The 72,089-nt window shown below is 34.2% G+C and overlaps 1 long non-coding RNA gene and 1 pseudogene across 1 annotated transcript; both read right to left on the reverse strand.

The window, feature by feature from the left end:
• Nucleotides 1-30,754: 30,754 nt before the first annotated feature.
• On the reverse strand, nucleotides 30,755-31,267 carry LOC139885325 (pathogenesis-related protein PR-1-like; annotated as a pseudogene).
• Nucleotides 31,268-39,061: 7,794 nt separating this feature from the next.
• LOC139885333 (uncharacterized) lies at nucleotides 39,062-41,984 on the reverse strand. The gene is made up of 3 exons (XR_011771967.1): nucleotides 41,731-41,984; nucleotides 40,079-41,502; nucleotides 39,062-39,467 (listed from the first exon to the last, which is right to left on the reverse strand). It is a non-coding gene; the product is annotated as an uncharacterized lncRNA (long non-coding RNA).
• Nucleotides 41,985-72,089: the final 30,105 nt, after the last annotated feature.

The raw sequence follows: 72,089 nt of genomic DNA on the forward strand, positions 1-72,089 counted from the left end.
AGTTGTATATGGATCCATAGGGCTTGACATCCCCGTCTGTTCCAGGTATAGAAAGAAACTCTAGCCTGAACTATAAAACAGACGTATGCTATTTGAAGTTAGTACACGTTGGATTGCGTGTATTGTACATGTTGGTTGCATGTTAAACGAGGGGTACTTATTATAAACGTTAAAGTTTAGTTATCAGGGTGCTCAACTTTGTAGAACCGATTGATAAACGTTTCGAATGAAACAACTGAAATCTTGTGGTCCACCTTTTATTTAAAACATAATGATAAACATTTTGAATGAAACAACTGCACTTTTGTAATCCACATTGATATACGGATTATGTGTAATATTAAAACTATGAACTCACCAACCTTTGTGTTGACACTTGAAGCATGTTTATTCTCAGGTTTCTAGAAGTCTTCCGCTATTTGCTCATACGTGATACAAGTTATGTGCTTGGAGTCATACATGCTATATACAAGAAACTTGCATTCACCAAACCATTACCATGTATCTTATTTTGACTGTATTGTCAACAGATGTATTATTGTAAACCATTTAAATGGTGATTGTCTATACGTAGGAATCATCAGATGTTAAAAACCTGGAATTTATATATTCATTTATGAAATACCTTTTCAAACGAATGCAATGTTACAAAACGTATCACATAGAGGTCAAATACCTCGCAATGAAATCAATGAATGACGTGTTCGTCCATATGGATTTGGAGCGATCGTCACAAACTGGATGTTCAACAACAATCCCTGTAGACATATAATAATCATTAAATGCTTGAGATGTTAACTCACCAGCATTACCAAGTCTCATCCTTTTAATGGTGTAATCAGAATAATGTGTTCTTAATTTAATAATTTGTGCAAGAAACTTTGCAAATGCCATATTATGGCTTGATAACACACAAACATGAGACCATCCGCTAGATGCGTCTATTAGAACCACGAAATATCAAAATGGTCCACATGATGGATGAATTGGTCCATATATATAACCTTGAATTCTTTCAAGAAACATTGGTGATTCTTTCTCAATATTCTTTTCATTAATCACCATATGCGCTTTTCATCATATATCGTTTTCACCATATGCGCTTTTAATCATATGCGTTGTGCTTTTCATCATTTGCACTTTTCATCATATGCGCTTTTAATTATATGCGCTGCGCTTTTCATCATATGCGCTTTTTATCATATGCACTTTTTGTCATATGCGCTTTTAATCATATATCCTTTTCACCATATACGCTTATAATCATATGCGCTGTGCTTTTCATCATATGCATTTTTCAACATATGCGCTTTTAATCATACGCGCTGCGCTTTTCATCATATGTCCTTTTCACCATATGTGCTTTTAATCATATACGCTGTGCTTTTTATCATATGCACTTTTCATCATATGCGCTTTTAATCATATGCGCTGCGCTTTTCATCATATGCGCTTTTTATCATATGCACTTTTTATCATATGCGCTTTTAATCATATATCCTTTTCACCATATATGCTTTTAATCATATGCGTTGTGCTTTTCATCATTTGCACTTTTCATCATATGCGCTTTTAATCATATGCGCTGCGCTTTTCATTATATGTACTTTTTATCATATGCGCTTTTAATCATATGCGCTGCACTTTTCATCATATGCGCTTTTTGGTGCTACATAGATATTTCTCATTTCCTGTTATCATTGACTGATAATCATATCCATTATGATATATATCAGAGAAACTTAACAAATTTCTCTTTGATTTAGGAGAAAACTGAAATGTCCCGTTCTTATTGATTAAAAACATTCCATATTAATTGATTTCGTTGCGAGGTTTTGACCTCTATATGAGACGTTTTTCAAAGACTGCATTCATTTTAAAACAAACCATAACCTTTATTTCATCAATAAAGGTTTAAAAAGCTTTACGTAGATTATCAAATAATGATAATCTAAAATATCATGTTTACACACGACCATTACATAATGGTTTACAATACAAATATGTTACAACAAAATAAGTTTCTTGAATGCAGTTTTTACACAATATCATACAAGCATGGACTCCAAATCTCGTCCTTATTTAAGTATGCGACAGCGAAAGCTCTTAATAATCACCTGAGAATAAACATGTTTAAAACGTCAACAAAAATGTAGGTGGGTTATAGGTTTAACCTATATATATCAAATCATAATAATAGACCACAAAATTTCATATTTCAATACACATCCCATACATAGAGATAAAAATCATTCATATGGTGAACACCTGGTAACCGACATTAACAAGATGCATATATAAGAATATCCCCATCATTCCGGGACACCCTTCGGATATGATATAAATTTCGAAGTACTAAAGCATCTGGTACTTTGGATGGGGTTTGTTAGGCCCAATAGATCTATCTTTAGGATTCGCGTCAATTAGGGTGTCTATTCCCTAATTCTTAGATTACCAGACTTAATAAAAAGGGGCATACTCGATTTCGATAATTCAACCATAGAATGTAGTTTCACGTACTTGTGTCTATTTTGTAAATTATTTATAAAACCTGCATGTATTCTCATCCCAAAAATATTAAATTTTAAAAGTGGGACTATAACTCACTTTCACAGATTTTTACTTCGTCGGAAAGTAAGACTTGGCCACTGGTTGATTCACGAACCTATAACAATATATACATATATATCAAAGTATGTTCAAAATATACTTACAACACTTTTAATATATTTTGATGTTTTAAGTTTATTAAGTCAGCTGTCCTCGTTAATAACCTACAACTAGTTGTCCACAGTTAGATGTACAGAAATAAATCGATAAATATTATCTTGAATCAATCCACGACCCAGTGTATACGTATCTCAGTATTGATCACAACTCAAACTATATATATTTTGGAATCAACCTCAACCCTGTATAGCTAACTCCAACATTCACATATAGAGTGTCTATGGTTGTTCCGAAATATATATAGATGTGTCGACATGATAGGTCGAAACATTGTATACGTGTCTATGGTATCTCAAGATTACATAATATACAATACAAGTTGATTAAGTTATGGTTGGAATAGATTTGTTACCAATTTTTACGTAGCTAAAATGAGAAAAATTATTCAATCTTGTTTTACCCATAACTTCTTCATTTTAAATCCGTTTTGAGTGAATCAAATTGCTATGGTTTCATATTGAACTATATTTTATGAATCTAAACAGAAAAAGTATAGGTTTATAGTCGGAAAAATAAGTTACAAGTCGTTTTTGTAAAGGTAGTCATTTCAGTCGAAAGAACGACGTCTAGATGACCATTTTAGAAAACATACTTCCACTTTGAGTTTAACCATAATTTTTGGATATAGTTTCATGTTCATAATAAAAATCATTTTCTCAGAATAACAACTTTTAAATCAAAGTTTATCATAGTTTTTAATTAACTAACCCAAAACAGTCCGCGGTGTTACTACGACGGCGTAAATCCGGTTTTACGGTGTTTTTCGTGTTTCCAGGTTTTAAATCATTAAGTTAGCATATCATATAGATATAAAACATGTGTTTAGTTGATTTTAAAAGTCAAGTTAGAAGGATTAACTTTTGTTTGCGAACAATTTTAGAATTAACTAAACTATGTTCTAGTGATTACAAGTTTAAACCTTCGAATAAGATAGCTTTATATGTATGAATCGAATGATGTTATGAACATCATTAATACCTTAAGTTCCTTGGATAAACCTACTGGAAAAGAGAAAAATGGATCTAGCTTCAACGGATCCTTGGATGGCTCGAAGTTCTTGAAGCAGAATCATGACACGAAAACAAGTTCAAGTAAGATCATCACTTGAAATAAGATTGTTATAGTTATAGAAATTGAACCAAAGTTTGAATATGATTATTACCTTGTATTAGAATGATAACCTACTGTAAGAAATAAAGATTTCTTGAGGTTGGATGATCACCTTACAAGATTGGAAGTGAGCTAGCAAACTTGAAAGTATTCTTGATTTTATGTAACTAGAACTTGTAGAATTTATGAAGAACACTTAGAACTTGAAGATAGAACTTGAGAGAGATCAATTAGATGAAGAAAATTGCAGAATGAAAGTGTTTGTAGGTGTTTTTGGTCGTTGGTGTATGGATTAGATATAAAGGATATGTAATTTTGTTTTCATGTAAATAAGTCATGAATGATTACTCATATTTTTGTAATTTTATGAGATATTTCATGCTAGTTGCCAAATGATGGTTCCCACATGTGTTAGGTGACTCACATGGGCTGCTAAGAGCTGATCATTGGAGTGTATATACCAATAGTACATACATCTAAAAGCTGTGTATTGTACGAGTACGAATACGGGTGCATACGTGTAGAATTGTTGATGAAACTGAACGAGGATGTAATTGTAAGCATTTTTGTTAAGTAGAAGTATTTTGATAAGTGTATTGAAGTCTTTCAAAAGTGTATAAATACATATTAAAACACTACATGTATATACATTTTAACTGAGTTGTTAAGTCATCGTTAGTCGTTAAATGTAAGTGTTGTTTTGAAACCTTTAGGTTAACGATCTTGTTAAATGTTGTTAACCCAATGTTTATAATATCAAATGAGATTTTAAATTATTATATTATCATGATATTATCATGTATGAATATCTCTTAATATGATATATATACATTAAATGTCTTTACAACGATAATCGTTACATATATGTCTCGTTTAAAAATCATTAAGTTAGTAGTCTTGTTTTTACATATGTAGTTCATTGTTAATATACTTAATGATAAGTTTACTTATCATATTATCATGTTAACTATATATATATATCCATATATATGTTATCATATAGTTTTTACAAGTTTTAACGTTCGTGAATCACCGGTCAACTTGGGTGGTCAATTGTCTATATGAAACATATTTCAATTAATCAAGTCTTAACAAGTTTGATTGCTTAACATGTTGGAAACATTTAATCATGTAAATATCAATCTCAATTAATATATATAAACAAGAAAAAGTTCGGGTCACTACAGTACCTACCCGTTAAATAAATTTCGTCCCGAAATTTTAAGCTGTTGAAGGTGTTGACGAATCTTCTGGAAATAGATGCGGGTATTTCTTCTTCATCTGATCTTCACGCTCTCAGGTGAACTCAGGCCCTCTACGAGCATTCCATCGAACCTTAACAATTGGTATCTTGTTTTGCTTAAGTCTTTTAATCTCACGATCCATTATTTCGACGGGTTCTTCGATGAATTGGAGTTTTTCGTTGATTTGGATTTCATCTAACGGAATAGTGAGATCTTCTTTAGAAAAACATTTCTTCAAATTCGAGACGTGGAAAGTGTTATGTACAGCCGCGAGTTATTGAGGTAGCTCCAGTTGGTAAGCTACTGGTCCGACACGATCTATAATCTTGAATGGTCCAATGTACCTTGGATTTAGTTTCCCCCGTTTACCAAATCGAACAACGCCTTTCCAAGGTGAAACCTTAAGCATGACCATTTCTCCAATTTCAAACTCTATATCTTTTCTTTTACTGTCCGCGTAGCTCTTTTGTCGACTATGGGTGGTTTTCAATCTTTGTTGAATTTGGATGATTTTCTCGGTAGTTTCTTGTATTATCTCCGGACCCGTAATCTGTCTATCCCCTACTTCACTCCAACAAATCGGAGACCTGCACTTTCTACTATAAAGTGCTTCAAACGGCGCCATCTCAATGCTTGAATGGTAGTTGTTGTTGTAGGAAAATTCTGCTAACGGTAGATGTCGATCCCAACTGTTTCCGAAATCAATAACACAAGCTCGTAGCATGTATTCAAGCGTTTGTATCGTCCTTTCGCTCTGCCCATCAGTTTGTGAATGATAGGCAGTACTCATGTCTAGACTAGTTCCCAATGCTTGCTGTAATGTCTGCCATAATCTTGAAATAAATCTGCCATCCCTATCAGAGATAATAGAGATTGGTATTCCATGTCTGGAGACGACTTCCTTCAAATACAGTCGTGCTAACTTCTCCATCTTGTCATCTTCTCTTATTGGCAGGAAGTGTGCTGACTTGGTGAGACGATCAACTATTACCCAAATAGTATCATAATCACTTGCAGTCCTTGGAAATTTAGTAATGAAATCCATGGTAATGTTTTCCCATTTCCATTCCGGGATTTCAGGTTGTTGTAGTAGACCTGATGGTTTCTGATGTTTAGCTTTGACCTTAGAACACGTCAAACATTCTCCTACATATTTAGCAATATCGGCTTTCATACCTGGCCACCAAAAATGTTTCTTAAGATCCTTGTACATCTTCCCCGTTCCAGGATGTATTGAGTATCTGGTTTTATGAGCTTCTCTAAGTACCATTTCTCTCATATCTCCAAATTTTGGTACCCAAATTCTTTCAGCCCTATACCGGGTTCCTTCTTCCCGAATATTAAGATGCTTCTCCGATCCTTTGGGTATTTCATCCTTTAAATTTCCCTCTTTTAAAACTCCTTGTTGCGCCTCCTTTATTTGAGTAGTAAGGTTAGTGTGAATCATTATATTCATAGATTTTACTCGAATGGGTTCTCTGTCCTTTCTGCTCAAGGCGTCGGCTACCACATTTGCCTTCCCCGGGTGGTAACGAATCTCAAAGTCGTAATCATTCAACAATTCAATCCACCTACGCTGCCTCATATTCAGTTGTTTCTGATTAAATATGTGTTGAAGACTTTTGTGGTCGGTATATATAATACTTTTGACCCCATATAAGTAGTGCCTCCACGTCTTTAATGCAAAAACAACCGCGCCTAATTCCAAATCATGCGTCGTATAATTTTGCTCGTAAATCTTCAATTGTCTAGACGCATAAGTAATCACCTTCGTCCGTTGCATTAATACACAACCGAGACCTTGCTTTGATGCGTCACAATAAATCACAAAATCATCATTCCCTTCAGGCAATGACAATATAGGTGTCGTAGTTAGCTTTTTCTTCAATAATTGAAACGCCTTCTCTTGTTCATCCTTCCATTCAAATTTCTTCCCTTTATGCGTTAATGCAGTCAAGGGTTTTGCTATTTTAGAGAAATCTTGGATGAATCTTCTGTAGTAACCAGCCAATCCTAAAAATTGACGTATATGCTTCGGAGTTTTTGGGGTTTCCCACTTTTCAACGGTTTCGATCTTTGCCGGGTCCACCTGGATACCTTCCTTGTTCACTATGTGACCGAGGAATTGAACTTCTTCCAACCAAAATGCACACTTTGAAAACTTAGCGTACAGTTTTTCTTTCCTCAATACTTCTAGCACTTTTCTCAAATGTTCTTCGTGCTCCTGATCATTCTTTGAGTAAATAAGTATGTCATCGATGAAAACAATGACAAACTTGTCAAGATATGGCCCACACACTCAGTTCATAAGGTCCATGAACACAGCTGGTGCGTTAGTCAATCCAAACGGCATAACCATAAACTCGTAATGACCATAACGCGTCCTAAAAGCGGTTTTTATAATATCATCCTACTTTACTCGCATTTGATGATATCCAGAACGTAAATCGATCTTCGAATAAATCGACGAGCCTTGTAGTTGATCAAATAAGTCGTCAATTCTCGGCAGTGGATAATGGTTTTTGATGGTAAGTTTGTTCAACTCTCTGTAGTCAATACACAACCTAAATGTACCATCCTTCTTCTTGACAAACAAAACAGGAGCTCCCCATGGTGATGTGCTTGGTCGAATGAAACCACGTTATAATAGTTCTTGCAGTTGGCTTTGCGGTTCTTTCATCTCGCTGGGTGCGAGTCTATAAGGTGCACGAGCTATTGGTGCAGCTCCTGGTACAAGATCTATTTGAAATTCAACAGATCGATGTGGAGGTAGTCCCGGTAATTCTTTTGGAAATACATCGGGAAATTCTTTTGCAACGGGAACATCATTGATGCTCTTTTCTTCAGTTTGTACTTTCTCGACGTGTGCTAGAACAGCATAGCAACCTTTTCTTATTAGTTTTTGTGCCTTCAAATTACTAATAAGATGTAGCTTCATGTTGCCCTTTTCTCCGTACACCATTAAGGGTTCTCCTTCTTCTCGTACAATGCGAATTGCATTTTTATAACATACGATCTCTGCTTTCACCTTCTTCAGCCAGTCTATGCCAACTATTACATCAAAACTCCCTAACTCTACTGGTATCAAATCAATCTTAAATATTTCGCTACCCAGTTTAATTTCTCGATTCCGGCATATATTATCTGCTGAAATTAATTTACCGTTTGCTAATTCGAGTAAAAATTTACTATCCAACGGCATCAATAGACAACTTAATTTAGCACAAAAATCTCTACTCATATAGCTTTTATCCGCACCCGAATCAAATAAAACGTTAGCAGATTTATTGTCAATAAGAAACGTACCAGTAACAAGCTCCGGGTCTTCCTGTGCCTCTGCCGCATTAATATTGAAAACTCTTCCGCGGCCTTGTCCATTCGTGTTCTCCTGGTTCGGGCAATTTCTAATAATGTGGCCCGGTTTTCCACATTTATAACAAACTACATTGGCATAACTTGCTCCGACACTACTTGCTCCGCCATTACTCGTTCCGACACCATTCGTTCCTTTCGTTCTGTTAACCCCTGGTCCGTAGACCTCACACTTCGCCACGCTATGACCATTTCTTTTACACTTGTTGCAAAATTTGGTGCAGAACCCCGAGTGATACTTTTCACACCTTTGGCATAGCTGCTTCTGATTGTTGTTGTTGTTGCGGTTGTTATTGTTGTTGGGATGATTGTTGTAGTTGTTGTTGTTGTTGTTGTTGTTGTTGTTGTTGTTGGGCCGTTTGTTGTAGTTGCGATTGATGTTGCGATTGTTGGGATAATTGTTGCGATTATTATTGTAATTGCTGTTGTTGTTGTATTGGTGATTCTTATCACCGTTTTCCTCCCACTTTCTTTTGACTTGCTTCACATTGGTCTCTTCAGCCGTTTGTTCTTTAATTCTTTCCTCAATCTGGTTCACTAGTTTGTGAGCCATTCTACATGCCTGTTGTATGGAGGCGGGCTCGTGTGAACTTATATCTTCTTGGATTCTTTCTGGTAATCCTTTCACAAACGCATCGATCTTCTCTTCCTCATCTTCGAACGCTCCCGGACACAATAGGCACAATTCTGTGAATCGTCTTTCGTACGTTATAATATCAAATCTTTGGGTTCGTAACCCTCTAAGTTCTGTCTTGAGCTTATTGACCTCGGTTCTGGGACGGTACTTCTCGTTCATCAAGTGCTTGAATGCTGACCACGGTAGTGCGTACGCATCATCTTGTCCCACTTGCTCTAGATAGGTATTCCACCATGTTAACGCAGAACCTGTGAAGGTATGCGTAGCGTACTTCACTTTGTCCTCTTCAGTACACTTACTTATGGCAAACACCGAATCGACCTTCTCGGTCCACCGTTTCAATCCGATCGGTCCTTCAGTTCCATCAAATTCCAAAGATTTGCAGGCAGTGAATTCTTTGTAGGTGCATCCTACACGATTTCCTGTACTGCTAGATCCAAGGTTATTGTTGGTATGTAGCGCAGCCTGTACTGCGGCTATGTTTGAAGCTAGAAAAGTACGGAATTCCTCTTCATTCATATTCACGGTGTGTCGAGTAGTCGGTGCCATTTCCTTCAAAATAGTCAAATGGAACAAGTTAATCATACAGAATATTAAGAGTAGTTAATAGTATTTCGTAGCATAATATGAACTCATTTATAAAAGCTTTTTCTTCATATTAGCGTTTTATAAGTTTAAATTCGGGTAGTACCTACCCGTTAAGTTCATACTTAGTAGCTAATATACAATTCAACTACTACAATTCTATATGAAAAACTGATTATAATAATATTTCGCGTTCAAACTTTTACACAATATTTTACAAACTTACAATACCGCTTATTTTACATATAGCATGAAATATAGCACACAATAAATTTGATACAAGATGCTTGTGAAGATAATTCTAGCTAGTACACAAGTAGTTCAGCAAAGGCAATAAAGACACGTAATTCATACGTCCAGAAACAAGTCATGCACTCTGGTTTTACTAGGATTACTTCCCATCCTTGGTCTTGTGGAACATAACCGTTATGGCCGTTGATAAGACAGCGTGTTGTAACGTCATCAAAGGGACGAGGGTTACGTAATGTCCAACAGTCCCGTAACAATCTAAAAACCTCATTTCTTACCCCAATTACCGACTCCGTTTCTTGTGTGAACGTTTTGTTTAATAGTTGTAGCCCGATGTTCTTGTTCTCACTTTGGTGAGAAGCGAAAATTACTAATCCGTAAGCATAACATGCTTCTTTATGTTGCATATTAGCCGCTTTTTCTAAATCACGAAGTCCAATATTCGGATATATTGAGTCAAAATAATTTCTTAACCCATTGCGTAAAATAACATTTGGGTTCCCCGCAATATATGCGTCAAAGTAAACACATCGTAACTTATGGATTTCCCAATGTGATATCCCCCATCTTTCGAACAAAAGCCTTTTATAAATCAAGGCATTCTTGGAGCGTTCTTCGAATGTCTTACAAACTGATCTCGCCTTAAATAGTTGTGCCGAAGAATTCTGACCGACTCTAAACAAGATTTCATCAATCATGTCTCCGGGTAGGTGTAGTGACCCGAAATTTTCCATGTTTATATATATTAATTGAGATTGATATTTACATGATTAAATGTTTCCAACATGTTAAGCAATCAAACTTGTTAAGACTTGATTAATTGAAATATGTTTCATATAGACAATTGACCACCCAAGTTGACCGGTGATTCACGAACGTTAAAACTTGTAAAAACTATATGATGACATATATATGGATATATATATAGTTAACATGATACTATGATAAGTAAACATATCATTAAGTATATTAACAATGAACTACATATGTAAAAACAAGACTACTAACTTAATGATTTTTAAACGAGACATATATGTAACGATTATCGTTGTAAAGACATTTAATGTATATATATCATATTAAGAGATATTCATACATGATAATATCATGATAATATAATAATTTAAAATCTCATTTGATATTATAAACATTGGGTTAACAACATTTAACAAGATCGTTAACCTAAAAGTTTCAAAACAACACTTACATGTAACGACTAACGATGACTTAACGACTCAGTTAAAATGTATATACATGAAGTGTTTTAATATGTATTTATACACTTTTGAAAGACTTCAATACACTTATCAAAATACTTCTACTTAACAAAAATGCTTACAATTACATCCTCGTTCAGTTTCATCAACAATTCTACTCGTATGCACCCGTATTCGTACTCGTACAATACACAGCTTTTAGATGTATGTACTATTGGTATATACACTCCAATGATCAGCTCTTAGCAGCCCATTTGAGTCACCTAACACATGTGGGAACCATCATTTGGCAACTAGCATGAAATATCTCATAAAATTACAAAAATATGAGTAATCATTCATGACTTATTTACATGAAAACAAAATAACATATCCTTTATATCTAATCCATACACCAACGACCAAAAACACCTACAAACACTTTCATTCTTCAATTTTCTTCATCTAATTGATCTCTCTCAAGTTCTATCTTCAAGTTCTAAGTGTTCTTCATAAATTCCAAAAGTTCTAGTTTCATAAAATCAAGAATACTTTCAAGTTTGCTAGCTCACTTCCAATCTTGTAAGGTGATCATCCAACCTCAAGAAATCTTTGTTTCTTACAGTAGGTTATCATTCTAATACAAGGTAATAATCATATTCAAACTTTGGTTCAATTTCTATAACTATAACAATCTTATTTTAAGTGATGATCTTACTTGAACTTGTTTTCGTGTCATGATTCTGCTTCAAGAACTTCGAGCCATCCAAGGATCCATTGAAGCTAGATCCATTTTTCTCTTTTCCAGTAGGTTTATCCAAGAAACTTAAGGTATTAATGATGTTCATAACATCATTCGATTCATACATATAAAGCTATCTTATTCGAAGGTTTAAACTTGTAATCACTAGAACATAGTTTAGTTAATTCTAAACTTGTTCGCAGACAAAAGTTAATCCTTCTAACTTGATTTTTAAAATAAACTAAACACATGTTCTATATCTATATGATATGCTAACTTAATGATTTAAAACCTGGAAACACGAAAAACACCGTAAAACCGGATTTACGCCGTCGTAGTAACACCGCGGGCTGTTTTGGGTTAGTTAATTAAAAACTATGATAAACTTTGATTTAAAAGTTGTTATTCTGAGAAAATGATTTTTATTATGAACATGAAACTATATCCAAAAATTATGGTTAAACTCAAAGTGGAAGTATGTTTTCTAAAATGGTCATCTAGACGTCGTTCTTTCGACTGAAATGACTACCTTTACAAAAACGACTTGTAACTTATTTTTCTGACTATAAACCTATACTTTTTCTGTTTAGATTCATAAAATATAGTTCAATATGAAACCATAGCAATTTGATTCACTCAAAACGGATTTAAAATGAAGAAGTTATGGGTAAAACAAGATTGGATAATTTTTCTCATTTTAGCTACGTGAAAATTGGTAAAAAATATATTCCAACCATAACTTAATCAACTTGTATTGTATATTATGTAATCTTGAGATACCATAGACACGTATACAATGTTTCGACCTATCATGTCGACACATCTATATATATTTCGGAACAACCATAGACACTCTATATGTGAATGTTGGAGTTAGCTATACAGGGTTGAGGTTGATTCCAAAATATGTATAGTTTGAGTTGTGATCAATACTGAGATACGTATACACTGGGTCGTGGATTGATTCAAGATAATATTTATCGATTTATTTCTGTATATCTAACTGTGGACAACTAGTTATAGGTTACTAACGAGGACAGCTGACTTAATAAACTTAAAACATCAAAATATATTAAAAGTGTTGTAAATATATTTTGAACATACTTTGATATATATGTATATATTGTTATAGGTTCGTGAATCAACCAGTGGCCAAGTCTTACTTCCCGACGAAGTAAAAATCTGTGAAAGTGAGTTATAGTCCCACTTTTAAAATCTAATATTTTTGGGATGAGAATACATGCAGGTTTTATAAATGATTTACAAAATAGACACAAGTACGTGAAACTACATTCTATGGTTGAATTATCAAAATCGAATATGCCCCTTTTTATTAAGTCTGGTAATCTAAGAATTAGGGAACAGACACCCTAATTGACGCGAATCCTAAAGATAGATCTATTGGGCCTAACAAACCCCATCCAAAGTACCGGATGCTTTAGTACTTCGAAATTTATATCATATCCGAAGGGTGTCCCGGAATGATGGGGATATTTTTATATATATGCATCTTGTTAATGTCGGTTACCAGGTGTTCACCATATGAATGATTTTTATCTCTATGTATGGGATGTGTATTGAAATATGAAATCTTGTGGTCTATTGTTACGATTTGATATATATAGGTTAAACCTATAACTCACCAACATTTTTGTTGACGTTTTAAGCATGTTTATTCTCAGGTGATTATTAAGAGCTTCCGCTGTCGCATACTTAAATAAGGACAAGATTTGGAGTCCATGCTTGTATGATATTGTGTAAAAACTGCATTCAAGAAACTTATTTTGTTGTAACATATTTGTATTGTAAACCATTATGTAATGGTCGTGTGTAAACAGGATATTTTAGATTATCATTATTTGATAATCTACATAAAGCTTTTTAAACCTTTATTGATGAAATAAAGGTTATGGTTTGTTTAAAAATGAATGCAGTCTTTGAAAAACGTCTCATATAGAGGTCAAAACCTCGCAACGAAATCAATTAATATGGAACGTTTTTAATCAATAAGAACGGGACATTTCAATTGGTATCCGAGCGTTGGTCTTAGAGAACCAGAATTTTGCATTAGTGTGTCTTATCGAGTTTGTTAGGATGCATTAGTGAGTCTGGACTTCGACCGTGTTTACTTGAAAAATGATTGCTTAACAAATTTTGTTGGAAACTATATATTTTTAACATGTGAATATTATGTGATATATTAATCTCTTAACGCGTTTGATATTATGTGATAGATGTCTACCTCTAGAACAAGTCCCATTGACTCACCTAATAATAATGAAGAGTCAAATGTAAATTGGAATGATTCGTGGACTGATTCACAAGTTCCCGAAGAGGAACCGGAAGAAGAGTCGGAACCGGAAGAAGAATCGGAACCGGAAGAAGAATCGGAACCGGATGAAGAATCGGAACCGGATGAAGAAATAGAACCGGTGGGGGAAATAATAAAACGGTTAAGTAAAAGAAAATCCTCAACCAACCGACCAAGGTTAATTATGGTTAATGGTGTTTCCGCCAAGGAAGCAAAATATTGGGAGGATTACCAATTCTCCGATGAATCGGATTCCGACGAGAATTCCGATGATGTTATAGAAATTACCCCAACTGAATTTAAAAAGGCAAAAGAAAATAATAAGGGAAAGGACATAAAAATAGAGAAATCTAATTCCAACCCCGATGAACTTTATATGTATCGTCAACCCCCGAAGTCCTTAAGTTGTAACAATGACCCGGGAACCTCTAAACCACCAGGTTTTTCTAAACCAATGTGGATAACGACGGCTCGTATTAGGGGAAAATCATATATCCCTAGAAACTTGGCAAAACGAACCAAAACCGAAGAAGAAGAAACAAGCGAGTCGGAATAAGATAGTTGTATTCATGTGGTGTAATATATGTAATATAGTGTGCTTATGCTTTATGATATATGTAAAAATTGCTTGTATTAATAAGTATTTTTTTTTATGAATCTAACTCTTGTCTATTTTACAGTATAAAAACACAAAATGGATAGACAACCCAATATTTTAAGAGACCTACCCGGAGACATGATTGATGAAATCTTGTCTAGAGTCGGTCAGAATTCCTCGGCACAACTATTTAAGGCGAGATCAGTTTGTAAGACATTCAAAGAACGTTCCAAGAATGTCTTGGTTTATAAGAGACTTTCGTTTGAAAGATGGGGGATATCACATTGGGAAACCCATAAGTTACGATGTGTTTACTTTGATGCATATATTGCGGGGAACTCAAATGCTATTTTACGCAACGGGTTAAGAAATTATTTTGACTCAATGTATCCGAATATAGGACTTCATGATTTAGAAAAAGCGGCTAACATGCAACATAAAGAAGCATGCTATGCTTATGGGTTAGTAATGTTTGCTTCTCACCAAAGTGAGAAAAAGAACATCGGGCTACAGCTATTAAACAAAACGTTCCCACAAGTGACGGAGTCGGTAATTGGGGTAAGAAATGAGGTTTTTAGATTGTTACGGGACTGTTGGACATTACGTAACCCTCGTCCCTTTGACGATGTTACAACACGCTGTCTTATCAACGGCCATAAAGGTTATGTTGCACAAGACCAAGGATGGGAAGTAGTCCTAGTAAAACCAGAATGCATGACTTGTTTCTGGACGTATGAATTACGTGTCTTTATTGCCTTTGCTGAACGACTTGTGTACTAGCTAGAATTATCTTCACAACTATCTTGTATCAAAGTTATTGTGTGCTATATTTCATGCTTTATGTAAAATAAGCGGTATTGTAAGTTTGTAAAATATTGTATAAAAGTTTGAACGCGAAATATTATTATAATCAGTTTTTCATATAGAATTGTAGTAGTTGAATTGTATATTAGCTACTAAGTATGAACTTAACGGGTAGGTACTACCCGAATTTAAACTTATAAAACGCTAATATGAAGAAAAAGCTTTTATAAATGAGTTCATATTATGCTACGAAATACTATTAACTACTCTTAATATTCTGTATGATTAACTTGTTCCATTTGACTATTTTGAAGGAAATGGCACCGACTACTCGACACACAGTGAATATGAATGAAGAGGAATTCCGTACTTTTCTAGCTTCAAACATAGCCGCAGTACAGGCTGCGCTACATACCAACAATAACCTTGGATCTAGCAGTACAGGAAATCGTGTAGGATGCACCTACAAAGAATTCACTGCCTGCAAACCTTTGGAATTTGATGGAACCGAAGGACCGATCGGATTGAAACGGTGGACCGAGAAGGTCGAATCGGTGTTTGCCATAAGTAAGTGTACTGAAGAGGACAAAGTGAAGTACGCTACGCATACCTTCACAGGTTCTGCGTTAACATGGTGGAATACCTATCTAGAGCAAGTGGGACAAGACGATGCGTACGCACTACCGTGGTCAGCATTCAAGCACTTGATGAACGAGAAGTACCGTCCCAGAACCGAGGTCAATAAGCTCAAGACAGAACTAAGAGGGTTACGAACCCAAGGATTTGATATTACCACGTATGAAAGACGATTCACAGAATTGTGCCTATTGTGTCCGGGAGCATTCGAAGATGAGGAAGAGAAGATCGACGCGTTTGTGAAAGGATTACCGGAAAGAATCCAAGAAGATATAAGTTCACACGAGCCCGCCTCCATACAACAGGCATGTAGAATGGCTCACAAACTAGTGAACCAGATTGAAGAAAGAATTAAAGAACAGACTGCTGAAGAGGCCAATGTGAAGCAAGTCAAAAGAAAGTGGGAGGAAAATGGTGATAAGAATCACCAATACAACAACAACAGCAATCGCAACAATTATCCCAACAATCGCAACATCAATCGCAACTACAACAAACGGCCCAACAACAACAACAACAACAGCAACTACAACAATCATCCCAACAACAATAATAACCGCAACAACAACAACAATCAGAAGCCGCTATGCCAAAGGTGTGAAAAGTATCACTCGGGGTTCTGCACCAAATTTTGCAACAAGTGTAAAAGAAATGGTCATAGCGCGGCGAAGTGTGAGGTCTACGGACCAGGGGTTAATAGAACGAAAGGAACAAATGGTGTCGGAACGAGTAATGGCGGAGCAAGTAGTGTCGGAGCAAGCTATGCCAATGTAGTTTGTTATAAATGTGGAAAACCGGGCCACATTATTAGAAATTGCCCGAACCAGGAGAACACGAGTGGACAAGGCCGCGGAAGAGTTTTCAATATTAATGCGGCAGAGGCACAGGAAGACCCGGAGCTTGTTACGGGTACGTTTCTTATTGACAATAAATCTGCTTACGTTTTATTTGATTCGGGTGCGGATAGAAGCTATATGAGTAGAGATTTTTGTGCTAAATTAAGTTGCCCATTGACGCCTTTGGATAGTAAATTTTTACTCGAATTAGCAAATGGTAAATTAATTTCAGCAGATAATATATGTCGGAATCGAGAAATTAAACTGGTTAGCGAAACATTTAAGATTGATTTAATACCAGTAGAGTTAGGGAGTTTTGATGTGATAATCGGTATGGACTGGTTGAAAGAAGTGAAAGCAGAGATCGTTTGTTACAAAAATGCAATTCGCATTATACGAGAAAAAGGAAAACCCTTAATGGTGTACGGAGAAAAGGGCAACACGAAGCTACATCTTATTAGTAATTTGAAGGCACAAAAACTAATAAGAAAAGGTTGCTATGCTGTTCTAGCACACGTCGAGAAAGTACAAACTGAAGAAAAGAGCATCAATGATGTTCCCATTGCAAAAGAATTTCCCGATGTATTTCCGAAAGAATTACCGGGATTACCCCCACATCGATCCGTTGAATTTCAAATAGATCTTGTACCAGGAGCTGCACCAATAGCTCGTGCTCCTTACAGACTCGCACCCAGCGAGATGAAAGAACTGCAAAGCCAATTACAAGAACTTTTAGAGCGTGGTTTCATTCGACCAAGCACATCATCGTGGGGAGCTCCTGTTTTGTTTGTCAAGAAGAAAGATGGTACATTCAGGTTGTGTATCGACTACCGAGAGTTGAACAAACTTACCATCAAGAACCGCTACCCACTACCGAGAATCGACGACTTATTTGATCAACTACAAGGCTCGTCTGTTTATTCAAAGATTGACTTACGTTCCGGGTATCATCAAATGCGGGTGAAAGAAGATGATATTCCAAAGACTGCTTTCAGAACACGTTATGGTCATTACGAGTTTATGGTCATGCCGTTTGGTTTAACTAATGCACCAGCTGTGTTCATGGACCTTATGAACCGAGTGTGTGGACCATACCTTGACAAGTTTGTCATTGTTTTCATTGATGACATACTTATTTACTCAAAGAATGACCAAGAACACGGTGAACATTTGAGAAAGGTGTTAGAAGTATTGAGAAAGGAAGAATTGTACGCTAAGTTTTCAAAGTGTGCATTTTGGTTGGAAGAAGTTCAATTCTTCGGTCACATAGTGAACAAAGAAGGTATTAAGGTGGATCCGGCAAAGATAGAAACTGTTGAAAAGTGGGAAACCCCGAAAACTCCGAAACACATACGCCAGTTTTTAGGACTAGCTGGTTACTACAGAAGGTTCATCCAAGACTTTTCCAGAATAGCAAAACCCTTGACTGCATTAACGCATAAAGGGAAGAAATTTGAATGGAATGATGAACAAGAGAAAGCGTTTCAGTTATTGAAGAAAAAGCTAACTACGGCACCTATATTGTCATTGCCTGAAGGGAATGATGATTTTGTGATTTATTGTGATGCATCAAAGCAAGGTCTCGGTTGTGTATTAATGCAACGAACGAAGGTGATTGCTTATGCGTCTAGACAATTGAAGATTCACGAACAAAATTATACGACGCATGATTTGGAATTAGGCGCGGTTGTTTTTGCATTAAAGACTTGGAGGCACTACTTATATGGGGTCAAAAGTATTATATATACCGACCACAAAAGTCTTCAACACATATTTAATCAGAAACAACTGAATATGAGGCAGCGTAGGTGGATTGAATTATTGAATGATTACGACTTTGAGATTCGTTACCACCCGGGGAAGGCAAATGTGGTAGCCGATGCCTTGAGCAGGAAGGACAGAGAACCCATTCGAGTAAAATCTATGAATATAATGATTCATAATAACCTTACTACTCAAATAAAGGAGGCGCAACAAGGAGTTTTAAAAGAGGGAAATTTAAAGGATGAAATACCCAAAGGATCGGAAAAGCATCTTAATATTCGGGAAGACGGAACCCGGTATAGGGCTGAAAGGATTTGGGTACCAAAATTTGGAGATATGAGAGAAATGGTACTTAGAGAAGCTCATAAAACCAGATACTCAATACATCCTGGAACGGGGAAGATGTACAAGGATCTCAAGAAACATTTTTGGTGGCCGGGTATGAAAGCCGATGTTGCTAAATACGTAGGAGAATGTTTGACGTGTTCTAAGGTCAAAGCTGAGCATCAGAAACCATCAGGTCTACTTCAACAACCCGAAATCCCGGAATGGAAATGGGAAAACATTACCATGGATTTCATCACTAAATTGCCAAGGACTGCAAGTGGTTTTGATACTATTTGGGTAATAGTTGATCGTCTCACCAAATCCGCACACTTCCTACCAATAAGAGAAGATGACAAGATGGAGAAGTTAGCACGACTGTATTTGAAGGAAGTCATCTCCAGACATGGAATACCAATCTCTATTATCTCTGATAGGGATGGCAGATTTATTTCAAGATTCTGGCAGACATTACAGCAAGCATTAGGAACTCGTCTAGACATGAGTACTGCCTATCATCCACAAACTGATGGGCAGAGCGCAAGGACGATACAAACGCTTGAAGACATGCTACGAGCATGTGTTATTGATTTCGGAAACAGTTGGGATCGACATCTACCGTTAGCAGAATTTTCCTACAACAACAGCTACCATTCAAGCATTGAGATGGCGTCGTTTGAAGCACTTTATGGTAGAAAGTGCAGGTCTCCGATTTGTTGGAGTGAGGTGGGGGATAGACAGATTACGGGTCCGGAGATTATACAAGAAACTACCGAGAAGATCATCCAAATTCAACAACGGTTGAAAACTGCCCAAAGTCGACAAAAGAGCTACGCTGACATTAAAAGAAAAGATATAGAATTTGAAATTGGAGAGATGGTCATGCTTAAAGTTGCACCTTGGAAAGGCGTTGTTCGATTTTGTAAACGAGGGAAATTAAATCCAAGGTATATTGGACCATTCAAGATTATTGATCGTGTCGGACCAGTAGCTTACCGACTTGAGTTACCTCAACAACTCGCGACTGTACATAACACTTTCCACGTCTCGAATTTGAAGAAATGTTTTGCTAAAGAAGATCTCACTATTCCGTTAGATGAAATCCAAATCAACGAAAAACTTCAATTCATCGAAGAACCCGTCGAAATAATGGATCGTGAGGTTAAAAGACTTAAGCAAAACAAGATACCAATTGTTAAGGTTCGATGGAATGCTCATAGAGGACCCGAGTTCACCTGGGAGCGTGAAGATCAGATGAAGAAGAAATACCCGCATCTATTTCCAGAAGATTCATCAACACCTTCAACAGCTTAAAATTTCGGGACGAAATTTATTTAACGGGTAGGTACTGTAGTGACCCGAACTTTTCCATGTTTATATATATTAATTGAGATTGATATTTACATGATTAAATGTTTCCAACATGTTAAGCAATCAAACTTGTTAAGACTTGATTAATTGAAATATGTTTCATATAGACAATTGACCACCCAAGTTGACCGGTGATTCACGAACGTTAAAACTTGTAAAAACTATATGATGACATATATATGGATATATATATATAGTTAACATGATACTATGATAAGTAAACATATCATTAAGTATATTAACAATGAACTACATATGTAAAAACAAGACTACTAACTTAATGATTTTTAAACGAGACATATATGTAACGATTATCGTTGTAAAGACATTTAATGTATATATATCATATTAAGAGATATTCATACATGATAATATCATGATAATATAATAATTTAAAATCTCATTTGATATTATAAACATTGGGTTAACAACATTTAACAAGATCGTTAACCTAAAAGTTTCAAAACAACACTTACATGTAACGACTAACGATGACTTAACGACTCAGTTAAAATGTATATACATGAAGTGTTTTAATATGTATTTATACACTTTTGAAAGACTTCAATACACTTATCAAAATACTTCTACTTAACAAAAATGCTTACAATTACATCCTCGTTCAGTTTCATCAACAATTCTACTCGTATGCACCCGTATTCGTACTCGTACAATACACAGCTTTTAGATGTATGTACTATTGGTATATACACTCCAATGATCAGCTCTTAGCAGCCCATGTGAGTCACCTAACACATGTGGGAACCATCATTTGGCAACTAGCATGAAATATCTCATAAAATTACAAAAATATGAGTAATCATTCATGACTTATTTACATGAAAACAAAATAACATATCCTTTATATCTAATCCATACACCAACGACCAAAAACACCTACAAACACTTTCATTCTTCAATTTTTTTCATCTAATTGATCTCTCTCAAGTTCTATCTTCAAGTTCTAAGTGTTCTTCATAAATTCCAAAAGTTCTAGTTTCATAAAATCAAGAATACTTTCAAGTTTGCTAGCTCACTTCCAATCTTGTAAGGTGATCATCCAACCTCAAGAAATCTTTGTTTCTTATAGTAGGTTATCATTCTAATACAAGGTAATAATCATATTCAAACTTTGGTTCAATTTCTATAACTATAACAATCTTATTTTAAGTGATGATCTTACTTGAACTTGTTTTCGTGTCATGATTCTGCTTCAAGAACTTCGAGCCATCCAAGGATCCATTGAAGCTAGATCCATTTTTCTCTTTTCCAGTAGGTTTATCCAAGAAACTTAAGGTAGTAATGATGTTCATAACATCATTCGATTCATACATATAAAGCTATCTTATTCGAAGGTTTAAACTTGTAATCACTAGAACATAGTTTAGTTAATTCTAAACTTGTTCGCAGACAAAAGTTAATCCTTCTAACTTGACTTTTAAAATAAACTAAACACATGTTCTATATCTATATGATATGCTAACTTAATGATTTAAAACCTGGAAACACGAAAAACACCGTAAAACCGGATTTACGCCGTCGTAGTAACACCACGGGCTGTTTTGGGTTAGTTAATTAAAAACTATGATAAACTTTGATTTAAAAGTTGTTATTCTGAGAAAATGATTTTTATTATGAACATGAAACTATATCCAAAAATTATGGTTAAACTCAAAGTGGAAGTATGTTTTCTAAAATGGTCATCTAGACGTCGTTCTTTCGACTGAAATGACTACCTTTACAAAAATGACTTGTAACTTATTTTTCCGACTATAAACCTATACTTTTTCTGTTTAGATTCATAAAATAGAGTTCAATATGAAACCATAGCAATTTGATTCACTCAAAACGGATTTAAAATGAAGAAGTTATGGGTAAAACAAGATTGGATAATTTTTCTCATTTTAGCTACGTAAAAATTGGTAACAAATATATTCCAACCATAACTTAATCAACTTGTATTGTATATTATGTAATCTTGAGATACCATAGACACGTATACAATGTTTCGACCTATCATGTCGACACATCTATATATATTTCGGAACAACCATAGACACTCTATATGTGAATGTTGGAGTTAGCTATACAGGGTTGAGGTTGATTCCAAAATATGTATAGTTTGAGTTGTGATCAATACTGAGATATGTATACACTGGGTCGTGGATTGATTCAAGATAATATTTATCGATTTATTTCTGTATATCTAACTGTGGACAACTAGTTATAGGTTACTAACGAGGACAACTGACTTAATAAACTTAAAACATCAAAATATATTAAAAGTGTTGTAAATATATTTTGAACATACTTTGATATATATGTATATATTGTTATAGGTTCGTGAATCAACTAGTGGCCAAGTCTTACTTCCCGACGAAGTAAAAATCTGTGAAAGTGAGTTATAGTCCCACTTTTAAAATCTAATATTTTTGGGATGAGAATACATGCAGGTTTTATAAATGATTTACAAAATAGACACAAGTACGTGAAACTACATTCTATGGTTGAATTATCAAAATCGAATATGCCCCTTTTTATTAAGTCTGGTAATCTAAGAATTAGGGAACAGACACCCTAATTGACGCGAATCCTAAAGATAGATCTATTGGGCCTAACAAACCCCATCCAAAGTACCGGATGCTTTAGTACTTCGAAATTTATATCATATCCGAAGGGTGTCCCGGAATGATGGGGATATTTTTATATATATGCATCTTGTTAATGTCGGTTACCAGGTGTTCACCATATGAATGATTTTTATCTCTATGTATGGGATGTGTATTGAAATATGAAATCTTGTGGTCTATTGTTACGATTTGATATATATAGGTTAAACCTATAACTCACCAACATTTTTGTTGACGTTTTAAGCATGTTTATTCTCAGGTGATTATTAAGAGCTTCCGCTATCGCATACTTAAATAAGGACAAGATTTGGAGTCCATGCTTGTATGATATTGTGTAAAAACTGCATTCAAGAAACTTATTTTGTTGTAACATATTTGTATTGTAAACCATTATGTAATGGTCGTGTGTAAACAGGATATTTTAGATTATCATTATTTGATAATCTACGTAAAGCTTTTTAAACCTTTATTGATGAAATAAAGGTTATGGTTTGTTTAAAAATGAATGCAGTCTTTGAAAAACGTCTCATATAGAGGTCAAAACCTCGCAACGAAATCAATTAATATGGAACGTTTTTAATCAATAAGAACGGGACATTTCAGTAGGTCTCTTAAAATATTGGATTGTCTATCCATTTTGTGTTTTTATACTGTAAAATAGACAAGAGTTAGATTCATAAAAAAAAATACTTATTAATACAAGCAATTTTTACATATATCATAAAGCATAAGCATACTATATTACATATATTACACCACACGAATACAACTATCTTATTCCGACTCGCTTGTTTCTTCTTCTTCAGTTTTGGTTCGTTTTGCCAAGTTTCTAGGGATATATGATGTTCCCCTAATACGAGCCGTCGTTTTCCACATTGGTTTAGAAAAACCTGGTGGTTTAGAGGATCCCGGGTCATTGTTACAACTTAAGGACTTCGGGGGTTGACGATACATATAAAGTTCATCGGGGTTGGAATTAGATTTCTCTATTTTTATGCCATTTCCCTTATTATTTTCTTTTGCCTTTTTAAATTCAGTTGGGGTAATTTCTATAACATCATCGGAATTTTCGTCGGAATCCGATTCATCGGAGAATTGGTAATCCTCCCAATATTTTGCTTCCTTGGCGGAAACACCATTGACCATAATTAACCTTGGTCGGTTGGTTGAGGATTTTATTTTACTTAACCATTTTATTATTTCCCCCACCGGTTCCGATTCTTCATCCGGTTCCGATTCTTCTTCCGGTTCCGATTCTTCTTCCGGTTCCGACTCTTCTTCCGGTTCCTCTTCGGGAACTTGTGAATCAGTCCACGAATCATTCCAATTTACATTTGACTCTTCATTATTATTAGGTGAGTCAATGGGACTTGTTCTAGAGGTAGACATCTATCACATAATATCAAACGCGTTAAGAGATTAATATATCACATAATATTCACATGTTAAAAATATATAGTTTCCAACAAAATTTGTTAAGCAATCATTTTTCAAGTAAACACGGTCGAAGTCCAGACTCACTAATGCATCCTAACAAACTCGATAAGACACACTAATGCAAAATTCTGGTTCTCTAAGACCAACGCTCGGATACCAACTGAAATGTCCCGTTCTTATTGATTAAAAACGTTCCATATTAATTGATTTCGTTGCGAGGTTTTGACCTCTATATGAGACGTTTTTCAAAGACTGCATTCATTTTAAAACAAACCATAACCTTTATTTCATCAATAAAGGTTTAAAAAGCTTTACGTAGATTATCAAATAATGATAATCTAAAATATCCTGTTTACACACGACCATTACATAATGGTTTACAATACAAATATGTTACAACAAAATAAGTTTCTTGAATGCAGTTTTTACACAATATCATACAAGCATGGACTCCAAATCTCGTCCTTATTTAAGTATGTGACAGCGGAAGCTCTTAATAATTACCTGAGAATAAACATGCTTAAAACATCAACAAAAATGTTGGTGGGTTATAGGTTTAACCTATATATATCAAATCATAATAATAGACCACAAGATTTCATATTTCAATACACATCCCATACATAGAGATAAAAATCATTCATATGGTGAACACCTGGTAACCGACATTAACAAGATGCATATATAAGAATATCCCCATCATTCCGGGACACCCTTCGGATATGATATAAATTTCGAAGTACTAAAGCATCTGGTACTTTGGATGGGGTTTGTTAGGCCCAATAGATCTATCTTTAGGATTCGCGTCAATTAGGGTGTCTGTTCCCTAATTCTTAGATTACCAGACTTAATAAAAAGGGGCATATTCGATTTTGATAATTCAACCATAGAATGTAGTTTCACGTACTTGTGTCTATTTTGTAAATTATTTATAAAACCTGCATGTATTCTCATCCCAAAAATATTAGATTTTAAAAGTGGGACTATAACTCACTTTCACAGATTTTTACTTCGTCGGGAAGTAAGACTTGGCCACTGGTTGATTCACGAACCTATAACAATATATACATATATATCAAAGTATGTTCAAAATATATTTACAACACTTTTAATATATTTTGATGTTTTAAGTTTATTAAGTCAGCTGTCCTCGTTAGTAACCTACAACTAGTTGTCCACAGTTAGATGTACAGAAATAAATCGATAAATATTATCTTGAATCAATCCACGACCCAGTGTATACGTATCTCAGTATTGATCACAACTCAAACTATATATATTTTGGAATCAACCTCAACCCTGTATAGTTAACTCCAACATTCACATATAGAGTGTCTATGGTTGTTCCGAAATATATATAGATGTGTCGACATAATAGGTCGAAACATTGTATACGTGTCTATGGTATCTCAAGATTACATAATATACAATACAAGTTGATTAAGTTATGGTTGGAATAGATTTGTTACCAAATTTCACCTAGCTAAAATGAGAAAAATTATCCAATCTTGTTTTACCCATAACTTCTTCATTTTAAATCCGTTTTGAGTGAATCAAATTGCTATGGTTTCATATTGAAATCTATTTTATGAATCTAAACAGAAAAAGTATAGGTTTATAGTCGGAAAAATAAGTTACAAGTCTTTTTTGTAAAGGTAGTCATTTCAGTCGAAAGAACGACGTCTAGATGACCATTTTAGAAAACATACTTCCACTTTGAGTTTAACCATAATTTTTGGATATAGTTTCATGTTCATAATAAAAATCATTTTCTCAGAATAACAACTTTTAAATCAAAGTTTATCATAGTTTTTAATTAACTAACCCAAAACAGTCCGCGGTGTTACTACGACGGCGTAAATCCGGTTTTACGGTGTTTTTCGTGTTTCCAGGTTTTAAATCATTAAGTTAGCATATCATATAGATATAGAAAATGTGTTTAGTTGATTTTAAAAGTCAATTTAGAAGGATTAACTTTTGTTTGCGAACAATTTTAGAATTAACTAAACTATGTTCTAGTGATTACAAGTTTAAACCTTCGAATAAGATAGCTTTATATGTATGAATCGAATGATGTTATGAACATCATTAATACCTTAAGTTCCTTGGATAAACCTATTGGAAAAGAGAAAAATGGATCTAGCTTCAACGGATCCTTGGATGGCTCGAAGTTCTTGAAGCAGAATCATGACACGAAAACAAGTTCAAGTAAGATCATCACTTGAAATAAGATTGTTATAGTTATAGAAATTGAACCAAAGTTTGAATATGATTATTACTCTGTATTAGAACGATAACCTACTGTAAGAAACAAAGATTTCTTGAGGTTGGATGATCACCTTACAAGATTGGAAGTGAGCTAGCAAACTTGAAAGTATTCTTGATTTTATGTAACTAGAACTTGTAGAATTTATGAAGAACACTTAGAACTTGAAGATAGAACTTGAGAGAGATCAATTAGATGAAGAAAATTGCAGAATGAAAGTGTTTGTAGGTGTTTTTGGTCGTTGGTGTATGGATTAGATATAAAGGATATGTAATTTTGTTTTCATGTAAATAAGTCATGAATGATTACTTATATTTTTGTAATTTTATGAGATATTTCATGCTAGTTGCCAAATGATGGTTCCCACATGTGTTAGGTGACTCACATGGGCTGCTAAGAGCTGATCCTTAGAGTGTATATACCAATAGTACATACATCTAAAAGCTGTGTATTGTACGAGTACGAATACGGGTGCATACGTGTAGAATTGTTGATGAAACTGAATGAGGATGTAATTGTAAGCATTTTTGTTAAGTAGAAGTATTTTGATAAGTGTATTGAAGTCTTTCAAAAGTGTATAAATACATATTAAAACACTACATGTATATACATTTTAACTGAGTCGTTAAGTCATCGTTAGTCGTTACATGTAAGTGTTGTTTTGAAACCTTTAGGTTAACGATCTTGTTAAATGTTGTTAACCCAATGTTTATAATATCAAATGAGATTATAATTTATTATATTATCATGATATTATCATGTATAAATATCTCTTAATATGATATATATACATTAAATGTCTTTACAACGATAATCGTTACATATATGTCTCGTTTAAAAATTATTAAGTTAGTAGTCTTGTTTTTACATATGTAGTTCATTGTTAATATACTTAATGATATGTTTACTTATCATATTATCATGTTAACTATATATATATCCATATATATGTTATCATATAGTTTTTACAAGTTTTAACGTTCGTGAATCACCGGTCAACTTGGGTGGTCAATTGTCTATATGAAACATATTTCAATTAATCAAGTCTTAACAAGTTTGATTGCTTAACATGTTGGAAACATTTAATCATGTAAATATCAATCTCAATTAATATATATAAACATGAAAAAGTTCGGCTCACTACAAAAACAAGGCATTGTTTATCAAAAAATTCGTACCATTTGGTAATATGAATTTTTGCCTTTTCCGTTCCTTATATCAAGTTTGCAAGACCTGATATAGTATTTATAATTCCTTCATTTGATTTAAATCAAAGAAATATTTCTTAGATTTGATCATATTGTGTATGTTACCACTATCTGCAATACATAGGTCTTTACCATTTAATTGATGTTGTATTTTAGCAGGATTCATACTAAAACTTCAAATAAGATAAGCAAATAATGAGTTATATTTCAGCAAGATAATCAAATTATATTACCTGCAAACAAGTTACAATCTGAAGTACATAAAAGATAACACTTAATAAACATATGCGTTATGGTCTAAAATCATTTATTTATGAGTGATACATAACAAGCTAGGCATCTTAGAAAATTCAAACCATTCAAGTCTCAAGGTAGCTCAGGGTTTATTTAATCAAGATTTTTTAACAGATTCACTCTCATTTTCTTTTCTTTTGGGACTTATTTGTAGAGCTAAACAAGATGTTCATGTATTCAAGAAATACTAGACTGATGATCCACGTTACCAGATCATTAATAAGAATCTTCGGGATTCTTATAAGAGCGTCTACTAACATCTTCAAATTTATTCTTTCATGGATCACCATTATTTCTTGATAATTAATTTCGTATCTATCATTGAGTATTTTCCATAATACACTTGGATCTTCGATTATATAATATGTAGATTCTAAAGACTCGTCAATATGTTTGCTAAGAAAAATACTTGCTATTGCTTTATCTTGTTCGGAACAATTGTTATTTTCATTCAGGGTTTCTAAAATACCGATTGATTCGAGATGTTTTTCTACATTCATAACCCATGTTAAGTAGTTGTTCCCACTTGATTCTAAAGGTGCAAATTTAAGCCTTTTCAAATTCGACATTTTCTATTATCAAAAGATGAACAACATAAATCATAATCATAATCAACTTCTATTCATAGACAAATAATAAAATGAAATTAGAATCATTTTAAATTCATAAGTAGCAAACAACAGAATAATGATTACAAATGATAAAACCACAAGAGCAGGATAGAATATAGGTTCACCCCACGGTATATTAGCAACAATGATGATAGTTAGTATGACCAATACAATAGGAAAAATCATCCTTGTGTGAATCATCTTTACAAAAAACTTTTTTTTTTAGAGTGGTAATCTGAGAAAGATTGATTTGTGAAAATGTGAAAACGGAGATGTTTACTTTATATTTAAAAAATATAGTCGTTGTCACGTCGTCAGTTGACGTTAACAACCGTTATGTATATATGACATGTTGTAACGTCATTAGTTGACGTTAACGACTGTTATGTACTCGTTGTATTAATAATAATTTTAATAAAAAAAATTATTAGTACAAATACGATTACTATAAATACATTTAGTATAAATACATTTAGTATAAATACGAAGATTAAGAGAATAAACATATTATGCATAAATAATAAATTTTAAGAATAAACATTAGTATGCATGAAATAAATAATGATTAATTGCATAAGTAATCATAAATGTTAGATAACATAAATATAAATGTTAGTGAAGTTAATAAGAGTTAGATTACAGAAATATAATTCAGGCGGTATAACCGACCATATATAACATAAATATAAATGTTAGTGAAGTTAATAATAGTTAGATTACAGAAATATAATTCAGGCGGTATAACCGACCATTTATAACATAAATATAAATGTTAGTGAAGTTAATAAAAGTTAGATTACAGAAATATAATTCATGCGATATAACCAACTATATATAACTTAAATAACATAAATATAAATGTTAGTTATGATGATAATAATATTTACCTTACTAATAAATAATAGAAGATATCGTTAAAGAATTTTTTTATTATTATTACCTTGATTAGTGACTTGTGTCTGCTTAGATAAACCTTGATTATACGGAGCACTTCGTGCTGATAACGTGTTATAATTTTAGTTGTTTATAACAACTTTTAGTATGCTAATCTAAATACAAACTTCTTATACTCCGTAGTATAAGAGTAGAATGCATACGAGAGAAAGAAGTATAATACTTGATGTAAGTATATTAGAATGGTGTGTTTATCTTGTATATATTGATGCATATTTATACTACAAAAAGTGTCACATATTTGACTTTTGTGAATTATATAAAATTGTTAGCCACCATTTCTTGACTTCTACTTCAATAATTGATGCATTATAACAAAATTGAGTATTTATATTTTTGATAATAATTATTAGTACATATTAACAAATGCCTATTGAAAATTTTTTAAAACATTAAAATACAATTATTATAGAAGGTTGTAGGGTTTGGAGGGTTTTTAGAGTTTGGTTTTCTTGCAGCTGGTTACATCAAAGGTTTTGGTTAGATAACTCGAATTGTTGTTTGTATCCGATCTATTTGTTCACAATTGTATAGGCCAGTAGAGTGGGTTTGTAGTACTCAAAGTTGTAATAGGTAGCCGTTTTTCAATTGCGGTTCATGGTTGAACGCAATGTTTGTATTATACAGATTCCGTCGTGAATACTATAACAATTGTAACACTGCTAGATCTCCGGATCTATTTCTTTTTATATGTATAATATATGTATTTTCGCAAAAAAAAAAATCTAGATTATAAACTATTCAACACTAATTTATCCAGTTTTATCATATGTAACCTTAAGTTTATACCATGTTAATACAATTCGTACATTCCTCAAAATTAAACAAATGGACACAAAAATTCATTAAGGCTTCTCACCAACATAATTTCCAGGAGGATCATAGTTACATGTCATAAAAACACCTCTACCTCCTATACAAGTAACCCTGGCACACCCTATTCTTTTACTTTTTCTCCACACAATTTGGGTATAATGTCCACATTCTTTACCTATATTACAAGAATTCGATTGGTGGTTGTACCACCTCCCCTCCGATACCCACGTGGCAGCAGCTTGCGACGGGCTCCATGCACTCCCACTTCCCCAAAATATGTTCTCCCCATATGGCCCGTTCGAATGTTTTAACGCGCAATCTTGTCGCCTTTGCTTAGCGTACATGTTTGCATAACGTGCTAGTCGTCGGTCCCACACGAGTGGCGGTATACGAATAGAGGTTCATGCTTGGTTTTGAAGAGTCAAGAAGGCTTTGATGGTATTATGAGGGTGGCTTTTTGGGTGTGGGATGGCATTGGAGGTTGACATGAGGATGCTAATGAGGAATAATAAGATGATGGAAGTGGATTTGGGAAAATACATTTGGATTGTGCATAGAACAAGGTGTTTTTGTATAAGTTAGACTTGTTTAGAAGAAAATGGTTAGATTTTATATCATGTTATGCAGACTAAAATATCAAAGGAATAAAGAAAATTAGGTGCTGGCATCCATGTTCAATGATGATTGTCACATTTTGTTTATTATAATTTGGAAAGATAAAAGGGTGATTATTATTTAATATCTAAATTAAATTTTACTTGTGTTATAATAAGGGAATTTTGTTTTTATATGTAACGGAGTATTTTACTTGATTGAATATTAAAGATTGGGTCTAGAAGTCCTGATGGCGTTATTTAATCAACTTCTATGTTTTTTAGAAGGATTATAGTTTGAATTATAAAGAAGTACTAGAAGCATTGCCCGTGCGTTGCACGGATATTTTTATGCTTTGCATTTTTTATTTTAAAGTAAAGTATGTGGTTGTCTCGTACGTAATAGTTCTTATTGGGAGGACATATATAATAACGACCATATGAAACAAAGAGTTCTTAACAGTCCATAATAATGCTTTATATATATAAAAAAAAACAGTCCATAATAATCGTAATAAATAAGCAAAAACTTCCACGAACATCAAAATAGGTAACTAAGTGCCGACGTAGACAAAATGTATGCTAATCTTCTACGAATCTCCAAAAAGCGAATGAATACATAGATTTGTTTAGGGTGTTGGGTTAAGGATCCTGGTAATTGATTTGAACTTTTTTAACATATATATTTTTATACTATACTATTTAATAATTAAAAGGATAGAATTGTAAGAAAATTTATATAAGAAATTTAAATTAACTTAAATATATAAATACAATTATACAATATAATAATCACATTATAAACATTAAAAAAAAGAATCTTCGAACGAATTCATCCAACATAGAGCCAACCACGTGTCTTCTTGGCAAGTCTACATTTGACATTTTTTTTTAATTCATCGTTTCTTCAGTAGCTACAAAAACAAACAAACACGCATTATATTTAATTATATATGTATGTATATATAATTATATATCAATATTACACACACACACACACACACACACGCATATATATATATATATATATATATATATATATATATTAAATAATATTTTAAATCGTAAATAATTTACATACTACATATATTATTAAAATAATCAATGAGAGACTTTTGATGATCCGTATATTTAAATATAAAGTGATGTTTTATTCATATAAACATATAAAATGATATAAGTGATGAATGATAACAATTTAATGAGAAACTCAAAAGTTATAATTAATATATATATATATATATATATATACACACACACACACACACACACACACATATACATATTCGAATATACACACACACACACACACACACACACACACATATATATATATATATATATATATATATATATATATATATATATATATATATATTAAATAATATTTTAAATCATAAAAGAAAATATAGATTACACATATTTACCTCATGATACATAACTTAAATATTCATCTTTTAGTAATATGGCGTGATCTTCTCATTGTATGATTGCTACTGAAAAGTGGAGATGTAGGATACAAAACAAATTACAGTATATATATATATATATATATATATATATATATATATATATATATATATATATATATATTCCAAAAATATATACTTCATGATTAAATCAATGTTATATATGTACATTTATCTACGTATATATATACATATACATATTTGAATATATATTACATATTTTTACCTCATTATACATATCTTGAATATCCATCTTTTAGTAATAATATGATGTGATCTTCCCATTGTATGATTCCTATTGAAAAGTGAAGATGACATACATATTTATAGGCTAGTAAAAAATAAGTTAATTTAGTAAGAAGATGAAAGGTTCGTATATTTATTGTTCATTTTTGGTTTACCATATATTTATTATTTATTTTACTACTATTTAATTCTTTATTTATCATTTAATTGATATTGAATAAATAATAAATATATATTATATGTAAGTTACTAATATTGATTTAATCCGGTTCATAAAATTAATATTAAATCTTATATTCATTATATATATATATATATATATATATATATATATATATATATATATATATATATATATATATATATATATATATATATATATATATATATATTATTTCGTCACAATTATTTAATTTAATTTAAAAATTGTATTTAATACATCAACACATGATTAAGTAAGCTTATTTATTATTCATTTTTTATATATAGATATATTATTTTATTTCATTTATTTAATCTAATTTAATAGGAATTCTATTTAATACACTAACATGATTAAATAAGCTTATTTATGAGTTATGACTCTTGGGGTCACTTTTAAGATTATTTATTTATGAAGGTTTTTTTTTTTTTTTTTTTTTTTAAACTGAATTTATATGTATTTTTTTATAGATTATATAGGTAATAATAGATAATTGAAATAGAATTTAATGTAGCTAATTTATGACACATGATGTCAATATTTAGGTAGTAATAGATAAGCACACATTAAAATTTCCTAATCAAATTAAATGATGTATCTTTATCGGGATGAGAGGAACTCCTTAATCGGCAATTTTGTCAATTGACGGAAGACTCATGCAACTTCTCCGAGTCAACTAGCGTCCTTTTCGACTACGCATTTATCGAACAAAGAAGAGGACAATATGATTGAGTCATTTTCCATGGTGAACTGTTCCGTCGTCGACATATGCCCCATGCCAAGTTTCGTGAACGACTATGCCCGAGAATTAATGAATTGTGATATAGCATCGAATAAGTCACAACAGCTAAGTGTTGTATTTCGATTTTTCAAATATTTTTAACTTGACTTTAAATATATTAATTTGTGCTAATCTATAATAAGAATCTAACTAGAATTTAGCTAACAACTCTAAGAACTGTTTTTAACACGCTTTAATGTGTTATACAATTTAATAACTATAAAAGTCATAAATAGCTGTTGTGTACAATACGTTGAAGCTTGTAACCTATTGTATTTTTTTGTCTACCCTCTCGGTGGTCTTCTAATAATTAAACTTTTAGTTGTTTGAAAAAAAAATTAAATCGTATTAACAACTCTAAGGACTGTCGTTAGTAATATATATAAAATTATATGAACGAAATAAAGTTATAAATGTGTTTTCATTCACATAAATTTTATCAAGTACTATTATATAACACATAAAAATATTAGTCAAAGCTAAAAAAGTTAAAATAAGACTGATAACAAGATGAACGTAGTATTATTTTTGTTACGTGATCCATACCTCACCTCATTTTTACCATACAATTCAAAAATAAATTCTTTTTTGACTAAACCTCGATAAAATTAATCAACTTGATAAAAAAAGTTATACGAGAACGTAAAGTGTTGTATCACCTTATTCCCATTAGTTTTAGTGAGGACGGTATCGAAGTTAGTAAAGTTGAAGGTTATACAGCCAAAGATTCCTAAATGCATTATTGACACAGGAATGGGTACTTTTTTTTTTTTCTATTCCTTTTGTTTTGGCCAGTTGGAAAAGTGAAGGATTGCTCTTCTTTCACAAAGTTTAGTGCCTTTAAAAATTCATGTTGGCAATGGAAAAACGTATACGAGTACAAAATAATATAGCAAGGACAATGTTGGTAATAACCACAGAGTATAATGAAAGTCTGCCATGATGGTGGCAGTTTGTCTATAATTGAAGACACTGAAATGGATTCATCCATTTTCAGATTGTGTTGTGTAAACTGTCCCAAAATTCGAAGAATTTCGTGGAACTGTTCCATAACAGGCCTTGAATCCACCATTTTGTAATTATTGAAATTACTCACAAGAAACTTCTTACTCGAAGCATCTTCGGCCATGTATTTGGATTCAAGCGAATCCCATAGTTCCTTAGCAGTTTCTACAGATTGGTAAACATCAAAAAGAGCATCAGACATACCATTTAGAATGTGGCCACGACATATGAAATCATCGTTATCCTACTTGTTTCTTCTCCTGATTTGATCCAAAGTTGCATCCTCGGGAAGTTCTGGCATGGGGGTGGATAGAACATGAACAACCTTCAACGTTGTTAACAGAAATCGCATCTTCTGTTGCCATCTTCGAAAATTAACTCCTTCAAATTTCTCCAGTTTTGCAAACTGCCTTGTCATCTCTTTCACCGTTTCTCCAGACATGATTACAGACTAAATACTTTATAGATTTGTTAGAAATCGGGTATGAATTGACTGCCGGATTCGTTCTTGAATCGTGTAATCACTATCTCTATAAAGTATTTCGACCCTACGATTGCCACGGTTGCACGAAATCTTTACAGGGATCAAACAAGAACGCAATCAGTGTTTTGGGCAACGAAATCACTGATCAAATTGTTAGAGAATATGTGTGTGTTTCTGTTGGTTTTTATGAATGCAGAATGAATGAACAAAGACGTTCATAAACTGTTTATAGGAAAACAGTTAAACCGAAAGGGTGTAACCCTTCAATTTTGGCGGAAAAATCGGTTATACCAAAAGGCATACCTGTTCGCTGACACTTATTCGAACGCAACTTTTCTAGTTAACGAATAGTGCAATTTCTGTTGAGGTTTCGGGGCCCCGAGCCCCGCGAGGGGCGCTGCCCCCTCGACCCCTGCCCGCTCACCTGGGAGCGGGACCCCAGCCAGGGGCGCTGCCCCTTGGACCCCGCCAGGGGGCGCAGCCCCCTTGACCCCCGCATTTTACGCGACAGTTAGTAGCCAACTCTTACGGGCGTGTACTCCACACTCTCCGAACCCGTTGGTAAGTATAGCTAGCTAACACCTGCATTCAAGTAAATCGCAACTAACTAAAATGTACGTTGGATGACACTAAAATCACCAACATATAAGACTAATTTGTTACGGTAAGGATCTCACGGGCGTGGGTGGTGAGAAGGCATCCAACCCACACCCAAATTTGATGTTATGATGCGTTGGGTAAAACTCACGGAAGAAGCAACGAGCTCCTAGTTTTTTCTAATGGTTCCTTTTTCTTCTACTTTCTTTTTCTATTTATTGTTTTCAATAAATTTATATTTATCTCATTTTTTTTTTTTTACCATCAATCATATTTTATTACGTCATTACGACATCCTCACTCAAACCCTCAATTCACACCACTATAACACAAATTTTTTTTTAACTCACATTGCCACTTCATATAAAAACTCAACTCACACCATTTACGTTAACTAATAGTTTAATGGTCTGTTTACTTTTCACTTAATGATTTTTTTTGTACAACTCTAAATTCAATAAGTAAAATTATTGTTTTTTTTTGTCATTTAATATGAAAATTGTATATTTTTTCAAGAAAACATAAAATCAAACACCTTTTTCTATTGAAAAACTAATCGAAACAGAACTTAATATAGAAAAAGAAATAAACAACTCCTATTATTATAGCGAAGATATATCGGTGGTCCCACTAAAAATTAGGTTAATGTTATCTTGAAATTTGAGAAGGTCTTTCAACATTAGATTAATAGGTAAAAATTATCTATAATTAAATATTAAATATAAATAATACGGGGTAATAATTAAGAAAATTCAACTTTTTTAATTATATATACATCTTAACATGTGTCACATGTCACACATTATCAAAACTCATATTTATTTCAAAACGATATAATGATAGATGCAAGTCACATTAGTGTCACCAGAAACATATACAAAAGAGATGTTTAAAATTACGGAAGGAAAAAGTAAAACAAGTATTAAAATTAAATATACAAAATGAGGTGTAACAACTAAATCATGAAAAAAGGTTAATGAGTATAAGTAAGTTACAGAGTAATAGCATACCATCTCATATACACACATTTTCGTAAAATTAATGTAATAGTGTAATAATAACATTTCCATGTAAAAATCAATCATGTCGAACACCCCTATATATGATTGTTACGGAGCACAGTAATAATTATTTTCTACGGTTTAATATCTTACCTTCTCCGTATTAAATCTGTAAGCTTACATTTATTTAGCCCATAGCCCAAAGTGTTTCAGCCAATGCCCCAAGCTTGTCAGCCCACATCCCAAATTTAATGAGCCCATGGTCCATGTTTCATAGATTTTCCAATCCACTAATTCAGATAGTCAAACAGGTGAAGTGCCATACTAACCGCCACTAGACACTTCGGAAAAAAGAGCGCCTCGCGGTTTCTTTGACAATGATCGCTGGTAACATTTCATTCGTCGCTCTTTCTTATTTTTATTCTTATTTTTATTAACTAGCTTAAGACCCGAGAAATCGTGAGATTTTTGTTTGGGACAAATTAAATATTAAATTGTCCCAATAATTAAAGGCCAATTTGAAAGGGTTATTGATTAAGACAATTTCAACTCATTTATGATTAGGTTAATTGATCAAATGTTTAAGCTATAGAAGAATAGTTCAGAGTTCAGACAGTTTGAATGGGTCAAAACTTGCCCAAACTAAATCAAAATTGCATAAATTTTCAGAGTTTGTCTTCCCAAACCTGGGTACCAACTTGTCTATCTTGCTAACATTTAGGTATTTTTCTTCTTCATCTATTAACTAATATTTTATTATGATGTGGTATGAGTGAAAATTATGATTTTCATTTATTTGTCCTAAACATTTAATAGAAACAAATAAACATGAAGAAAAGAGTTCCGTGTGGGATCAACGATACCATCAACCATTATATCCTCATTCAACCAATCCCTTGCCACTGAATACAATTTAAGACCTGAACCATTATATCCTCATTCAGCCAATCCCTTGTCACTGAATACAATTATTCAATTTAAGACCTGAAAGTGTATTATAAAGAATGAATTTTATACTACTCCGAGAAAATTAAAACGGGTATTATTAGGTTGTAGAGACCCATATACACTTTTTTAAATCTTTTTGATTTCATAATAAATTTACCACTACGTTTATCCCTTTGCATAAGCAAACAAAATATATTTAAGTACAACCAACAACGACTATATTTTATCATGGACTGCAAGCAGAGCAGAACACAACTTTAGGCTATTAAACTCAAATTCAAACAATCAAATCAAACCATCCCTTTGCAACTATATGTTTGAATTCGTTCTTTAGGTTAGACAATGATTATAGAGGTTTGATTGGAGATAAAATAACAAATGAAGAACCAAAGGTGCAAATATGTATATTAAAAAAAAAAAAAAAAAGATTATAGAATAAACATAAATATGCTAGGTAATCTTTACATAAAGATGTTACAAACCCGGTTACAATATATTGCCACTTTCACTTTGGATCCTCTAATTTAACCCGTTATTTGACCAGAGATCCTTGATCAGGATCTAAAAATTAGCAGTTCATTCCATCTTTAGTGTTTTGCACCTATATATATAATATACACATATTAAGACATCCATCCGTATTCCACACTCAAATTCAAAAGCTTCATATATAATAATATAATCAAAGTTGGACTATACAATTTAATCAAAGTTTATATTTACAATCACAGTATGTGTTGACATTTTCTTTTTTGATAAGCCAATGAATTAGTATATATAACTTTAAAAGGAAGCTATACATTACAGAAGCTTGGCATATCATGCAACCATTCTAAACTACACCTCTAACATGGAAACTATGCAACATCTACTGCATATCCTATAAACTATAGAAAGTGGGAATTTTGACCCATATATAAACAGCAACGAAAATGACCCAACCATGAATATAAAAACAACAGCAAAACTATGACCCAAATATTTTTTTTTTTTTTTTTTTGAAAGGCCAAATTATATTAAAACACGAGAACTGTACAAACATTAGCTCATTCTGAGCAAGAATACACGAAACTACAAAAAAAAACATGCTATATAATCTAGATAGTTGCTAAGCATGCAACTTAATCATATAGCTGCAAACACGAAATGAACATAAATGTTTACGGCATATTAAAGTAAAGACTCGGGCTTGGGATTCATGTTAGCCACTCGAAACTCCTTCCTTTTGCTCGATTATTGATCCATTCATATGAAATTTTTTGTATCTCGTTTAATGCCATCGGGGTGTTCCAAGACTTGCCTTGAAATACCAATTTGTTCCAATTCTTCCAAATGGGATACAAAGTTGACCATCTAACAGCCACAATAAACACCCAAAACTTGACATCGAATTTGATCCTCTAATACTTAACAGATCTGCAAAATTTGAAGCTTTACCATTTTGAACATCCCACCACTTGTGCACACGACCAGTGGCGGACCCAGCAATTTTTTTCACCGGGGGCGAAATTTTTTTTAAAATGTAAGGATTTTTTTTTTTGGCAAAACATGGAGGTTTTGGGGTAAAATATATAGTTTTTTGAACAAAATTTGAAGATTTATGGGCAAAATACGAAGGGTTTGGGGCCAAAAAAAAAAAAAAAAAATTCAGCGGGGGCAAAATTGAAAAACCGAAAAAAAATTTGCACCAAAAATTGCAAATCCACTGGGGGCGGGCGCCCCCCTCTGCCCCTACATAGGTCCGCCCCTGCACACGACTCCAAATTTCTTTCGCTTGTTTACAAACTACCAAAGCATGTTCAACCGACTCTAGATCCTTGTCACATATACTACACCTAACACTATGCAAATCGATCCCTCTTTTGTCGAGTTCCACTTTTACTGGCAGTCGTTTTTTTTAGCCCGTCAAATAAATATTTCTACTTTTTCTGGAATTAGGATGTTACGCATAGTACAATTAGGGGCAGAATATGATCCGAGAATTTTTGAGTCAATTAAAACAGAGAGCTTTTTAACCGTAAACATACCGTTTGAAGCTAGGTTCCACTTCCATGTATCGTTTCTGTTACTGTTAAAGCTGATTGTTGACAACAAGTTGGATAATTCATTCAGTTCTGCTTCCGTTCGCCCACTTGGTACTCGCCACCAGTCCCACGAGAAAATACGTTGCTGTCCTTCGATCTTGAATCTGTATTTGATACACACGTTTCCAAATCATTCTAACCTGTAAATATGCGGAAAAGTGTTGCATAATTTGTCGTTTCCAATCCAGTGTTCTTGCCAAAAAAAGTTAGTGAATGAGTGCTTGAAACCAATCTCGAGCTCGTCAATTATTGTACCTGTCATAACGATATTACGCCACACACTAGTAGTTGAACAATGATTTGCATCATTGTCCACCGCTAAACCACCATTTAAACCATATAAACTTCGAATAATCTTGACCCATAGGGAGTCGGTTTCGGTTTTGAACCTCCACCACCATTTTCCTAAAAGGGCAAGATTTTTGCTATTGAGAGACCCAATATTTAACCCCCCGTTCCCGAAAGTGTTTAAAATCGTTTCCCAGTTGCTGCAACCTCATAATCTTTGAAAGTCAAAGTCAAACAAACCCTTATTTAAAAAGTCAAAATACAACCAAAAAGTAACAAAGCTCAGTTGCAGCACCCTCATCATATTTGTCGCCCAACTTCTCCAAAATTCCATGTATAAACGTTAAATCCATTCTTAAGCAGGCTTCACCGGGCGATCTGGAGTCATAGCAACCCACCTTGTGACATACCCATTAACACGTGAGATGATCTACATCAAATTTGACTGAATATCAAAAAACACTATCTTCAACTGATCTTATATATACACAAAATGTTTCTCACACAATAACCTATGTGAACAAAATGGGCCAAGTAGATTAACTATCTCTTTCTGCCACTCGCTCGTAAAGAATTAATTATCGCTTTTACCAAACGATTTTTTCTTGATTTGGATATATTTATGATCAATAACAATCATATTCAAGTTAATTTGAGCAACAAACTACTGTGCTGTTTACTTCGCACACAATTTGGGCTACAAAAGCGACTATGTTAGAAACAAAATACAATTCAAATTGTTTGATCTTTTCTGAAGTTCTATATATGTGTTTTGATGGAACCTGACCAACCCAAGCAAAATGTGTTAACATGCAATTCCAATATGAACCTGTTTTTACCCCATTAACCAACCTGCCCAAACCATTAGAGTAACCATTGACGACTTTACTGAGGGGTTAGAGGATGGCTTTTAGCAGCAGACTCTCGAACCCCACTCGAGTAAGCGAGTAATTCTTTGCCATTATCGTCCTTGTCAACCATCACTTCAATGAAGCACAAGCAATCTTTTTATCACCCTCTACTGTCTCTATTGCTTCAATTAAGTCTTCCATTTTCAAACACGTACTAAGTAACATAACCTATTAAATCACAGAGCTGTTCACATATGTGCAAAGCATTGAAATATTTGCAAACCATTGAAATCACATAAACGAATTTTTAAAATCTGATAGAATAATTGTATAATGTGTTTGGAAACGATATTTAATCCTTAAAAAATATATAATAATTCAATAAAATTCAAAAGAATCATTGTACATTATTCAAGAAGAAATTCGAAATTACAAATAGTTCAGTAACTCACATACCAATGTAAACGAACGCAAATCCGGCAGATAATTTGTAAATGTAAACGAACGCAAAATTGAGCGATGTTAGGGTTTTAAGATAATTTGCGGCTAAAAAGAGTTCGTATCTGATATAATTTATTTGTATGTTTTGATGTTCTCTGTATTCCTATAGAATGATGATTTCAGATGGCTCAATGTCGTAAGTGATTGATCGGGGGCGTCGATTTTGGAGGAAAGCTAGGGTTTATCTGAAAGTCGTGAATGAGCGTGATGTTTTGAAACCCACCCCTAATTATGAGTGTGATGTTTTGAAACCCCTAATTTTGATTTTCTATCCCAGTGTTTTTTAATATGAAGGTTAATTCAGTATTTTCAGTTGTAATGTTGTTGATTATGAGGTCATAAAAATGAGATGAAAAATTGAATGGTTATGATTTATTTGTAGTTAATTATTGATGGTTAGGATTAAGTTTGAAGTTTTTTGATGACTCATTTTTAGTTTTCGTTTAATATAATTAATAGATTAATAGATTAATAGATAGATAGAAATGGATTAATAGATTAATAGATTAATAGATAGATAAATAATAGATATTAATATTAATTTGTTGTAATTTAGTTGTTTATAACAACATTAGTAGCTTAAACTTACTACAAAATTCTAGTAATGAAGAAGTAGAATACTAATGAGAGAAATGAGAAAAATGATTCTTGTAAGTATAATGGAGAGTGCAAGTTTTTTAGCTTGCATACATGGGTATTTATAGTACAAAAAAATACTATACAAGAGGTATCCAATATTAACTATGATTTGTACAAAATTGACTATCCATTAAAGTCTAATATTATAACACTCTCTCTTGGATACTAATTTTGTTTTGTTTGAGATCAATATAAGTTACTGCCTCGTTAAAAACCTTGGCCAAAGAAAAAACCAGTGGGATAAAAACTTTAGCTAAGGGAAAAAGAGTGCAGCATATAGTTGACTCCCCCTCAAGTAGACATTGCTGAGCTGTTACATCTTTTGAACTTGCCCCATGCCAATATTGTGAACATGCGTTCTGAAAATAGCAGTTGAAAGTGCTTTGGTGAAAAGATCAGCAGAGTTTTTGATGGATTGAACATATCTCATTTCAATCTGGTTGCCCTTAATGAGGTCTTGAGTGTATGAGAAGAATCTAGGAGGTATATGTTTTGTTCGATCACTTTTGATATATCCTTCGTTCATCTGTGCTATGCAAGCTGCATTATCTTCATAGATAGTTGTTGGACTTTTATCACGTTCTAGTCCACAAGAATCAGTAATGAGGTGTGTCATTGATCTCAGCCAAAAATATTTCCGAGTAGCTTCATGTAATGCAATCACTTCAGCATGATTTGATGATGTTGCAACAAGTGTTTGTTTTTGAGAACGCCATGATATTGCAGTATCTCCATTTAAGGAATATATATCCAATTTGATATTTAACTTTATGTGGATCAGATAAATAACCTGCATCTGCATAACCAACTAAATCTTGTTTTGATTCGTTAGAATAAAATAATCCTAAATCAGTAGTTCCTCGAATGTATCGAAATATGTGTTTGATCCCATTCCAGTGTCTTTTGGTAGGAGCTGAGCTGAACCTTGTTAACAAATTAACTGCAAAAGAAATGTCAGGTCTTGTACAATTTGTAAGATACATAAGAGCTCCAATGATCTTCATGATCTTCACAGTGATAAAATGGATCAGTGTCAATATTGAGTGATCTAACAACCAATGGTTTTGTCTTTAAAAATGTTTTAAAATCTTTTCAGTATAAGTTGTTTGATGTACAAGTAAACCATTAGGCATATGCTCAATTTGCAATCCAAGGCAATACTGATCTCTTTATTTGTTCATATGATGTTATGATGATTGACATAAACAACTTACACTCACATATCCGGACATTGTTTTCTTAATAAGGACACATGTGCAAATAAGATTATTTGTACCCTTTTCTTATCAAGTAATCACTTAATCGGGTATACCATATGCGATCCGATTGTTTCAACCCATATAAAGACCTTTGCAATTTAATTGAGTACATTTCTTTGTGTTTTGCATTTGATGCTTCTGATACCTTAAATCCTTCAGGTATCTTCATATATATATCACTATCAAGTGATCCATAAAAATCAGCAGTAATAACATCCACGAGATGCATTTCTAGATTTTTAGAAACTGACAGGCTGATTAAGTATCTAAAAGTAAATGCATCCATAACAGGGGAATAAGTTTCATCATAATCAATTCCCGGTCTTTGAGAAACATCTTGAGTTACAAGTCTAGCTTTATACCTTGTAACTTCATTTTTCTCATTTCATTTTCGCATAAAAATCCATCTATACTCCACATTTTTAACATCTTTAGGTGTGAGAACAATAGATCTGAAAACTTTTCTTTTATTGAGCGATTCAAATTCAGCTCGTATTGCTCTTTTCCAATGATCCCAATCGTGTCTATTTTTCCATGACAGATTTTGGTTCTGGATCATCATCATCATCATTCATGATGTCATATGCAACATTATATGAAAATATCTCATCAAGATTTTTCATGTCATTTCGGTTCCATAATATTTTTTTTGAATGTGCATAATTGATTGCAATTTCCGTATTGACATCATCAATCTCCTCTGCAGAAGGAGTATTGATTTGTGGTTCTTCTTGAACACTTTCTTTTACCTCATTATCAACTGTTTTTCTTTTTCGAGGATTTTTATCTTTGGAACCAATTGGTCTCCCACGTTTCTGGCGTGGCAAAGAATCATGAGTGACATTATTGGCAGCTTTTAGAATTTCAATTCTAGCTGAAGCATTTATAGCTAGTATATATGATTTAGTCACTCCTTTTTGTATCTGTAAATACATCAGGTAATTTATTTGCAAGTTCTTGCATATGTATTATTTTTGAACTTTCTTTTCGCATTCTTTTGTGCGATGATCAAGATACATTAATTTATGTTCACATCATGAAACATCTTTTTCTTATTTTTTATTTCTCCCCCTAATATAGGGAACAATTTTTCATTATAATGACAATCAGCAAAATGTGCTGTAAAAACATCACCCGTCATGGGTTCAATATATCTTATAATTGAATATGTTTCATATCCAACATATATTCCTATCCTCCTTTGAGGACCCATTTTAGTGCGTTGTGGTGGTGCGATAGGAACATAAACCGCACAACCAAATGTTCTAAGGTGGAAAATATTTGGCTCTCGACCAAAATTAAGTTGGTAATGGAGAATATATATGACTTGCACTTGGTTTAATGGGAATTAATATCGTATCATGTAAATTTACATGTCCCCATATAAATATTGAGAGTTTTGTACTCATTACCAATTATCTTGTTATTAGCTGCAAGCGTTTATCTATTGATTCAGCTAAACCAATTGTGTGTATGCACATGAGCAACTGGATGTTCAACAACAATCCCTGTAGACATATAATAATCATTAAATGCTTGAGATGTTAACTCACCAGCATTATCAAGTCTCATCCTTTTAATGGTGTAATCAGAATAATGTGTTCTCAATTTAATAATTTGTGCAAGAAACTTTGCAAATGCCATATTATGGCTTGATAACACACAAACATGAGACCATCAGCTAGATGCGTCTATTAGAACCATGAAATATCAAAATGGTCCACATGATGGATGAATTGGTCCATATATATAACCTTGAATTCTTTCAAGAAACATTGGTGATTCTTTCTCAATATTCTTTTCATTAATCACCATATGTGCTTTTCATTAATCACCATATGTGTTTTTCATTAATCACCATATGTGCTTTTTCATTAATCACCATATGCGCTTTTCATCATATATCCTTTTCACCATATGTGCTTTTAATCATATGCGCTGTGTTTTTCATCATATGCACTTTTCATCATATGCGCTGCGCTTTTCATCATATGCGCTTTTAATCATATATTCTTTTCACCATATGCGCTTTTAATCATATGCGTTGTGCTTTTCATCATATGCGCTTTTCATCATATGCGCTTTTAATCATATGCGCTGCGCTTTTCATCATATGCGCTTTTCATCATATGCGCTTTTAATCATATGCGCTGCGCTTTTCATCATATGCGCTTTTAGGTGCTACGTAGTTATTTCTCATTTTCGGTTATCATTTACTGATAATCATATCCATTATGATATATATCAGAGAAACTTAACAAATTTGTCTTTGATTTGGGAGAAAACAAGGCATTGTTTATCAGAAAATCCGTACCATTTGGTAATATGAATTTTTGTCTTTTTCGTTCCTTATATCAAGTTTGCAAGACCTGATATAGTATTTATAATTTCTTCATTTGATTTAAATCAATGAAATATTTCTTAAATTTGATCATAGTGTGTATGTTACCACTATATGCAATACATAGGTCTTTAATTGATGATGTATTTCAGCAGGATTCATACTAAAACTTCAAATAAGATAAACAAATAATGAGTTATATTTCAGGAAGAAAATCAAATTATATTACCCGCAAACAAATTACAATCTGAAGTACATAAAAGATAACACTTAATAAACATATGCGTTATGGTCTAAAACCATTTATCTATGAGTGATACATAACAAGCTAGGCATCATAGAAGTCTCAAGGTAGCTCAGGGTTTATTTAATCAAGATTTTTCAACAGATTCACTCTTGTTTTCTTTTCTTTTAGGACTTATTTGTAGAGCTAAACAAGATGTTCATGTATTCAAGAAATACTAGACTGATGATCCATGTTACCATATCATTAATAAGAATCTCTGGGATTCTTATAAGCGCGTCTACTAACATCTTCAATTTTATTTGTTCATAGATCACGATTGTTTCTGAATAATTAATATCATATCTATCTTTGAGCTTTTTCCACAATACACTTGAATCTTTAATCATATATGTATGATTAAGAAGTTTGGTTTGATTATAATAATTTTCTAAAATATACAAGTAGCTAGCTAGCTTGTAATTGTTGATTACTCGTTTATATTTTATATATAAAATAATCGTACGTGGATTGATTAAAGTTAGTAGTGGGAGCTAGTGCTTTAATTAGTTTAATACTTTATTTGGGAAATGTATATAAGAAGTTGTTATTCTATAAAATATGTTTTAATCTAGTAGAAATCATTACTAAAAGCTTTTATAAACAAATCAACTTCAAGTAGTACTACTCATTGATATTAAGTGAAGCGTTGAAATTAAAAGTTAAATAGAAAACTCTGCGCAATATGCTTCTTACAAACTCACCTCTTTTACATAAAATGAACATTGTTATTTTCATTCAGGGTTTCTAAAATACCGATTGATTCGAGATGTTTTTCTACATTCATAACCCATGTTAAGTAGTTGTTCCCACTTGATTCTAAAGGAACAAATTTAAGCTTTTTCAAAATCGACATTTTCTATTATCAAAAAGATGAACAACATAAATCATAATCATAATCAACTTCTATTCATAGACAAATAATAAAATGAAATTAGAATCATTTTAAATTCATAAGTAGCAAACAACAGAATAATGGCATGATTACAAATGATAAAACCACAAGAGCATGATAGAATATAGGTTCACCCGGTGGTATATTAGCAACAATGATGATAGTTAGTATGATGACCCGAAAAATTTTGACTTATTTAAACCAATTCTCTATATGATTTAATATTTTCGTCATGATAAGCAATGCATTTTGACAAGTTTTAAAACTTTTGTAAATGAGTTTTATATAACGGTTGCCCACCTTGTTTGTCTGACGATTCACGAACGTCGTAACTTATGATAATTATAATTATATATATATATATATATATATATATATATATATATATATATATATATATATATATATATATATATATATATATATATATATATATATGGAAACATGCGAATAATATTTATATACGAAATGATAAAAATTTACTATTGAATGATGCAGTTTCGAATTAAAAAGTTTACGTATATAATCGTTTTATTTTTATGATGTATTTTTTTTAGCTTTTAAGAAGACACGAAGTTAATTCAAAGATGTACAAGTTGTAAAGCACAACGTACAACAATGTAACTTAAATAGTTGAATCGAAATTAATTCATTTACTATTCATATGAATAGTAAATGAAACGAAATTAATTAATTTACTATTCATATGAAAGCGACATGATAGAAATTATTAATTGTAAGTTACATACAATACCCCTGAAGTATTTAATAAATACGACTTTTAAAAATATTAAAATTAAACGAATTCAATAATTCACGGTGGCACAGAATGATCAGCAGACTAGTACGTACACTCTACATCGAACGTATATAGTAATTTTATAAATAAATGAACCTTTTTACAACTAGTTTTATAAAGCTTAAGACCAAAATAAATAAATATATGTATTCAATTATAAAAAGTGGAATATTTTTTATTTATACTTTTACCCGTCAATTATTAGCAACAGAGTACGAAATATCGGTCTGCGAAAACTGTCGGCAGATATTATTGAATGTTAATTGTCACGTTTGATTCTATGTTATTATTATATTATATTTATATTATTATTATATTATATTTATTCTATATATATCGAACGAATTCTGGTTCGATAAATTCACAAAACTTTCAATCTCTCTATCTCACATTACTCCGTATATTATTTATTTATATTTATTATTATTATTATTATTATTATTATTAATCTTATTATTATCATTAGTAGTATTATTATTATTAGTATATACATAAAATACTACGACGAAGTGATGTTCGAGTGTTTTCAAAACGGGTTAAAGCTAAGGAAATTATAGGTTATAACTATGGAGGTTATGGGTATTGCTTGGGGGTTATGATCATGAGTCAAAGGTCAACCTAGCGTTTATCATCTCCTTTGCGTCTACGTACTTTCCTGCAATATTGAATCACAATATTGATACGTGAGCATTCATATCTTATCTTTTATATATTAATAGTGTATCCATGTCTAGTGCTCGAGTATATATGTTTATACATGCTTGTATGCTAAATTTCGTCGTTAGATAGTTTTATGATGAATCACGAATTTAATACATATACTACTGATATAAGGTATATGATATGCATGTTATTGGAAAGCTGGCGAAAAATTAATAACTTTTCATTTAGAAATCGCGTGATTTCGATGAACGGATTAAAAGATAAGGTCAATTGAATTATGTTTGATGTTAATTGAAATTGTGTTGGAAACTGTAAATTAATATTTAAACAACTTGTTTATAAGATTAATAATTTGGATTTTTGGATACTACTAGTCGAGTAAATGAATTCTTATATAAGACACGTCTCGTTTTGTTGAACAATTGTCAAAGTTGACTGTCTTATCATGTTTTAAAGCTTTATAAACACTATAATCTGATTTTACAAGTATTGGAAAACTATGTGAAATAATAAAACATTTTCGATTGCCATGATAATTCAAATATAATATAACTCCTGAAATAAATAATATTTTGAGTTTGATAAACTATAAATTCGTTCAATTATCACGACTTATACTATGTTAATATAATAAACATGTGTAGATTTAAAGATCATATTGGGTCTGATTGACTTTTGAGATGACTTTTGTTAACTTTTGCATGTCGGTCTCGAGCATTAGGATTGTGATACACTATGACCTGACCTATATTGTTAGACATGTATTGACCAACATATGTTCTCTAGGTTGAGATCTACGGTTATTTTGCATTTCGAGTTTCGGTCACATTTCGGTGAATGACCTTATGTGCTGCTAAGGTGAGTTTATAGATCCCTTTTTAATTACTTTTGCAATATATGTTTTTAAACTGAGAATACATGAACTTTATTTTAAACGCAATGGATACAAGTACATACTAAATTCTACACCGAGTTTGAACCGAAAATCCCTTAGCTTTATTAACTAGTAACTGCCAATTATAAGAACTGGTGGGCGCGAATAGTTGTATATGGATCCATAGGGCTTGACATCCCCATCTGTTCCAGGTATAGAAACCCTAGCCTAAACTATAAAACAGACGTATGCTATTTGAGCTTAGTACACGTTGGATTGCGTGTATTGTACATGTTGGTTGCATGTATGTTAAAACAGGGGTACTTATTATAACGTTAAAGCTTAGTGACCAGGATGCTCAATCTTGTAGAATATTTTGATAAACGTTTCTGGATGAAACAACTGAAATCTTGTGATCCACCTTTATATACAGATTATGCGCAATATTAAAACTATGAACTCACCAACCTTTGTGTTGACACTTGTAAGCATGTTTATTCTCATGTTCCTAGAAGTCTTCCACTGTTTGCTTATATGTTATACAAGCTATGTGCATGGAGTCATACATGCTTTATTCGAGAAAACGTTGCATTCACAAATTCATCATCATGTATCTTATTTTGACTGCATTATCAACGGATGTAGTATTGTAAACTATTATTTATGGTGATTGTCTATATGTAGAAATCATCAGACGTCAAAAACCTTGGAATTAGATATTCATTTATGGTGTGCCTTTTTAAAAGAATGCAATGTTTACAAAACGTATCATGTAGAGGTCAGTACCTCACTCTGAAATCGATGAATGACGTACCGCGTTAATAGCGATTTTGGCGGGTCGTCGTAGTTGGTATCCGAGCTTGAGGTCATAGGGAACCAGAATTTGCATTAGTGTGTTTAACTGGTAATTGTTAGGATGCATTAGTGAGTCTGGACTATGACCATATATGTTTTTACCGATTTTTGCTTATCATTTCTTGTCAAAAATTACTTACTTATCATTCTTAAGTCTAGACACGTCTTACTACACTTATTGCATAGATAGTGTATAGACAAAATTCATATCTTAACGTATCTGTTACTATAAACTTTGCCTAACATCTTTCGAAAATTCCTCCGTAATTTATGGGATTTTGGTATTATATATACATATGTAAATTATGTATTGAAGAATACCAAATATAAGTCCTATAATCTATTTCACATCAAAAATCATTTCCCTGATTACACAAGATGGATCCCGTATCTAGTTCAAATTCCTTAGATTCCGACAGCTATTCCGATATGGATTTCCACTCGAGCTCCGAAAGCAGTGTGACCGGAATGGATCAACCAATTAGCCATCATCTATTCTGGATGAATTTGGGATGGGTTCGTAATCTACTTAATCATTGGAGACAAGAAGAAGGTGATCCCTTCCATCCACCACATTCACCTCTTGGCAGAGGACCTGAAGCACTTACCGGCGAACTTGTTCGAAACACCCTTTTCTCTCTCATTTCCATAGTATCTCGTCACGATTATATACTATCTCAAATTCTGAATCTTATTCATCCGCTCATCCGAACCGACAATCATCCCGGTGTGATAGAAGAAGTCAACGAGCTTCGCGCTCGCGTGACGGCTTTGGAGAATATGGTGTAAAGATTACAAGCACCATCAACAACACAAGTACCGCTAACAACATCCACATCGCAAGCCTCAATACCATAAACACCAGCAGCATCACCATCATCAACACCAACAGGATCATTACCACCACCAACAACCACATCTACATCACACGCCTCAACATCACAATCTGTACCTCGGGCATCAACATTATACGCACCATAGGTACCAAGGAGTTCCAACAGCAACAAACGATGAAGTATTAATTCATCACTTCATTGAAGAAATATTCTGCAGAGAATATGTAGTTTCTAAAAGTTTTAGAGATTACTATTTCTAGTTCTAACCGTAAATCAGATGAGTGGATAGAGGGGAGAATAGAAATCCTGACAGGAATGGTGGATGATTTACAAGCTAGACTTGTTATACAAGCATCACCAGCATCACCATCAGTATTACCAACACCAGTAACACCTGTAGCTCCACCAACTCCACCAACTCCATAACCACCGATGATATCGACACCACAATCACCAACGGATATATTGAAATAACGAGTTATGGAGTATTAACTCCTTATTTTCAAAGAATTTATATATTATATATATGAATTTTGGAAACCATAATATATCTTTTCGTACTAAGCTATTACGTATGAATTTTTTTTAAAGGGTAAGTACTACTCGGTTAATTCATATTACTAATATGCTATGATGTACATCCTTCGTTAAATGACTTAACCATCGTTAACTACAATCTATGTTTCAATTCAATGAATTCCATTTCATAATAAACCAAGCGTATTAATCAATTACATGTTTGATTTTACACTTTCATCTTCGATGTATTTGAAACTTTCTAGAAAACATCACTCGTACCTTGCAAGTTCACAAAATTCCACAAGCACTAATATCCTTCACCGAGGAATGTCAATAAGAATAGATAATGAAGTATTGATGACATTAGTGAAATACTCTGCGAAGATTATGTAATCTCTAATGTTTCAGAGATTATTCATTTCAAGTTCCAGCCGAAAATCAACGAGTTTAATAGAATATTAACTCATTAAATCTGTATTACATCTGAAGAAAATATACATTCATATATTTTCATAAAGAATGTAATAAAGATTCTTTTTGTACAAACTATTAATTGTGAAAATATTTTAACGGGTAGGTAATACCCGAGAAATATTCATATTTCATGTTAATATGTTACACCTGTACATTCTTAAATTACTCGATAATCATTAACCATACTCACTACTTTCACAACGATATACATTCTTTCATAGAAATCAGAACAACCTTTCTCACTCTAATTCAATTACTGAAACAACCCCAATCCGTTTAACCAAAAACGGAGTACATTTTTTTTATAGGTTAGGTCCTAATAACACCCAAGTATACAAACCATTTCGAAATAGTTATCCATATACAATTTATCATAATAACACGTTAAACGTTTTATCTCTACTCTTGGTTTACAAATGACACCATACATCCTTACGAGAATGTATTTCAACATACAATGTTTGACTCGACACAACCAAACGATGCGACCTCGAAACATTTACACAACACCACGGTTAAGACACAATAGCCCAACCCGATACCAAGATCATAATCCCGAGGATCTACCAAATGCCCAATCCATGTTCAATATACAATAGCTACCCCATCGAGCCCACATGCTCCTACACATCTAGTCTAACAACTAGATAGCTTCATAACACAATACCTGTAAAAAGGTAAACAACGAGAGGGGTAAGCTTACGCTTAGTGAATGCAATAATTATACATATACATATATAATATACCTACTTGCAAACACTTACACAAATACCTCATACACGCTAGCAATTCATAATTAGCAAACCATCTCAAGTATCAAGCTAATAATCTCCAATATCGCAAGCTAGCGTAACCAATAGCATATACTTAAACAATATAATATGCTACACTACAACACATACACAAATCATATGGTTAACCATAAACGCTATGGTGCTACCGGCTCATGGTTCACACCATACGTAATGCTATGACGCTACCGGCTCCTTGGTTCACGCCACTACGCATTTGAGTCATACTCTTTTATAGTGCTACCGGCTCGTGGTTCACACTTTGATGCTACCAGCTCGTGGTTCACACCTCATTTTATAGTGCTACCGGCTCGTGGTTCACACTTTGATGCTACCGGCTCGTGGTTCACATCTCATTTTATAGTGCTACCGGCTCGTGGTTCACGCTTTGATGCTACCGGCTCGTGGTTTACATCATGACACTCGTCACATACATGTTATGGTACTACCGGCTCGTTGGTTCATACCATAACATTCACAAATAAATACACTATATACATACATGCATAATTATTCCACTCACCTCGAAATGCCCGCACAAGTCATGTATGTAAATCGCCTCCAAACGCCACCGAGCAAACCTTTACCTATAATACGCATATAAGTATACACATAATCAACATACATTCTCTACAAGAGAATTCGACGCCAACACCCTTAACCAAGGGTTTATACCTACCTCCACAATCCGCCCATTTAGACATCTAAAGTGGACTTCACCAATTACCACTACGGGTGGTTATTCCGACCCATTAAACAAGTACAATTTAACCTAAATTATACTTTACACCAATTAGACCAAACCTAGGTCTTAACACTAAATTACTACTTAGGTAGTAATCATTTCAAACGCCAATTACAACAAAACCCCAACACGTGCAATATTGACCCATATTGCTTTTGACCACGTTTGACTTATGTTAAAAATATCATTTTAACCCAAAATCACTTCCCACGATTTCTTTCATTCAAAAATGCCATTTAACACTTAACAAAAGTGTTTAACATCCATTTAGTCCAATTTAATGTCATCCTCAATTTGACCCAATTCAATTACCCATTTTGACCAAAGTCATAAAAACGCCCAAACTAACCAATAATCACTAACACAAGTGAAAATGGCCCTAATACACCAATCAAATTAGAAGTGTTAAACATTTAACTTACCCAATTTGACACATAAACCCTAATTTTGACCTATTTTCAAAATTAGTCAACCAAATACACTCAAATGTGTTTCAATACTTCCATAATGACTAAACTAAGTGATTACACCCAAAATCAAAGCCTAATCATGGCCAAAACGTCAATCAACCCAAAACCCGCCATGTATAAAAAATAACTAGTTTTCATAAACCCACTTCATCATCTAAATGGGTTTTACAACTAAAAAGCTCAAAACCCTAACTTGAAATCAAATCATAAAGATGAATTTCGGAGTTAGAACTTACCAACACTATCAAAACGTAGCCGTTCACGAGATGAACAACTTTAACACTTGCAACTTGACCCGGTTCACTCTTCTTCTTCCCCAAATCTCTCTCTAGAATCTCATCTCTCTCTCTCTAAGATTGGGAGTGTTTGAATGGATAAGAAATGAGGATAAGATAAGCTTGGAACCAGTTTTGTGGCCAAAAAACCGACCCTCAAGTGAAAAGACTCAAATACCCCTCAAAAACCCCAAATTTAAGGTTAAATTCGTAACCTGTCAACACCAAATATTACGGTCGTAATCCACAAAATTGCGGCCATAATCCCCAATATTATGGCCGTAATCCTCAATGTTATGGCCATAACTTGGCTGTTTTCAGAAACATGTCTCCCTGCTCAAAAGTTGCGGCCGTAAGGCCATAAATTGCGGCCTTAAGTTTTGCTTTTCAGGCCCTTTTTCGTTTTAAGCCTAGATTAAACAAACTTGGCTAAAGTCAAACACAATAAAGATCGAATACGCACCTTTGAACTTCGTACGTCGACCAAAACAACTTGTCAAAGGAAAAACAGGGTGTTACAACTTTTCCCCACTTATAATGGATCACGTCCCCGTGATCCTCATCGTTTACCAAGAGGTAAATACTACATTGCCTTAACCCATACATACAATAGGGACCACGCCCTACGATCCTACGAAACACAACCAGGCTCGACATTCATAATATCTTCCGTTAATCCAAAAATTTCACCACATGCTAATAATCACTAGCGTGCATTACCGCAACCAGCGGTATCTCGTACACTCAATGTCAAAATACGGAATACACCATTATCCCTTCAAATTCTCTCGACTAAAACTCGCAACATGCTGCATCCATAACTATATCACTCAACGCGATCTACTAGGTCCACTACGCCATGAACCATGTCTTGCATTAATCCAAATCGAGAAGAATCCATGCCTCATTAAAACTCCGTACTTCATCGGTTCGTAAACCAGCCAATCAAGAATGTTCTCTGAATCAAGAACCAACTTTCCCCGTCTCCATTACTGGGTCATTCCTTGAACGAAGAAATTTTGGTATCACCAAAAAAAAAAAATCACACTAGGGACACAAACTACCCCATCAATCGATCCGCACATGACCATCAGTCTCCGGATTAATCCAGGGCGACAATAAATACACCACAAACTAGGAAAAACATCAACACTCGACACGGGTTTCTCCTCTAAACCCTACAACACAACCACACAAGACGGTTTCCTAGTACTAGCATAGAAACCATTTGTGTACTAGAATTCCATCAACAACGAATTATCATCACAACAAATTCGCAATTCGCCACATGACCTACACAAATATCCACCAATGCCGGGTGAATCCTCCAACTTAGACCGTCCGTTAAGGTATGGCCTCGACATTTCGATGCGTCCAACGGGTCACAACACTAGGGAAACACCCCCTCGCAACAATCAATATCCACGTGTCTCTTTGTGAGACAATCGGAACCGGCACTCCCCGCCACACAATCATCCATAAGGTGAAATAATTCGCCGACAATTTTCACGACCACATTTACCGACAGGGAAAATACAGTATCCATCACAAAATCGAACCCGTACCTACTCAACAGTACTATCCGGGTTTCACACCAACCCAAAATTACATCACGAGAGCACCCACAATGACAGTTACATTCTCTCACTCCGGGATCTCAAATTTCACTTTTGGTCTCATACCGCACATTGGTACTACACGACCACCTTACATAGGAAGACTTACACTTTATTTGATCCCGTCATCACAACTCCACACATAACATTCTAGAATCGTAACTCACAATCGTAACGCACGATCTCGAGTCAACATCAACAACCCGTCACTCTTCCTCGTTAGGAACTCCGAATCCCTATTGAGGCCTAGAACAATACACTCTGATACTTCGGTATACAATACAACACCGAATCTTCCTCGGGCGACAGTAAAAACTCCCCAACTTAGGATTCATCTCCACATTCTCACCGCCAAGATGATAACATTGTAGTGACTCGGACTTTTCCATGTTTATATATATTTAATGAATTTGATATTTACATGATTAAGTGTTTCCAACATTTTAAGCAATCAAACTTGTTAAGACTTGATTAACTGAAATAGGTTTTATATAGACAATTGACCACCCAAGTTGACCGGTGATTCACGAACGTTAAAACTTGTAAAAACTATATGATGACATATATATGGTTAGATATATAGTTAACATGATATTATAATAAGTAAGTATCTCATTAGGTATTTTAACAATGAGTTATATACATAAAAATGAGACTATTGAATTAAGAAACTCTAAAACGATATATATAACGATTATCGTTATAACAACTTCTTACTAAATACATATGAATCATATTAAGATATTGATACACTATGTTTAATCATGATAAATGATAAGTAAACATGTCATTAAGTGTATTAACAATGAACTACATATGTAAAAACCAGACTAATGATTTCGAAACGAGACATATATGTAACGATTATCGTTGTAATAATATTTAAATGTACATATATCATATTAAGATATATTAATACATCATATTATCATGATAATATAATATTTTAACATCTCTTTTGATATAATAAACAATGTGTTAACAATATTTAACAAGATCATTAACCTAAAGGTTTCAACACAACACTTACATGTAACGACTAACGATGACTTAACGACTCAGTTAAAATGTATATACATGTAGTGTTTTAATATGTATTCATACACTTTTTAAAGACTTCAAGACACTTATCAAAGTACTTCTATTTAACAAAAATGCTTACAATTACATCCTCATTCATTTTCATCAACAATTCTACTCGTATGCACCCGTATTCATACTCGTACAATACCTAGCTTCTAAATGTATTTAATATTGGTATATACACTCCAATGATCAGCTCTTAGCAGCCCATGTGAGTCGCCTAACCATGTGGGAACCATAATTTACCATCTAGCATGAAATATCTCAAAAAATTACAAACTAATGGAGCCTATATGGAGAGGCTAAGTTCACGTGAATGAGGGAGCTCACAAACACTTTCACTTTGCAATTTTCTTGAATCAAATTACTCTCTCTCAAGTGTTCTTCCTTTGTTCTAAGTGTTCTTCATCATCTTCAACAAAATCTAGCTCAATCTAGTTCATAAAACCATACATAAACCAAGTTATAAAACAACTAATCAAGAACACACCAACAACACTTCTAAGTTTGCTAGCTTACTTCCAATCTTGCAATTCCACTTTGAGTGATCATCCAACCTCAAAAAATCTTTCTTATTTACAGTAAGATATCTTTCTAATATAAGGTAATACTCATATTCAAACTTTGATTCAATTTTTATAACTTTAACAATCTTATTTCGAGTGGAAATCTTACTTGAACTTGTTTTCGTGTCATGATTTTGCTTCAAGAACTTTCAAGCCATCCAAGGATCCTTTGAAGATAGATCTATTTTTCTCATTTCCAGTAGGTTTATCCACAAAACCTGAGGTAGTAATGATATTCATAACATCATTCGATTCATATATATAAAACTACCTTATTCGAAGGTTTAAACTTGTAATCACTAGAACATAGTTTAGTTAATTCTAAACTTGTTCACAAACAAAAGTTAATCCTTCTAAATTGACTTTTAAAATCAACTAAACACATGTTCTTTATCTATATGATATGCTAACTTAATGATTTAAAACCTGAAAACACGAAAAACACCGTAAAACCGGATATACGCCGTCGTAGTAACACCGCGGGCTGTTTTGGGTTAGTTAATTAAAAACTATGATTGTAACAACCCATCAAAATAAAAAAATCGTATAGAGATTTGGTTTAAATAAGTCAAAATTTTTCGGGTCATCACAGTACCTCCCCGTTAAAGAAAATTTCGTCCCAAAATTTTGAGTAGTACCTGTTTCATGAGCGATATCAGTGAACAAATGTGGATACTTTTGCTTCATTTGATCTTCATGTTCCCAAGTAAACTTGGGTCCTCATCTTGCGTTCCAACGAACTCTAACTATTGGTATTTTGCTTTGTTTTAATTGTTTGACCTCACGGTCCATGATTTCAACAGGTTCTTCGACAAAATGGAGTTTATCATTGATTCGTATTTCGTCAAGAGGAATTACGACATCCTCTTCAGCTAAACATTTCTTCAAATTTGACACATGAAATGTGTCGTGAACACTACTAAGTTCTTACGGTAGCTTTAATCGATAAGCAACTGCTCCAATTCTTTCGGTGATTTCAAAGGGTCCTACGTACCTAGGACTTAGCTTTTCTCGTTTATCGAATCGTACAACGCCTTTCCAGGGTGACACTTTCAACATGACTTTGTCGCCCACTTGAAATTCTAGCGGTTTTCTTCTTACATCAGCATAACTCTTTTGGCGACTCATGGACGTTTTCAATCGCTGTTGTATTTGAATGATCTTGTCGGTGGTTTCATGAATAATTTCTGGTCCAGTAAGTTTTCTTTCTCCTACTTCACTCCAACATATAGGAGATCTGCACTTTCTACCATAAAGTGCTTCAAATGGCGCTGCGTTGATGATCGTATGATAGCTGTTATTGTATGAAAATTCTGTCAACGGTAAGTGTCGATCCCAACTGGTTCCAAAGTCAATCATGCATGCCCGTAACATGTCTTCCAATGTTTGTATTGTTCTTTCACTTTGACCATCTGTCTGTGGGTGATAAGTGGTGCTGATATCTAATCGAGTTCCCAATACTTTTTGTAATGACTGCCAAAAACGTGATGTGAATTGGGTGTCGCGATCAGATATGATAGAGATGGGTACACCATGCCTGGAAACTACTTCCTTCAAATATAGGCGTGCTAATTTCTCCATACTGTCTGTCTCCTTTATTGGTAGAAAGTGAGCTGATTTAGTTAGACGATCAACTATCATCCAAATAGTATCATGACTACTTGCAGTCCTTGGCAATTTCGTAATGAAATCCATGGTTATTCTTTTCCATTTCCACTGCAGAATTTCTGGTTGTTGCAGTAATCCTGACGGCTTTTGGTGCTCAGCTTTGACCTTCGCACATGTCAAACATTTGCTTACATAAGTAGCAATTTCTGTCTTCATATTAGGCCACCAATAGAACTTCTTGAGATTGTGGTACATTTTCCCGTTTCCTGGATGAATCGAGTACCTCGTTTTGTGTGCTTCATCCAGTACTAGTTGCCTTAGGTTACCATGTATTGGTACCCATATCCTACCAGCAAAATACAGGGTTCCATCGGCTTTTACTTCAAATTGTTTTTCTAACCCTTTGCTCATTTCGCCTTTTTCGGTTTCTGCTTTTAAAGCCTCTAACTGTGCTGCTTGAATTTACTTTGTGAGATTAGTACGAATTGTAATATTCAAAGCTCAGACCCTAAGAGGTTTTACTCTTTCTTTCCGACTTAGGGCATCAACTACAACATTAGCCTTTCCGGGGTGGTAACGGATTTCACAATCGTAATAGTTTAACAACTCTACCCAGCGACGTTGCCTCATATTGAGTTGTGTTTGATCAAAAATATGCTGAAGACTCTTATGGTCGGTGTACACTGTACACTTGGTGCCATATAGATAGTGTCTCCATATTTTGAGTGCAAAAACTACTGCTCCAAGTTCCAAATCGTTCGTCGTATAGTTCTTTTCATGAATTTTTAGTTGTCGTGAGGCATATGCGATGACTTTTGTGCGTTGCATTAATACACATCCTAAACCTTGGCGTGAAGCATCACAATAGATCACGAAATCATCATTTCCTTCCGGTAATGACAAAATGGGTGCAGACGTTAACTTCTTCTTTAATAACTGGAATGAGGATTCCTGTTCTGTGGACCAATCATACTTCTTTCCCTTTTGAGTCAATGCAGTTAAGGGTTTGGCGATTCTAGAGAAATCTTGAATGAATCTTCGGTAGTAACCAGCAAGACCTAAGAATTGGCGAATTTGTGTTGGAGTCTTCGGGATTTCCCATTTACTAATGGCTTCGATCTTGGCGGGGTCAACTTTAATTCCATGTTTACTGACAACATGGCCCAAAAATTGTACTTCTTGTAACCAGAAATCACACTTCAAAAATTTTGCGTACAATTCTTCTTTCTTGAGTATCTCCAGTACCAGTCTTAAGTTTTGCTCATGTTCTTCCTTGTTCTTCGAGTAAATCAATATGTCATCGATAAAAACAATGACAAATTTGTCTAAATACGGTCTACAGATGCGATTCATTAGATCCATGAATACTGCTGGAGTATTAGTTAATCCAAAAGGCATGACTAGGAACTCAAAGTGACCATAACGGGTTCTGAACGCGGTTTTAGGAACATCTTCTTCCTTCACTCTCAGTTGATGATATCCGGAGCGTAGATCAATCTTAGAATAAATACTTGATCCTTGCAATTGATCAAACAAATCATCAATCCTCGGTAATGGGTACCGATTCTTGATCGTTAATTTGTTTAATTCTCGGTAATCTATGCACATTCTCATAGATCCATCCTTCTTCTTGACGAACAGAATAGGAGCACCCCAAGGTGAAAAACTGGGACGAATAAATCCACGGTCCGATAATTCTTGCAACTGGTCTTGTAATTCTTACATTTCTGAAGGTGCAAGTCTATATGGGGATCGGGCTACAGGTGCGGCTCCTGGTATGAGGTCAATCTGGAATTCTACACATCTGTGTGGAGGTAGCCCCGGTAATTCTTCTAGAAATACTCCGGGATATTCTCTTACAACCGGCATGTCATTAATGCTTCTTTCTTCAGTATCGATCTTCTTTATGTGTGCCAGAATAGCATAACAACCTTTTCTTATAAGTTTCTGGGCCTTCATACAGCTGATAAAGTTCAGCTTTGAGTTGCTCTTCTCCCCATAAATCATTAATGACGTTTCATCCTTACGAGGGATGCGGATTGCTTTCTCAGCGCAAACAACTTCCGCTCTTGTTTTGGACATCCAGTCCATGCCAACGATTACGTCAAAACTTCCTAATTCTACGGGTATCAAATCGATTTTGAAGGTTTCACCAGCGAGATTCATTTCGCAACCATGGCAAATTTTATCGGCTTTTATCAGTTTACCATTAGCTAATTCAATAGTATATTTATCGTCTAGAGGTAATGATGCACATTTTAGTTTAGAACTAAAGTCTTTACACATATAACTTCTATCAGCACCCGTATCAAACATAATAGAAGCTAGTTGATTATTAACGGTAAACGTACCCGTGACAAGATTAGGATCCTCACGTGCTTCTCTGGTACTAACATTAAATGCCCTTTCACGTGCGGGTTCTTTGTTCTTCTCCTTATCAGGGCATTGATTTATAAAGTGACCAGACTTCCCGCATCCAAAACATTTCTTGACATCGGTCAGTTTTGTCTTTACTTCAGAAACGGTGGCATAACAATCTTTCGCCACATGTCCTTTCTTGTTGCACTTATCACAGACCACTTGGCAATAACCTGCATGATGTGTGTAACATCTTTTGCAGAACGGATGGGGTCCCTTATAGTTTGGACTTGCAGTTGCCCCATCTTGTTTACCTTTAAAAGTTTCTTGTTTCTTCAGGTGAGTACTTTTGCCCTTATAGTCTTCCCATTTCCTCTTTCCTTCAGTTGTCTTGACTTCAGTAATTGGTGCCTTAATCGAACTCTCTGTGATCTGGTCCATGAGTTGGTGTGCCATTGTCATGGCTTCCTGCATCGTATTCGGTTTGGACGATGTAACATTTCCTTTGATATTGATCGATAAACCGTCAATATACATTTCTATCTTTCGTTTCTCATTTGGCACCAATTCGGGACACAACAAGGCTAGTTCCATGAAACGCTTTTCATAGTTATTGAGATTCGCGCCGATAACCTTCAGATTACGTAACTCAGATTCCATTTTTCTGATCTCGTTTCGAGGACAGTACTCCTCGATTAACATCTTTTTCAGTTCTTCCCAAGAGATATCATATGCCGTATCTATTCCTTCTGCTTTAGCATAATTGTCTTGGAATAAACACTTGTCTAAATACGGTCTACAGATGCGATTCATTAGATCCATGAATACTGCTGGAGCATTAGTTAATCCAAAAGGCATGACTAGAAACTCATAGTGACCGTAACGGGTTCTGAACGCGGTTTTAGGAACATCTTCTTCCTTCACTCTCAGCTGATGATATCCGGAGCGTAGATCAATCTTGGAATAAACACTTGATCCTTGCAATTGATCAAACAAATCATCAATCCTCGGTAATGGGTACCAATTCTTTATCGTTAATTTGTTTAATTCTCGGTAATCTATGCACATTCTCATAGATCCATCCTTCTTCTTGACGAACAGAATAGGAGCACCCCAAGGTGAAAAACTAGGACGAATAAATCCACGGTCCGATAATTCTTGCAACTGGTCTTGTAATTCTTGCATTTCTGAAGGTGCAAGTCTATATAGAGATCGGGCTACAGGTGCAGCTCCTGGTATGAGATCAATCTGGAATTCTACACATCTATGTGGAGGTAGCCCCGGTAATTCTTCTGGAAATACTCCGGGATATTCTCTTACAACCGGCATGCCATCAATGCTTCTTTCTTCAGTATCGATCTTCTTTACGTGTGATGACCCGGAAAATTTCGACTTATTTAAACCAATTCTCTATACGATTTATTATTTTGACACGTTAAACAAAGTCTGTTAGATTGAGTCTCAAAAATTTTAGAACTGTTTCATATATACAATTACCGTTGACTACTCTCGACGATTCATGAACAATTATATGTATGTATATATATATGTACAAGTAAAAACGACTTTCCTACAGTAAAACACTATTTGCTACAGTAAAACACTATTTGCTACAGTGAAACCGTATTTTGCTACAGTGCTACAGTAAAACACTATTTGCTACAGTAAACACTATTTGCTACAGTAAACACTATTTGCTACAGTAACACTATTTGCTACAGTAAATACTATTTGATGTCGACGAACTAGCAAACAAAACGGGAAAGGCGGCCATGCGATCGCATGGCAAAAACACTGAAAACTCATGCGATCGCATGAGCTACAGTAAATCGTAAAGTACTATAAATACGCAGTTTGTTCGACGATGATTTTCACACATAATTATCTCTCAATATTAATATTTATATTATAATTATAATTTTAAATTTAAGTTTAATAATAATAAGATATATACGAGGGTGTTTTTAATTCGGGTTTCAAACCGCTTTAAGCTAAGGAAATATTGGGTATTGTTCGGGGTATTGTTCTTGAATCCAAGGCCAATCATACGATCGTCTACCATCATTACGTCTACAAAATTTGCCTACAATATTGAGTCTCAATATTGAACTGTGAGTTTATAGTCTCCCTTTTTAAATACTTTAAATATTTTTGGGCTGAGAATACATGCAATTTATTTTAAACGCAATAAGACACAAGTACATACTAAATTCTACACTGAGTTAAACCGAAAATCCCTTAGCTTTGGTAACTAGTAGCTGCCAGTACATAGGATATGGACTGGTGGGCGCGAATAATTGTATATGGATCCATAGGGCTTGACATCCCCGTCCGAGCTAGAGCGCTAGCCTTTTAACGGACGTATGTTATTTGAGTTTAAGACACGTTGGTTTGCGTGTATTAAAACGAATGGGGTAATTATCACTATAGCGTTAAGTTTAGTTACCAGGGTGCTCTGTTACGTAGAATCTATTGATAAACTTTTGATGAAATCTTGTGGTCTATCTTTATATATGTTTATGACTCGAGCAATTAAACCTATAACTCACCAACATTCGTGTTGACTTTTTAGCATGTTTTATTCTCAGGTCCTTAGAATGCTTCCGCTGTGATGTGCTTGTTGCCTGCATGGAGTCTCTCATGCTTTGTACAAAGTTTATTGCATTCAAAATAAAACTGCGTTGTGTAATAAATAACTGGACTGTGATGTCAACCTGTAAATTAAAGACTTATGTATTTCGGGGTTTTGCTTATACCTAAGCACTCGCCCACATGTTTATAACTTTCTATGTTTAGAAAGTCACTTATTTTAATGAATGCAATATTTTATCAAAACGTATCATATAGAGGTCAAAACCTCACTGTGGAATCAATGATTAACGTGCCGCGTCAATAGCGATTTTGACGGGTCATTACAGTTGGTATCCGAGCTTGAGGTCATAGGGAACCAGAAATTACATTAGTGTATTTAACTGGTAATTGTTAGGATGCATTAGCGAGTCTGGACTATGACCATATCTGTTTTTACTGATTTTTGCTTATTATTTGGTCAAAAACATTATATGTGATATATTTATATGCTAACGTAATTGTTGTTTCAATTATGTGATAGATGACTTCCTCTAATCCTATCATTTTGTACGACTCGGAATCGGACACTGAATCTATTCTATCCACAACTGAAAAGGGCGTTCCAATACCTATTAAAGAAGAAATTGTGTTAGCCGGGGAATCTCAACTCCCGGTAAACCCAGAGGAGGTTCCAGCTCCACCCAGCTTTAGTTTTCCGGAGCCACAGTATCGTTGGCATGGACCCATGATCCCTGGAGTAAACGAGGATCGTCCATTTCTAAACAAATATGGACATTGGTCCAGATATACCGCCGACGGGCGGGTTGTGCCGATTACGCCTGGCAAATTTCGGTTCATGACCACCGGTACATATTCTTGCAGTTCGTCATCATATTCTCCTACACATGACTCAGACAGTTCGTCATCAGACGAGATCAGTAAGGAGGAGGATTTCGCTAATGAAATAAAAGAGATCACTAAGGAGAAATTCCAACTTGCTATAGATAATAAAAACAACCACAATAATAAAATGTCCTTAATTATTAAAAAAGAACAGGACCATTCGATCCGTAACCACCCTTATTGTATTAAACCCACTGAGGCAACGGGTACCTCAAAACCCCAACTAAAAATAAAATACACTGCCAGAATGTCTGTCGGACCATGTGCACACAAACAATTGGCAGAGAGAACCAAATGGGAAGAAGTTTCTGATAGTTCTGAATAAACGACCTCGCAACCATAAATCTTCCATGCGCTATTTTATTGCTTATGTGTGCTACTCTATCTTGTTATGTAAAATATGCCTATGTAAAATATCGGTATTGTATGGTATTGTATTATTTTGGTTTATTAATAATAAATGCATGGAATGATTATTTGTATTATTACTATTTCTTATTATTATTATTACATAATAATGTAATAACTCGCTATAATTTTTCATAGTGGAATATTATTAGGATTTTAGTAGTTAATTCCTTGTACTAGCTATTATGTATGAACTTAACGGGTAGGTAATACCCTAGAAATAATTATAAAATGCTAATAAGAAGAAAAGGCTTTTATAATAATCGGTTCATATTATTAATATGCTACGATTAACTATTGACAACTCATTTTACCTATAATATTCTATATGATTAAATTATATCTGTTGTGTTTATTGAAGAAACATGTCTCAAATGTCGGATGCTGAGTTTGAGCAACTAGTCGAGAAACGTGTGAATGAAAGAATTGCTGCAGCCGAGGCAGCAAAAGCAACAGCCGAAGCAGCAGCCAAAGCAGCAGCCGTAAACACAAACTCACGAAACGGATGCTCATACAAAACTTTTCAAGGATGCAAACTACAGACGTTTAGTGGAACCGAGGGACCAGTCGGTCTAACCCGATGGTTTGAAAAGATGGAGTCCGTTTTCAAAATCATTAATTGTGCGAACGGAGACAAGTCAAAGTATGCTTCGTGCACATTGCAAGATGGTGCACTTACTTGGTGGAACAATTATGCTAAAGCAGAAGGAATAGATACGGCATATGATATCTCTTGGGAAGAACTGAAAAAGATGTTAATCGAGGAGTACTGTCCTCGAAACGAGATCAGAAAAATGGAATCTGAGTTACGTAATCTGAAGGTTATCGGCGCGAATCTCAATAACTATGAAAAACGTTTCATGGAACTAGCCTTGTTGTGTCCCGAATTGGTGCCAAATGAGAAACGAAAGATAGAAATGTATATTGACGGTTTATCGATCAATATCAAAGGAAATGTTACATCGTCCAAACCGAATACGATGCAGGAAGCCATGACAATGGCACACCAACTCATGGACCAGATCACAGAGAGTTCGATTAAGGCACCAATTACCGAAGTCAAGACAACTGAAGGAAAGAGGAAATGGGAAGACTATAAGGGCAAAAGTACTCACCTGAAGAAACAAGAAACTTTTAAAGGTAAACAAGATGGGGCAACTGCAAGTCCAAACTATAAGGGACCCCATCCGTTCTGCAAAAGATGTTACACACATCATGCAGGTTATTGCCAAGTGGTCTGTGATAAGTGCAACAAGAAAGGACATGTGGCGAAAGATTGTTATGCCACCGTTTCTGAAGTAAAGACAAAACTGACTGATGTCAAGAAATGTTTTGGATGCGGGAAGTCTGGTCACTTTATAAATCAATGCCCTGATAAGGAGAAGAACAAAGAACCCACACGTGGAAGGGCATTTAATGTTAGTACCAGAGAAGCACGTGAGGATCCTAATCTTGTCACGGGTACGTTTACCGTTAATAATCAACTAGCTTCTATTATGTTTGATACGGGTGCTGATAGAAGTTATATGTGTAAAGACTTTAGTTCTAAACTAAAATGTGCATCATTACCTCTAGACGATAAATATACTATTGAATTAGCTAATGGTAAACTGATAAAAGCCGATAAAATTTGCCATGGTTGCGAAATGAATCTCGCTGGTGAAACCTTCAAAATCGATTTGATACCCGTAGAATTAGGAAGTTTTGACGTAATCGCTGGCATGGACTGGATGTCCAAAACAAGAGCGGAAGTTGTTTGCGCTGAGAAAGCAATCCGCATCCCTCGTAAGGATGAAACGTCATTAATGATTTATGGGGAGAAGAGCAACTCAAAGCTGAACTTTATCAGCTGTATGAAGGCCCAGAAACTTATAAGAAAAGGTTGTTATGCTATTCTGGCACACATAAAGAAGATCGATACTGAAGAAAGAAGCATTAATGACATGCCGGTTGTAAGAGAATATCCCGGAGTATTTCCAGAAGAATTACCGGGGCTACCTCCACATAGATGTGTAGAATTCCAGATTGATCTCATACCAGGAGCTGCACCTGTAGCCCGATCTCCATATAGACTTGCACCTTCAGAAATGCAAGAATTACAAGACCAGTTGCAAGAATTATCGGACCGTGGATTTATTCGTCCTAGTTTTTCACCTTGGGGTGCTCCTATTCTGTTCGTCAAGAAGAAGGATGGATCTATGAGAATGTGCATAGATTACCGAGAATTAAACAAATTAACGATCAAGAATCGGTACCCATTACCGAGGATTGATGATTTGTTTGATCAATTGCAAGGATCAAGTGTTTATTCCAAGATTGATCTACGCTCCGGATATCATCAGTTGAGAGTGAAGGAAGAAGATGTTCCTAAAACCGCGTTCAGAACCCGTTACGGTCACTATGAGTTTCTAGTCATGCCTTTTGGATTAACTAATGCTCCAGCAGTATTCATGGATATAATGAATCGCATCTGTAGACCGTATTTAGACAAATTTGTCATTGTTTTTATCGACGACATATTGATTTACTCGAAGAACAAGGAAGAACATGAGCAACACTTAAGACTGGTACTAGAGATACTCAAGAAAGAAGAATTGTACGCAAAATTTTCAAAGTGTGATTTCTGGTTACAAGAAGTACAATTTTTGGGCCATGTTGTCAGTAAACATGGAATTTAAGTTGACCCTGCCAAGATCGAAGCCATTAGTAAATGGGAAACACCGAAGACTCCAACACAAATCCACCAATTCTTAGGTCTTGCTGGTTACTACCGAAGATTCATTCAAGATTTCTCTAGAATCGCCAAACCCTTAACTACATTGACTCAAAAGAGAAAGAAGTATGATTGGTCCACGGAACAGGAATCCTCATTCCAGTTATTAAAGAAGAAGTTAACGTCTGCACCCATTTTTTCATTACCAGAAGGAAATGATGATTTCGTGATCTATTGTGACGCTTCGCGCCAAGGTTTAGGATGTGTATTAATGCAACGCACAAAATTTATCGCATATGCCTCACGACAACTAAAAATTCATGAAAAGAACTATACGACGAACGATTTGGAACTTGGAGCAGTAGTTTTTGCACTCAAAATATGGAGACACTATCTATATGGCACCAAGTGTACAGTGTACACCGACCATAAGAGTCTTCAGCATATTTTTGATCAAAAACAACTCAATATGAGGCAACGTCGCTGGGTAGAGTTGTTAAACGATTACGATTGTGAAATCCGTTACCACCCCGGAAAGGCTAATGTTGTAGTTGATGCCCTAAGTCGGAAAGAAAGAGTAAAACCTCTTAGGGTCTGAGCTTTGAATATTACAATTCGTACTAATCTCAGACCCTAAGGCTAATCTCAGACCCTAGGGTCTAAGGCTAATCTCACAAAGTAAAACCTCTTAGGGTCTGAGATCAGTACGAATTGTAATATTCAAAGCTCGAACCCTAAGAGGTTTTACTCTTTCTTTTCGACTTAAGGCATCAGCTACAACATTAGCCTTTCCGGGGTGGTAACGGATTTCACAATCGTAATCGTTTAACAACTCTACCCAGCGACGTTGCCTCATATTGAGTTGTTTTTGATCAAAAATATGCTGAAGACTCTTATGGTCGGTGTACACTGTACACTTGGTGCCATATAGATAGTGTCTCCATATTTTGAGTGCAAAAACTACTGCTCCAAGTTCTAAATCATGCGTCGTATAGTTCTTTTCATGAATTTTTAGTTGTCGTGAGGCATATGCGATGACTTTTGTGCGTTGCATTAATACACATCCTAAACCTTGGCGTGAAGCATCACAATAGATCACGAAATCATCATTTCCTTCCGGTAATGACAAAATGGGTGCAGACGTTAACTTCTTCTTTAATAACTGGAATGAGGATTCCTGTTCTGTGGACCAATCATACTTCTTTCCCTTTTGAGTCAATGCAGTTAAGGGTTTGGCGATTCTAGAGAAATCTTGAATGAATCTTCGGTAGTAACCAGCAAGACCTAAGAATTGGCGAATTTGTGTTGGAGTCTTCGGGATTTCCCATTTACTAATGGCTTCGATCTTGGCGGGGTCAACTTTAATTCCATGTTTACTGACAACATGGCCCAAAAATTGTACTTCTTGTAACCAGAAATCACACTTCAAAAATTTTGCGTACAATTCTTTTTTCTTGAGTATCTCCAGTACCAGTCTTAAGTGTTGCTCATGTTCTTCCTTGTTCTTCGAGTAAATCAATATGTCATCGATAAAAACAATGACAAATTTGTCTAAATACGGTCTACAGATGCGATTCATTAGATCCATGAATACTGCTGGAGTATTAGTTAATCCAAAAGGCATGACTAGGAACTCAAAGTGACCATAACGGGTTCTGAACGCGGTTTTAGGAACATCTTCTTCCTTCACTCTCAGTTGATGATATCCGGAGCGTAGATCAATCTTAGAATAAACACTTGATCCTTGCAATTGATCAAACAAATCATCAATCCTCGGTAATGGGTACCGATTCTTGATCGTTAATTTGTTTAATTCTCGGTAATCTATGCACATTCTCATAGATCCATCCTTCTTCTTGACGAACAGAATAGGAGCACCCCAAGGTGAAAAACTGGGACGAATAAATCCACGGTCCGATAATTCTTGCAACTGGTCTTGTAATTCTTACATTTCTGAAGGTGCAAGTCTATATGGGGATCGGGCTACAGGTGCGGCTCCTGGTATGAGGTCAATCTGGAATTCTACACATCTGTGTGGAGGTAGCCCCGGTAATTCTTCTGGAAATACTCCGGGATATTCTCTTACAACCGGCATGCCATCAATGCTTCTTTCTTCAGTATCGATCTTCTTTACGTGTGATGACCCGAAAAATTTCGACTTATTTAAACCAATTCTCTATACGATTTATTATTTTGACACGTTAAACAAAGTCTGTTAGATTGAGTCTCAAAAATTTTAGAACTGTTTCATATATACAATTACCGTTGACTACTCTCGACGATTCATGAACAATTATATGTATGTATATATATATGTACAAGTAAAAACGACTTTCCTACAGTAAAAACACTATTTGCTACAGTAAAATACTATTTGCTACAGTAAACACTATTTGCTACAGTAAATACTATTTGATGTCGACGAACTAGCAAACAAAACGGGAAAGGCGGCCATGCGATCGCATGGCAAAAACACTGAAAACTCATGCGATCGCATGAGCTACAGTAAATCGTAAAGTACTATAAATACGCAGTTTGTTCGACGATGATTTTCACACATAATTATCTCTCAATATTAATATTTATATTATAATTATAATTTTAAATTTAAGTTTAATAATAATAAGATATATACGAGGGTGTTTTTAATTCGGGTTTCAAACCGCTTTAAGCTAAGGAAATATTGGGTATTGTTCGGGGTATTGTTCTTGAATCCAAGGCCAATCATACGATCGTCTACCATCATTACGTCTACGAAATTTGCCTACAATATTGAGTCTCAATATTGAACTGTGAGTTTATAGTCTCCCTTTTTAAATACTTTAAATATTTTTGGGCTGAGAATACATGCAATTTATTTTAAACGCAATAAGACACAAGTACATACTAAATTCTACACTGAGTTAAACCGAAAATCCCTTAGCTTTGGTAACTAGTAGCTGCCAGTACATAGGATATGGACTGGTGGGCGCGAATAATTGTATATGGATCCATAGGGCTTGACATCCCCGTCCGAGCTAGAGCGCTAGCCTTTTAACGGACGTATGTTATTTGAGTTTAAGACACGTTGGTTTGCGTGTATTAAAACGAATGGGGTAATTATTACTATAGCGTTAAGTTTAGTTACCAGGGTGCTCTGTTACGTAGAATCTATTGATAAACTTTTGATGAAATCTTGTGGTCTATCTTTATATATGTTTATGACTCGAGCAATTAAACCTATAACTCACCAACATTCGTGTTGACTTTTTAGCATGTTTTATTCTCAGGTCCTTAGAATGCTTCCTCTTTGATGTGCTTGTTGCCTGCATGGAGTCTCTCATGCTTTGTACAAAGTTTATTGCATTCAAAATAAAACTGCGTTGTGTAATAAATAACTGGACTGTGATGTCAACCTGTAAATTAAAGACTTATGTATTTCGGGGTTTTGCTTATACCTAAGCACTCGCCCACATGTTTATAACTTTCTATGTTTAGAAAGTCACTTATTTTAATGAATGCAATATTTTATCAAAACGTATCATATAGAGGTCAAAACCTCACTGTGGAATCAATGATTAACGTGCCGCGTCAATAGCGATTTTGACGGGTCGTTACATTACGTGTGCCAGAATAGCATAACAACCTTTTCTTATAAGTTTCCGGGCCTTCATATAGCTGATAAAGCTCAGCTTTGAGTTACTCTTCTCCCCATAAATCACTAATGACGTTTCATCCTTACGAGGGATGCGGATTGCTTTCTCAGCGCAAACAACTTCCGCTCTTGTTTT

Source organism: Rutidosis leptorrhynchoides, chromosome 1 (genome assembly GCF_046630445.1).
Source record: "Rutidosis leptorrhynchoides isolate AG116_Rl617_1_P2 chromosome 1, CSIRO_AGI_Rlap_v1, whole genome shotgun sequence".
NCBI classification, from domain to species: Eukaryota; Viridiplantae; Streptophyta; class Magnoliopsida; order Asterales; family Asteraceae; genus Rutidosis; species Rutidosis leptorrhynchoides.